This window comes from Manis javanica, chromosome 9, assembly GCF_040802235.1.
Source record: "Manis javanica isolate MJ-LG chromosome 9, MJ_LKY, whole genome shotgun sequence".
NCBI lineage: Eukaryota > Metazoa > Chordata > Mammalia > Pholidota > Manidae > Manis > Manis javanica.
The window spans coordinates 30,405,287-30,477,375 of record NC_133164.1 but is presented as its reverse complement, the minus strand read 5'-3'; the positions used below and the strand labels follow the sequence as shown (position 1 = coordinate 30,477,375).

Sequence of the window (72,089 nt, the reverse complement as noted above, 5' to 3'; positions counted from 1 at the left end):
AAAGAGGAAATATTCTTTCTTCCATTTCCCTAGCATTTGAGCTCTTCCTAAGTTTCATTATATATATATATAACACCCACAATGCTTTGTAGCATGTAACTGCTTGGAAATGACTGTTTTAAATCTCCATTAGGTAATTGGGAACACAATGCATGAAAAGCTCTACTAGAGTGTAAGTACTTTGTCTTTTTAAGATTCTGGCATTTTTTTCTCTCAAACTATCTTATAACCAGTTCTTTACAAATAGTATAATGAATAAATATTAGAAGGAACACGTTGAATTTAAGATGAATATTGTTGTAATTTTACCAAGCATGCCAAGATGTCAGTTTAACTTCATCAGGAAAACCATTTCAAGAATTGGCAGGTAATTGGAATATGCATTATTACATGCTCAAGTGAATGGGAAAAGAAGAGAAGTATATAAAACAGGAAAGGCAGAACATTTTGATGTTGCCTCTGACTTTATCTTTTATTTGAACAAAATACCCAGAAAAATTGGGCTTTTAATCAGCTGAAAGCATTCTTACTCTTAAATGGCTTTCTCCTTGATTGCATACAAATTAGGGACTATCAGTGATATAACAGATTTAAGCAGAAATTAAAACAACACTACAACCATATTCTGAAACAGACATGTTTTGACTGAGGCATCCTCAGGAAGGATGTGAACATCAACATGGATTATGTAGGTACCCTTCTCTCCCTACACCTGATCTTCTTTTCCTCCTCCAAAGCTTCAATTACCATCTCTACAAAGAAGACACTCAGGACTAAAATGAGTGTTCTTGATTTCTTCTTCATGACCAGAGTCTTTACTACTTTAAGGATGTTATTTGATTCTTTGCTACCAAAGCCATGTTGCTAACAAGGGTATAGTTATGTTTTCTTCAAATGATTCTGTAAATCTCCATGAGATTTATTTCCTAGCTGTTCTCCATGAAAATCTGTGTAGTCCTGGTCTACACTGTGATTATTCCTAATGGGTAACTAGTTTTTTGTACAGGATTCAACAGTGAAAAACAGGCATTCATTTAACAGACATTTAGTAAACACATGACATTTACTAAGATACTTTGAGACATGGGAGATAGAAAGGCAATGAAATCCAGCCCATACCCTTGAGAATTTTGTTGTCTGGTGTGGTGGAAGAGCTCTGACATATAAACAGGTAAATTTATAATAAAATGGAAATAAGTGCAAAAATAAAGGAAGAAATGATTTACTCTATGGATATAGGGAAGCTAATTTTGTCAGGTATTATTAGGAAAGAAAAATGATTTTTGATATTGTTCTTGAAGGATGAAAAGATCTGCAGGCATTAAGAAGAATAATGGGACTCTTGAGGCAGAGCAAATAACACGTGCAATGACCAAGGAAAGATAATCTTCTACTGTGGAAAACTATCAGAGACGGCGGCAGGTGCAGTGTGGCTGGGGCTTAGAGTACATGAAACAGCTATTGGAAAGTTGTGTTGCAGTCCCATTTAAATTGGCCTTCCAGGTCATGCTCAGGGGCTTGAGTTTTTACTTCAAGCATATGTAAATATCTGGGATTTAACCTGGTGAAAGATGGGAATGGATTTGTGAAAAGGAAGATACCTTTGGGCATTGAGTGCACGATGGCCTTCCAATGGAACTGCAATAAACTCCGAAAAGCAGTGTAACAATCCAGGTGAGAGGTGATGAGATCTGAAACAAAGAAAGGCAGAAGCTTAGGGGGCATATGAGGGGACAGTCTCAAGACAAGTCTCTGAACAAGAATTGGCTGGACTTGCTAATGGTTCGGATATATAGCTCCAAGTGAAAAAGATTTAATAGTAGATATCTTTGGAAGTTTTGACTTGGGAGTCTGAATGAATCATAAAAGACAGAGATAAGTAGGTTATCACAGAGGAAAGTGCCATTTATCAAGTTGGTAGAACATCCATGTGGACATGCCTGTTAGGCAGTGTGAAATATGGGTCTTTGCTGAGCAGAAAGAGTAGGTATAGAGTTTTATGAGTCCTTACCAATTGATCATGTTAAAAGCCAGGGACTTCAGTGCAAAAAGAAAAAGATCAACCTATATCTCTCCAACTGGGCTAAAAAAGGGATTCTACCTTTCACTTCTGGATATTCTGTGTCTGATACCATCCTGGACACATAGAAGACTCACTTTCTACTGGGCTGGTTAGGGATTGGGAGGCAACAACAGGCATTTGTATGTTTCCCAGTGTTTTCACTGTCCCAGTGAAACAGCCTCCTAACAGGTCTTGACTTTGGTTGTCTGCACCCCAAGGCTGTCTGCAAGTTGCTCTCAAGCTATTTGCTATTTGTCGTAATTAAGCACTAGTCAAATCATGTCTCATCCTTTCGCTCAAAAATCTTTTAAGCCTTATTATATAATATTTATATATAATATAAAGCCCTTCTTTTTCAATGGTACTCTTCCCTTTCCCAGGCCTCCTACACAGCATCAATTACCTTGCCTGGAACACAGCTTTCTTCACAGCCTGTAATGGTTCTGCTGTCCCTTTCTTCTGGAATACCCTTCCCATCTGTCCATACTTGGCACAATCCTCTTAATTTCAAGGATGGCTTGTATATCAGCAATCTGAACTCCTACACTGTATTGTACCTTTGTTATAGCACTAAACCACATTATGCCTTAAATTAGTGTGTGTGGTTTATATCACATAAACTGTCTGAGTTGAGGACTGCTTTGTTCATTTTCCTATCACTCCAAATTGAGCTATGCTGCTCCTTGCAAAGTGTTTGTACAATAATGGTAGATGTTATCTATATCCACTCATGTTTCTGTCTCTTTAGCATTATAAAGTCATATATGATAGTTTGTTTTCATTTGGTATATTCCTTTTGATTCCCTGATCAGCTTTTTCATATTTAGTCAACGTGACTCCCTGCTTAAAATTTTTTCCCCTTTATCTCCATCCATAGCCAAGGCTAACAATAGATAAGAACTCCAATTGCTATGGAATTAACTCCCACAGCCCTAGCCTTCTCATTGGAGAGTGGAAAATATTAGGAGAAAGAGGATAACCCATGAAAATGTATAGTTTATTCTAATAATGGAATATAGTTTCCTATTTAGGACAAGAATTGACTGGACTTGCCAATGTCATTGAGAAGTTCCCAGTTTGTATGGGAAAAGGAACAAACAAAAATATAGTCCAGCCAAATGAGATTTGGGCTTATATATCAGAATAATAGAGAATCTAATCTTTTAAAAAATGTGTTCAACTTTTTACCTTTCCTGTTTGTAGAAGGAAATCTAGTTAATTTTCATGGACCTTAGACAGAATCAAAGAGCAACATGTTGAAGTTAATCAGTAACTTGAAATGCCTTTTTCATGCGTTTGGAAGAAAAAAAAGGAGAGAGATTGTTGTGGAAGTATAAGACGTTATTTCTGCAAAAATACTTGTATCCCTACCAATTTTAAATGTCAGCTCTCTTCTACCTAAGTTTATTTTACCTGTCTACTATCCACGTCTGAGGAATATTACCTTTCTCTTATACTTGCAGCATTTTGTCATACTTTGTGCATATATGTTGAAAATTCTGATGTTATATAGCAGAAACACTTCAAGATGTAATTTGGAAAATATTCACAAGTTGTACTGGAATCAATATACTTTCAAAAAGCAAACTTGTAAAAGTTGGACACATTATGTTCTAAAATAATGGGTTACGTTTCTTTAATCCTTGAAATAGTATTTGTCTCATTTTCCCAAAAATTATTATATATAAATAAGATTTTAGAATAGGATAGGACTTTGGAAGTGATTTAGCTTAGTTGTATCACTTCATGGATAAGGAAATATTAAGCTTAGAAATGTTAAGTCCCTTTCCACAGTTATACAGAAATCAGTATCAGAGCTTAAGTGAGAATTTAACTTGTCTGATTCCAGACCTGTCTCTTTTTACTCATACTGTTGTGTCTGTATTATCTGAATTCAAAACTGGGATGTATATTATGACGGCCTGATTTGACTTAAATGGAAACAGTGGGATAGAGTGTTTGAAATCAAAACTGTCTCCCCAAATCCAGACACTTGATACCTAACACACAAGTCTATTTGTGCCTTTGTTTATTTGTTCCCCCTTAGTTTATTTTTTCAATGTAAATATTATATTTTTGTGCTTTATCAATATTCATGGTCTCCTTTAACTTGGCCAAACAGAAGCATGAAGGAACTCCCTGCTTAAAATTTTTTCCCCTTTATCTCCATCCATAGCCAAGGCTAACAATAGGAAAACAAGGAAACCAAACCCTGGTGCTCCACACTTAGTGAATAATTTTAATACCATTTGAATCTCAAGCATCAAATATTAAGAATCCTCAGTACATGAAACCATTCCAGTTAAATATAGTGGATCATTATGTTCTGGGAATTACATGCTAAAACATGTAACAATGCAAAGCATCTTAAATGATAAAATGAACAAGGGAATAAATAAGTCCTTTTAGAGTTGATAGTTGCTATGTGTTGAGCAAAATAACTTGCTGTAATCTGGGCTGCTTGATTCTTAGAGCTCATCCTCAAAGTTGCGTCATTCTTGTGTGAAATTGTAAGGTAGATAACCATGAGGAACAAAAGCTTTGAAGCAAGGGAAAAATACATAATAAGCAGTATGTCCCTACACAGTCTGAAGAATACGTCTCGAAGAGTGAAACCCTGGCCAGAAAAAATCCTGTGAGTGTGGATTATTCATGGTTTTGAATATTCAGGGTTCACAGGTCCAACCTGTGCTTGGCAACAGCTCTGTGTCTTCCTGAGCCTTATGGTGTGCACAGCTGCTTGTAAAAGTAAAGAAGTACTGTTGAAGGTTACGTGTGGTAACATTTTTTATTCCTGTCAGACTTGAAATGGGGAGAATTTGGAAGAGGTAAGAGCCTATGATGAGAGTCCTAATGAAAGAAAATTACTCACTCCTGTAACACTTGGAAAATCATCTACAACAATAACTTCTTTTAGATGCCAAACTTAAAAGGTAACTGTTACGCTGCCATTTTTCTCATAAGTTCCTGAGAGTAGCTTGTGAGCCACTGACAATCAATAGCTGAACCTGAGTGGGCTGTAAGGATTGGTTTAGAAAGCAGAAAACCACAGCTGACCCCAGTTGAGTTCTTTTGATTATAGACTATTTTAGTCCTGTCTCCCCATTGTTCCCAGTGTTGTGTTTGCATGTAATCCCAACTTTTCACCTTCTAAAAAGAGATGTACTTCCATGACCCTTCAAAGCATACTGGAAAGGGAGAGAGAGCTGGACCCTAGTTTTGTCATTTACTATGTAAAGATGAGAGGATGAGCATTATTTAATATCTCTGCTATACTTTTCTCCTCTTTAGGATGGGATGATAACATACTTCTTTTAGGTTCTGTTGTTAAGATTAAGTGTGGCAGAAATACAGTAGGGACTAATAAATAATAAGTGTATATACTCCACCTCCCTCTCACCTACCAGGCAAAACCTCTATACACAGGCTAGGAGTCTTTTACTCTTGTTCAGAGCTCTTTGGTTGTTTGTGTTTAACTCAGTCTCCTAGCTAAGTGGATAGCAGCTGGTTTTGCATGGAACTGAGTAATGGTAAAGACGGATTTTTCTCCCCTACATTCTCAGGCATGATACACCCATTGATCTAACCTCATGGACATTCCATGTATTGACGCTTATCAGGCCTCTTTTCATTTCTCCAAAAGCAAGCTTCTTTTTTATTTTTTAAAATTTGAAGTGTTGTTGATAAACACTATTATACTGGAAAGCAAGCCTCTCTAAAATTGGTGAAATAGAAATAAACTAACATTATTCCCCCTTACTCTTCCTTCTCCTGTTAACTTTCCTCCCAAATCACAGAGCCATATGCTCTATGGAATTTTCATTTGTTCTTAAGTAATCCTCTCTTAGACCCCTTGCTTTGGTTGAAGTTTGTCTCTGCCACAAAGATACCAATTCTCTCTGTCATGCTAAATCCAAGGCTCGGTTATCGGTCCTCATCTCTGTGGTTGAATTCTCCCCACTACCACTGCTACCATCCTTGTCTGAGACACAGTATTTTTAGCCTGAAATGATACAATGATCTATAAACCAGGTCCCCCTGCGTCTACCTTTCCTCTCTATCATGCATTCTCAATATAGCAGCCCAGTGATTTTTTTAAACTTAAGCCAGATCATGTCACTTGGTTGCTATTTCAGGGTAGGGACCCCTTCACTTTATCTGTTAACCTCTGGTGCTTATTTGGGAATTTAGCAGACACTCAATAAATATTTGCTGAGCAATGGAAATCTAAGAAAGAAAGAGGAAGAAGATCTATGCTAATCACTTACCAGTCCTCTCTTAACCTCTCTAATATCTGTAACAGTGACTTATTTTGTTCTTAATTTCACATCATTTTATTTGATAAACAAATCTGTTATCTAAGAGGTAGGGCAGACGTGTAAACTGAGACCCAGAAAGGTTAAGGGGTATGCCCAAGATCATAATGGCAGTGAGATTGGGAGCTGGGCTTGAGCTCAACCTTATTCCTCCAAACAACATTGTCTTCCTCTTATGCCATATTTCACATACAAGTTTGGGGGTCTCCAGGCTTGTCTGCCCAATGGGTAGTTTTACAATATGTCACCTCTGGTGGTGTCTCCTGTAAGGGTCAAAACTGACATTGCAGGAAACTGTAAAGTGGACATGAAAGCTTGGCAGCCAGCTTGGATCCTTTTAGGAGCCTCTTCCGTGCATACCATCTTTAGAGTACACATCGTTCAATATAGAACCTCAGAAACAGAACTATATGCTTGCAAGTAGTCTCAACTCAGATTTCAAATCTGTGAATGAAAATGGTTTACTCTCTAGGAAATCAGATTTTGTTAATGGTTTTTATTACTACATTAGGTCTGCATACTCTGGGGAAAAATTGGCAGGAAGAATCTAACTTATTAAAATCAGATATTCAAAAGAAATTTAATGCTCTGTTTGCACTGATAATACAAAGTATTGAAGTTAGAAGTTTAGAAGCTGTGATCACTGGGAGAATTGATAGTGTAACAAGATCTGGGAGTAAGGGAAACTAATTTACCTTGTAAAAAACCATTTTCCCTCAGTCCAGTGCTAATCTTGGAAGAGCTTGTGGGGCAGTGTGGGAAGGAGGAGGGAGTCAGAGTTGATTTTATTATGTCCTTCCTAGAGAATGGATTATTAACAGCAAAAAACAACAGTGAAAACAGCAACAACAAAACTACCTTTCCAAAGTGTTCAGAAGATTAAGATAATATTGAAATGCATTTTTGAACAGCTTTTCTTTTTCTAAATTGATAATCGTGGTCAAGTAGACTTCCATGATTCTTTGTAACTGCGTCTGTTATGCATCTTTTTGGCAGTCTCAGTTTCTGCCACATAAAATTGACCTTGACAGTTTATTCCTTCATGTATGTTTGTACTATTGCTTGAACAAGACTGTGATAAGAAACTGTCTTGTTCATATCATGTCTTAAAACTCATTCAAACTCTCACATCTCTAAATAATTCTCTGAATCTAAAAGAAGCACAATACATATTTGAGAGAAATTTGCTTTACATTCTAACAAGAGTGTCCTGTATAGATTTGAGGGTCTCTAATCTCTGAAAACTGAACCCACATGAACAGAAGTATTTTTACACATTAAGATTCAAAAAAATCTTAAAATGTATAGCCCAGATACAAGAAACCAAAATGGATTCTATGACCATTTATTCCCCAATATTTAATGAGACTGTTACTGGGGGTGTTTACCAAACTCCTGAAGGCAGATGCATCTTCAGTTTTGAGGGTCATAGAGGATATTTTAGCCCTGTTGATGAAAGTGAAAATTGGGCTTTCATTCCCTTGATATTCACTATAAATCACTGAGGCATTACATTCATGTTACAAAACAGATGTGGCCGTTTGTAGTAGGTGTTGGTAAGGAAAACCAGAAAATATTGTTTATATTAAATGAGATAATGATGTAAGAGATTATCTCAGTTATTCTGGATAGCATGTATTCAATAATGGTTATAGTTCATTTCCTGCTTTTCCCTATGTTCATTTTGAAAGTTTAGTGGTTATAACTTAGATTTATGACTTGAAGTGATGTAATATCTCAGTTGCCTTAATTACAGAAGATGGTAGAGAAGTAAAAGACGAAAATAGAAAATATCTTTGACTAAAATACGTACATCTGTTATAATGGATCTCTTTCCCTCTATATATGTGAAGTAGTAGAGGAAAATGAGATAAGATCTTGAGCTATTAATAATAGAAGCATTTCTCTCCTTTGGAGCAGGTAAGGCACATCTATGAGAGTAGAGGAAAAAAATCAGACACACTTAATCTTCATCCCCTGAAATATTATTTTCCTGGCATTTTGTTTTAAATTGAAATTCATTAGTAGCACATATGTAAGCATCTTAATAGAGGGTCCACAGTAAAATTTGGATATCCACACGTTCACTTTGATTCTCAGCTACTGAATCTCTAAAGAAGGAATATTAAAAAGTCTTCTGCACTCTTCTCAGAATGTTATTGGAGAATTAAATTAAGAAACTTAAAATTGCACATTTGCGTGACTTAACTTTCCCCCTAGTATAAAATGTTTGTTAATGACATTATGACTTAAAGGAAATATGTATTAGTTGAGCAGATTTTATAAAAGGTAAGTTTAGTCTTGTAAGCTAGGCCTTTACTTTGAAATGAGTTTACGTGTCCCTGCATTTCCTTTGACATATATGTGTGTTTATGAAATGTGACAAAGACTTGAGGCTGGTTCCTTTATTTAATTCTTTAATGTACTCATCCAGTAAACTCTCAGTTGTCTAATATGTGCTAGCTCATGGGCAGGATGCTGGTCATACATAGAGAAGGAAAGTGTAGCCTTACTCTCAATGAGCTCTATGTCCACAGAAGAGCAGAAATATAACTATATCACAGCCGGGTGAAGCCATCAAGGTCACATGCACACAGACTAATGTGCACCTGGGAGATGGAGCCTACTTACGCACCTGCAGTGAGGTGGTGAGGACAAAGAAATCTTTAAGGAAGTGCTTTTTGGCCTGGGTTTGAACATGTAATTAAAGGTCCCATGGTTTGAATAGCATTTGAGGTGATTCGGGCATTCAAATCAATGGGAACTAAATGTACATACAATGCCAAAGGTCCCGAAGCTGGTTTACCTGCGCCTTATGATCTCATTGTTTTTAAGTTATATGTATTTGAGTTAGACTGAATGTGCTTTTACTAATATGGATATCTGAAACATCTACAGGATGTTTACCAAATGAATCATTATCATAGTTCCTGCTGTGGTTGAAATTTTTGTTTTTAACCTCAAAGCCCTAGAGTGAAAAGTGTCACTTACATTCCCACGGGTCAACTCTTCAGTGATAAATAAGATTTCATCTTTCACCTGGACCACTGCCCAGAGGCTCCTCTCCAGTCTCTGACCCACCACATTACCACCAGAGGTATTGGAATGTAGCTTAGAGCTTGTATTTCTAAAAGACAGATGATTTCTGCCATTCCTCTACTTGAAACATTTAAGGACTCCCCATTGCCTACAAGATTAAGTCTTACTGTAGAAGACAATGTTCTTCACAAGCTGGCCCCGATACTTTTTTTCCAACCTTTTCCCAAATTCATTTCTTTTTACTTTCCATGGTATCCCTTAAGCATACAACAACTTACGTACTGTTCCTCCATATTCTATATGCTTGTCTAACTTGTCTCTGAGCGCAAAACAATCCAGCATGTGACACAAAGGCAACTGGCTCTGGCTGGAGCCCCTGTGGGAGGGGAACCTGGGAAGATGGGGCCACCGACGCAACAGGTGTGGACCGGACGACAGAACTGCAAAGGCTGTGCTAAGAAGTCTTGGCTCCACTCTGCATTTACAGTACATCTCAACACTTTGTCTATTCCAAAGAGGAAAGAATATTTCATCCCCCACCACAGGTTGAGGGTGTATAGCCTCAAGTGAGCCATCGCCAGTGGAAAATTTATTTGAAGTCTGCCTTCATATTTTTGCATTTTCTGTGTATTCTCCTACCCGTCTCAATACTAAAATAGTGTTTTCAACTGGTGCCGTTAACTAAGATTGAATTTCCGAGAAGGCATTATCCTGGGGTGTTCCGTTCCCTTGGCACAGTGCCGGGACTCCCTGCAGATTGTGTATTCCAGACTGAGAAGCGCGCTTGGGGATGGGGAGCCGTTGGTGGATTTAAAGAAGCAACAAACTTATGGTTACATATTTTAAACTTAGAAAAGGAATGATTTAATATCATTGGAATTTGGAAAGGCCACTGTGACGGTGGCCTGGAAGAGGGACTGGAGGCATGACAATGTAAGAGGAGGAATGGACCATTCTGGGTACCAAATGGATGGTGTCAGAAACTTGAGGAAAATTCCCAGGTTTTGGTTTTGGTTTTTGAGTAGATAGGATTATTATTTCCCAAGCTAGATACAAAAATAGATTTCCAGTTTTGCATGTGAAATTTTGAGATAAATTCCTGGCATACCTGTTTAGGACATTCAATGGAAAGCTGGATATCAGGTGTGGAGATGAGGAGATAAGTTTGTGTATATATGTATGTTTGACCTATCCATTTACATTTGAGGATCAGAAGTGTATAAGTGAAAATTAAATCATGGAAATAGATGAAGTTGCCCAGAGAAATACTATAGGGTAAAAAGGAGAAAGTGTAGCATAGAAGAAAAAAAAATAGGTCCCTAAAGAAAGCAGAGCTAATAAAGGAGAGGAAAGAAAGATCTATGAAGGAATGTTAACATTGCAAACAAATTTAGAGACCTCCTAACATATTTTCTTATTTGATAAATTAAGATGATGAGGCTTAAAAATAGCAAATGATTGCCCTAAGAATATTTTTTGATTTCTCATTCCTGGTTGAGCATTCCTACCATAATATAATGATCTTGTTTTATCAGTACTTGCAGTGTTTTATTAATCTTGCATCTGCTATGGCATACAGCAAAATGTTTCACAAAGAGCAGCCCCTTAATACAATTTCTCAAAGAAAGAAATGAATTAACAAATTACTTCTTGGAAATAAGAGTGGACAACTTTGTTTAGGGCAGATCAGATTAAAATGTAGGACTAATAGTGTAATTTTAAAAATTTGTAGCAACGTTACATTAAAGTATCATGGAAAAGTAAATTAACCATGTAACATCCACTGCAAAGGGAATACAGTAACTTTTTCCCAGACAACTTTTCTGCATGAAAGGGTTATTTTTGGCACTTGTTCACCTCCCTTTGGAACTTTTTTCCTTGCTCTTAGAGTTCTCTTTCCCAAATCCTCTTCCTTATCAGTGCCCCAAACCTGATTCAACACTACACCCAGGCCTGCCTTCTCCAAATACCCACACTTAACATCAGCCCCAGAACTCAGTCAACAGAAGGCAGAAGAAATAGTCAACAATTTCAGATTTTTTGTTGTAAGTGGATGCATCCTGCTTTAAATGGATGACAACTGTGTACTTTTTAAGGAGGTCCACCTGGTACTGGAGCTTGGTCATATTCCACTTGGGAGTTCCTGGGTGGGGTGGAAATAGCACATTCTTGTACTCAGAAGGTGGGTGGTTCCCCTGGAGGAGAGCCCATTTTCTACACTACTTTTCTATCCTCTGGAAAAGAGAAGTTGAAGCATTTAGAATTCTTTAGGCATAAAAACAGTGGGCTTGATTCTTTGCTATCCTTCTCTAAGTAATGATTCAGTTGAATAAGGCAGCATTTGCCTTTTTAAAATACAGGGAACCACTCTCTTGGCTTCTGAGAGAACGGAAAGTGGCTGCTTGCCAGAGATTTCTGAAGCTCACTGGCTTGGCAGGTGGAAAAAAATAGCACAGACCAACGTGGGGGAACGTCGGCTGTCCCTCCCTCCAACATGTGCCCGTGATGCCTCCCCAGAAACGCTGGACAGATGGTGAAGATCACCTTGGTGGCATTTCCATCAGAAATCAGAGTCTGTGAGCAGGACGCCTCCAATGAGAGCGGCTCGCGGCCGAGCAATGCATGTCTACATTTAGAAGCCAGGGTGCTGTGGCGGTTGAGATTTGCATCCGTGTGTGTCAAGTGTAAGAAAGCACATCTAAGCTACGCTAATGACAGTAGTTCACAGGGTTAAAGAGATGAGGGAGGGTCAGAGGAGTTAATTACATATGGTAAAAAAATCTGAAGGCTCAGAGGAATTAACTGGTATTCTGTAATTAATTAAAAAAAAAGACTTGGTTGAAAAATATGATCTTAATATAGACATCAGTGGCTTGAATTCAAACCACAGTTATTGTATTCTGTGAAAATTATCTTATTGTACTAATAATGAGTTTGGAGACAGTAAGCTACATTCTTTTGACCAGATTTCAAAGAAAATAAATTGAGGGTGCAGAAAAGACAAAGCAGAGAAAACAATATCTTTGATATCTTGCTTATTATACTGCAGGAAAATGGATATCACAAATGCTCTTGATGATGAAGATAGTTTAAATTGCTTTGAATCAAGAAGACAATATAGTATAAAATAGTCTCCTTGTTGTCGCAGATTTTCTGGTGCACAGGGGTGACATGGATTAAATAGTAGCATTTCACTGTAATGATAACTCTGAAAAAATATCAGAGACACGTGGGCAACTTGGAAGGATCTTTGTTACTATTAATTAAATTTTTATCTGTAATCAATTTTCAGACATGTATCAAGATGTACCAGCACTGTGTGTAGGTAAAGATGAAATAACTATATGTATCCTACTTGGTTTTAATCTCCTGAAGTGGACCTCAGGTGATACTTTTTTCCTAATTATTCTGGAATTGCCCACTGATATCTTCTAAAGGCTTTAGAGATTCACCCAAAACTTGTAGATATGTGACATACAATTGAACTCTGAGAATTTATCTATGGAACCAATGGAAAAAATCAGAGTTATGTCAAGTTATCTTAGAATAGTTTTTAGGTCTGTGAAACTTAATAGTAACCAGATCAAATGAATTAGTGCTAATAAAGATATTTTCATTATTAAGGGGGAGGAGCATTTTAAATTATTAATTAAAGGAGAATTATTAATTATTATTACTTATACTTAATAATGAAAAGGCCAATACTGACAAGTGTTCACCCAAGTACTGTGCCAAGGAGGGTGCCATGTGAGGTCAGAGTTGTGGTCCCATTAGCAAGGCTATCAGTGTTGGGGCACTGGATGCCCTAGGCTGCCTTCAGCTAAGGCCATTATATACTCAATGAAGGTAACTTCTTTTCCTTTGATTATAAGCTTACCAACCAAACTTCTTATGATATGGCTTTCTACATAGGGGACAATAGCGGTTATGCCAATTCCAATTTTGGAGACTTTGTGATAGGCCTATTGGTAGTTGGATATCGGTTTTATACATCTGTTTACCACTTTGAATACTGTGAGTTTACGCTGAGAGTTTATATTTTAATTAGTGTCCTGAAAATTTTAGGTGTTGGAGCCTGAGAGGCTAAGGTGAAAAGGCTGCCGCTCTGAGGACCTTGGAGTCAGCTGGCCAGTTTTCCTCTGATTACACTTGTGTGGGACACTGTTGGCCAAGATAAAGGCAGTCCACACAACTGTATGGCCTGTGAGTTTCTCTTTACATTGATTCAGCGGAAGTTGGACATTTGTTCTAAAAGTATGGCTCATATGTTACCAGAATGAACAAAGAAAGCTTAAGGAAAGGAGAAGAAATAACCTTTGTCAATTAATACAATTTCAACCAATGATTAATTTTCTATGTATGAGTGAGGCTTCATCTTGGAAGCACTTGAGAAGTTAAAGAACTTATTTCATTTAGTTTTATATTCTAGCTAGTCATTTCAACATTTGGTGCAACAATCATAAAAGTGGCCATCATTAAGGGCTGACCTGAAGTTTGTGTCTCACAGGAGACCAGTCCTCTTGGTTGTGTACTTCTCTCTGTCCATGAGCAGCTGGGTGGAAGTAGACACAGAGAAGGTGGAGTATTGGGTTTAATCAGGGTTGGAGTTTTACCAAGTGAGCATGTAAGGGAAGCAAATTGCAAAGGAACTGGAGGTGTGTACTTAGGAATGTTTATGATGATTGACTGTGCATTTAAAAATGAAGGGGTAGGGGAGAGAGAAAAAGTGGTAGGTTCAAAAGACTGTCATTTTCAGGGAGGCTGAAAGATAGATGGAGTAGAGGCACTAGAGGATGAATTGGAAAGAAAGGAAATGGTGGTGGGAAATTGTGTTTTTTGAGGAAATCCAGACATATATGGGTACACAACAAAACCACTATTTGACATTTGCTATGTGATGGTGAATGTTACTTAGCCTCTGCATCTCATTATTTATTTATTTTTTTATTTCTAAAGTGAGAGTAATAATACCTATTTTATTTAAAAGCTACAAAGATGAAGTGATCTAATGGATGTAGATAACATCATAGTGAACAGCAAATATTTGATACCTTAGTAAATGAATGTCACTTCTTGTATTTCTACTATACAGTAAATGCTTTGAAATCAGAAGCACCTCCCTCTCTTCCTCATTTCTTCCTTCACCCCTTCTCTCTCTCTCTCTCTGACACACACACACACACACACACACACACACACACACACACACACACACAGTTGAATACATGTATGTTGAAAATGAGCATAGAGCTGGGCCCTGATGCATTGGGAGTAGGTGGGTAAGTCTGGATCATGAAGATTCTCAGGGATTTCTCCAAACAGCTTGGGGCCATAGGTGGATTTGGGTAGGACTGTGTGGGACAAGCTTGAACCCAGTAGGTGAGATTTAAGAAAATGACAAGCTCTCTTATTTTTTATATTTGGTTTTTGGAAGGAAACAGACATCCAGTGTGAGGAAGCACAAAGATTCTCAAACAAGATTGACCTCTAGAAAACATAGTGGATCAACCACAATCTTTTAAAGCCAGTATAAAGATTAAAAGACAAAATTGTTAAATCAATGAAATAAAAAATAATTAGTTAAGGGATATACTAAATAAAAGATGTAAAACCTGTCCAAACATAAAACGTGAGGGTAGGGAAAAGTAAAAATATAGTGCTTTTAGAATGCATTTGAACTTAAATGACCACCAAGTTAAAATAGACTGCTATATACAAAAGTTGTTATATATAAACCTCATATTAACCACAAATGAAAAACCTATAACATAAACACAAAAAAATGAAGAGAAAGGAATCCAAATATAACACTGAAGAAAGTCATCAGATCACAAGGGAAGACGGCAAGAGAAGAAGAAAGGAATAGGAAACAATTAACAAATGGCCGTAAATACATATCTATCAACAATTACTTTAAATGTTAGTAAATGAAATGTTCAAACAACATTGGTGGCTGATTAGATGAAAAAACAAGACCCATCTATATACTGCTGACAAAAGACTAATTTCAGATCTTAAGATACACAGAGATTGAAAGTAAAGAGATTAAAAAAAATATTCCATGTAAACAGAAACAAAAAGAAAGCTGAGGTTGCAGTACTTACATCAGACAAAATAGACTTCAAAACAAAGGTTGTAACAAGAGACAAAGAAGGACTTTATATAATGATAAAGAGATCAATCCAATAAAAATATACAACTCTTGTAAATATTTATGCACATAAGAGCACCTAAATATGTAAGGCAAATATCATTAGATGTGTAGGGAGAAACTGACAGTAATCTACAGACTCAATGCAAATCTCATCAAAATACCAATGAAATTTTACGCAGAGCTAGAACAAAGAATCCTCAAATCTGTAAGGATCCACAAAAGACCCTGAATAGCCAAAGCAATCTTGAGAAAGAAGAACAAAGTATCCTGCATCCAGATTTCAACTATGCTACAAAGCTATAGTAATCAAAACAGTATGGTACTGAACAAGAAGAGACCCATTGACCAATGGAACAGAAAAAAGAGCCCAGAAATAAACCCACACACACATATGTATATATATATATATATCAATCTATGACAAAGGAGACAAGAATATACAATGGGTAAAAGACAGTCTCTTTAATAAATGGTGCTGGGAAAACTGGACAGCTACATACAAAAAGATGAGACTGGATTACAACCTTACACCAATTAAAAAATAAACTCAAAATATATTTAATACTTGAATATAAGGCCTGAAATCATACAATTCCAAGAAGAAAACATATGCAGTAATCTCTTTGACATTAGTCTTACTGAATTTTTTTTTTTGATCTGTCCCTTCAGCCAAGGACATCAAAAGCTAAAATAAACAAAGGGTCTGTATCAAACTGAAAGCTTTTGCACAGTGAAGCAAACCATCAAGAATTGAAAAGGCAACTTCTGAATGGGCAAAGATATTGACAAATGATATATCCAAAAGCAGTAGCATCAAAAATATAAAAAGAACTCATAAAACTCAATATCAAAAAAATCAAACAACCTGATTAAAAAATGGGCAGAGGACTTGAAAGACATTTTTCCAAAGAAGACAAACAGATGGCCAACAGGCACATGAACAGTTGCTCAGTATCACTAATCATCAGGGAAATGCAAATCAAAATCACAATAAAATATCACCTTACACCTTTCAGATTGGTTATTATAAAAAAGAAACAAAATATCAAGTGTTGGTGAGGATGTGGAGAAGAGGAAACACTTGTACACTGCTGGTGGGATTGCAAATTGGTGCAGTCCTTATGGGAAACAGAATGGAATTTCTTCAATAAAGCAAAAATAGAACTACCACAAGATCTATCAATTCCACTTTTGGGTATTTATCCAAAGAAAATGAAAACACTAGTTCAAAAATACATATGCATCTGTATGTTCATCATAGCATTATTTACAATAGCCAAAATATGGAAGCAACCTAAATGTCTGTTGATAGATGAATTAATAAAGAAGATGTGGTATATGTATACAGTGGATGTTACTCAGCCATAAAAATGAATTAAATCTTGCCATTTGTGACTACATGTGTGGACCTAGATGGTATTATGCTAAGTGAAATAAGTTAGAGAAAGAAAAATACTACATGACTTTATTTATGTGTGAAATCTTAAAAAAAAACCAAAATAAATGAATAAACAAAACAAAGCAGGAACAGACTTATAGGTACAGAGAACCCACTGATGGTTGCCAAAGGAGTTGGGTGGTGGGATGAACAAAATAGGTGAAAGGAATTAAAAAGTAAAATCTTCCCAGTATAAGATAAATAAGACATGAGGGTTGTAGAGAAAATAGGAATTTCTGACAAGGATTCCTGCCTGGCCTTAAGAGTGTCCATTGTTTACATAATAGGGGCCTGTTTGTACTTTTATGGGATGTTTACCAGTGACAGGGCTACTGGTCCATCATAGGAGTACTGGCCCAGGAGAAGGGTGGAATACTAGCCCATTCTCTCCTCCCCTCAGTTCCTGGTATGTAACTGGTCAGGCATCGCTAGTCATCAGAGATCCACCCACAGAGTTCCTCCCAGTGCTAGGGGTCGGGAATTAGCACACAGATGGAGAGAGCGGGAGCAAGAAGAGACTGAGAACTACTGCTGTGAGGATAAACCTCCTTTTAAAACCCCAACTTCTTTCCTTTGCCTGAGCTGGTCTCATTGAATTCATAAGGAACTTGCCCTGGGCAGGGAACCCTTTCTTCTCAGAGCAACAAGGATATAATGTACAGCATAGGGAATAGAGTCAATAAATACTCTAACAACTTTAGTGACAGATGGCAACTACTTATTGTGGTGATTATTTTATAATGTATATAAATATTAAATCACTATGTTGTACACCTGAAAGTAATGCAATATTGTGTATCAATTATTCTTCAGTAAGAGAGGGAAAAATTGGTTTTTATCAACAATAATTATATTTAAGGGAAAAATATGGAACCTGAAAATCTGATGAGAAGGTTTTTTTTTTTCTTAATATAGGAAATACTTTAAAAAAAATTGCTCCCTGCTGTTCTTTGAGGAGGACTTAATTGGGAAATGGGTTTTTCGGAGAGCTTTTTGTATTTGTATATTAGATGGATGAGTTTCTTCTGTTGTTCCCTGATTAGGTAGCTAGAGTGAGTAGACATTTTCTGGAAATTCTCTCTACTTGGTGTCATGGGGAGGTTCTCTGAAGCTGAGGGAGAGGTGAATGGTAGTTGTTCTACCTGTGCTGTAATTTCAAGTTCACTTTTTGGTAACCACGTCACTCGGTGATCCTCAAACTTTGTAACTATAATAGCCTTGCTGGAGACATGCAACATGGGGCTCACTGATGAGACATATTTAGACATTAATGGTGTCTGAGCTACTGAGATAAGTTTGGGAGAAGAGTGAGAGTTCATTATGACAAGCCAAGGCAAAAGATAGGCCCAGGTGAATACGAAACCATTAAATTAATGGATGCCCCAAACTTCCAGTTATAAAATAAGTAAGTCTTGGGGATGTAATGCACAGCATGGTGACTATAGTTAATTATACCGTACTTTCTATTTGAAAGTTTCTAAAAGAGTAGATGGGATGAGTTCTCACAAAAAGAGAAAAAAATAGTAACTGTATGGTGACAAATGTTAACTATGCTTATTGTGGTGATTGTCTTGCAAATACACAAATATCAAATCATTATATTACACATGTGAAATTAACATAATGTTATATGTCAATTACATCTAAATTAAAGGAGTAAATAAGTGGATTGATGCATGGAGGAAGTCATGTTTTGAGAGAGAATGTTGACTACTTCAGGGTGGGATTAGCCTGTCAGGAAATAAGAGAGACAAGGACAAGGAGTTCTACAGAGAGTTCTGTGTTTGGAAAAAGGAGTAAATCTGTTTTCTTTGTGCTTTAGGTAGTAAGAAATTTTGATGATAGCAATGTCAAATTATTCCAGAGAGATCTTGAAATCATGCCCAGAGATGTCTGCACGGTCATGAGAAGATGGGATGCAGATAAGAATCAGCAAGTGAAAGGAGGGAGGTGTGTAAAAGGAAAGCTGGAGGACTTAGGAGAAAGGAACCTTGAAGAAGGTGGGTATGGAAAAAATAGTAAGCTTAAAACCACAAGAGACTGCTAAATGAAGTACGGAAGGATGCAACAAGCTGGGGTGGGGTCAAAGCAGGTCAGAGCCAGCATCTCAATAAAGGTGCTTAACCCTTTCCTGGAGACAGGAACTCAGTTTTGTGCTGTTAGGTGCACATTATGTCAAACATGCCAGAGACTGATGGTGTTATTACATCAAACTTCAAAGAATATCAAGGCTGCTATAAAAACTGATCCAGCATTGTATAGTTTTATGGTCTTTCTTCTATTACATGCATTAGTCACCACACTGAAAAAGCAATGAGAATATAGATGTGCCAAAAGTGGTAGAGAAAACATGTCAACATTTAAAGAATGACTAGCAAAAAGTCTTGCTGTTTTAATACCACAAGTGGAAGTTGGTCCCAATCTTACCTAGTTCTTCTCAAGAGTACCCAGGTCTTCCATTCCCTGGATACAGCCATACCTGCTTCCTGTCCAACCCTGCCCTGGGAACAAGTCTAATGAAAGTTTCTTCACTGTAGACCTGAGCCTGGTATCTGACATGTCTGGATAAATCACCCAGGTATCCAAGTGCTTGCTAAACTGAGGGCTTCCTTGCAATTGTCATCTTTGATTATCTAGTTTTTGCTTTTTGTAGTGTGGGTTTTTACTTTAGAGTTCTTCACTGTGACTGGGTCCCTGCCCGAAACCACAGCCTGCTTGGCTAAACTCCCAGTGCCCTGCTTCTCCTCTCCTGCCTCCTTCTCCTTGAGAATTAAATTCACCTATCCTCCTCCATCTTCCTACTCTCTCCCCTGCCAGGGGAGAAAGGTCCAACTCCTGAGTTGGCTGGCTGGTGTTCAGAATCAGGTTCCTGATTCGCCACCTTGAGGAAGACACTCTCGAGAGAAACTAAGTACAGCAGATTTGAACTGAAGGGTCAGTGAGACAGCGGGCTGTGACAGTGAGGGTTAGTGAGGGAAGCTGAAATGTAATATTCTTCCTGGCACAGAGGATTCTGTTGCCCTCCAGGCTCTATGACTTAAGACAGCTATGGATAGTTTCCAGAACCCACTTGCAAGTGGGCAGGGGCAAAGCTTCTAATTCTGCTAGGCTGAGTCAGTCATTGGTGCCCAGATGGGTGTAGTTGAGAACACAGATGGCAGGTAATCACTAGGGGAGGTCGGGGTGGGGCTGGGAGAGGCTGAAATTGACAGCTGTGGTTCTGGTTTCCTTGGGCAGGCACCCCTTCGCCTAAGGACTGTGCCAGCCACACCATCATGTGCCATGTTTTGTCCCTGTTTATTTCCCTTTTGTTACCTCTTACGTATTAATAAATTGTATCTAAAAACAGCATTAGTAATTACTAATTAGAAATGTTGTTTTCCAGAGGCTTATAGATATAACACAAACCTTCTTTACCCCTGGGTTATTCTTGTTGCTAGGATTCCTCTCCAAAGGACCCCTTAGATGGGGCTGCCAGCAGTCAGCTGACTTCACCTGGGACCGTTGCTCACTCCTGCAGGGCCTGCCACAGAAACTCTGTTAACCATACACCCCAGGTTCTGTTTCAGACATATCTCCTTCCCCTGCTGTTCTTAGACTCAGCCGGGACACAGCAGTCCCAATAAAAGACTGACCATATCGTTGCCACCAACTGCCTCTACGACCTTCAGCAGATCACAGCACCTAGATTCCATGTTCCTCATTTGGAAGATGAAGAGGGAGAGGTTGCCCTCTAGAATAATGAAACTAAAGCTGCTGAGACTCTGAGATTTAATTATTATTTCCAACAGCCATTGGTTTTAGTGGCGCTAAATCAAATGATTTATAATTAAGCATGATTATATAAGGTGAATTCTTCCTTTTAAATGATCTTAATGAAGTCAGAAATATTTAACTACAACTACCAGCTCTGTTCTCCCTCCTGCCCACCTTCCCTTGTTTTCTCCTCCTCCCTTCCTCCTTTTCTTCTTTCCCTTCTTCCTTTTTCTATTTCTAACACAGAAATAACTAAGTTAGACGTTTGAGTCATCTCCTTGCTCGGGCAGATCATTCCACCATGGAGTTGGAGATCACTAGCCTAGATTATCTCTATTCATAATTTGTGTTTTTAAAACTCTGGGATCTATCTATCTATCAATCAATCATCATCTATGTATCTATTATCTATCAATCATCTATCTATCTTGAGAGATATCTATTTTTAGAGTATAATGAGAGATCAAAGTTTGTGGTTAGAGCTCTTCTACATCATGGTAATCTAGAGTAACATTTAAAAAGTGTCATCTTACATTACCTGCATGGAGTCCTTTGAGATGCTGGCTAAAAGTACGGGAATCTGTGTCCGGGTTGAGAATCAGTTTTATGGATAAGTCTGCTCCCCTCCCCATCATTCTTAAGCACATTGCATTTCATGAATCCAGCATATTATAAGCTGCAACACAACACACGGTGGGAAGCCTAATTTTGAAGTGGTAGCAATGTGGTGGTGAGGGGTGAACATACACTGGGGAGCCAACTCAAATCCCTTGGATATTAGAATTATGAGTGAATAAAAGTGAGGGGATATAAACAAATGAATATGTAAAAATATCTTGAAGTAGCCACGTATCAGTTAATTTTTCCTTTTCATTTTACTTTGAATGTTTTATCCTATTCATTATTCAAAGAGATTAAGTCTCTTTCCCATTAAAACTTGACAGCCTGCTAGAGCCCATATAGTTATTTGTGTTCCAGAATAATAATCATTTTTTAATTTACCAGTGTTTCTCACTGTTCCATAAAGCACTAGTTGTTGAACGATCACTACCACCATGTAAGAAGAATTGACATTTGCAGAAGTTCAACATGTATAAATTAGGGAAAGACTGAAATTACATACTCACTATTTAAGCTCTATAGTGCTCATTAGCTTAGTACTGATTATGAGAAGTTTTGCAATAATATACTTTTGCTCTAGATAAGTAGAGGGAATTCCATACACTATGGATCTTGCTATCTTTTATGGATTTTAAATGATCATTATAATGATGATCATATTTATCATCATTTATTTATTGCACACTTGTGTTCTGAAGTATGCCAAAGTACTTGTTATTTCTATTAATTCTATAAAGAATCCAGTGAGGAAGGCATTCTTAATGCTGTTTTCCAAAAGATAATAGATATTTACTGGTTTACATCTCCACAGATGTATAGCAAAACTGGGATTTGAACTCATATCCATCTGACCTCAAAGCCCACAATCATGATTATTCTGCCCATTGGTTGCTGAATCCGGAAGTCCTTGAGTATGCAGGCACAGTGGTAATGTTTAAAGGTGGCCTCTTCCAGATGGAGTGAAATGAAGGGCTTGGCAGGGAGGTAACTCCTCAAGCTGAAGATAAACACATATACGTTCTAAGCCTCATAATCTTGTGCCACAGTTAGGGGGTGTGTGTGTGGATGGGTTTATTCCTCTTTTGTTATCCCTTAACTGCTAATAAACCACATTTAAATATTAAGGCTGCACTTCAGTTAAGCTATGAGTAATTAAAGAGAAGACAGGATGGCCAAAATTGAACCGTCAAGCTAAGGGAAAAACTTATCTTCACTGAGAGTGGCAGTGCCTGTGATTATCAGACAGGTGGCCAAGAAGAAAGTCAGGAGAAAAGATTGGTACCTGCAAGAGTTGGCTGCTTTTTATCATGATATTCTTTCTAAGGTCTAGAACTTATTTTTAGAAATCTAGGATTTCTTTTTTCCACATCTTTAATAAATATTTAGGAAATACCTGCAAGGAAGTGATTGTGTATTATCCCTCTGAAGCACCCATGGTGTTGAGTATGGTAACTCATCCCAGGTCGCTGATGAAGAAATACCGTTTTTTAAGGGAGAACAAACCTTTCTGCAAGTTGACAAGGGGTGGCGTTTGGGGACAAAGAAAAACCAACAAACTTCACTCAGCACACCAAATGTGCCAGAGTATAACTTTGAGATGAACAGTGAGACATCACATCACCGTTTTTAAAGTATACTCATTTGTTTACAGTATACAGACTAGTTTTTAGTTGCTTATCAATTATATGGCATTTAGCCTTTTATGTTGTATCATTTAGCAGCAGGCTACTAATCAGAATTGCATTTAGCTTTCAATTGCATGATGTAGTGAGACCCAAAATGGATATAATTTCAGGAAGTATTTTACTAAATTATTTTTGACCTGAGAAGGATATCCACAAAGCAGTTGTTTGTAGCTTCTACTATATTGAATGGTTTCTATTTAATTAAAACTGTGTCTGTAGTCTAGAAATTATTTTCTAAGAAATGTTTTCTTGCTAAATAAGACTGTTATGGATACAGGAAAACCAGCTCTATTCACTGATTGTTGCTACAAACTGAAAGGAAATTTTATTTGACATTGGCTTAGATTTTCATAGGTTCCAGTCTAATGCCATCATCTCCTGAGATGACACCTAGTTCTCTTGAAAAACTCTGGGATGAACGGTTTCATATTTAAGGTACACTTTGCTCATGTCTCTAATAATGGCCAAGACAGGAATCAACACGGACCAGTGAATAAAAACAAGAAGAAAAACAAATAAAATACCCCACAAATGCTTGACTTAAATCAAGAAACCTGAACTCCAGTACCCGCTTTGATACTGTCTTGCTTTCTGGGTCTGAGTCCTGAACATTATAAATCAAGGCTAAAACTTGACCTCCACCTTTATCATGAAGATGAAAAGTTGAGGATCGGTGAGACTATATTAAAGATCAGTGCAGAAACAAATCAGAAGGAAATAATCAAAAGGGGATGATCAACCCAATAGGTAGATTGGTGTGGGCGGGAGCATGCATGGCTTAGCCCATGAATTAGCAGGGTAGAGCTAGCATTTCCACTCCTGGTGGTGGTGGTGGGGTAGGTGTATCAGAATCAAACTTCTCCTTTATTAGTGGGCGATTCTGAGTAGTACTTCTCTCAAAGATGTTCGTAACTGTTTCCATGCTGCTTTGCAAGTGGCCCAGCATTTGCAGATGTACTGAGGTTCACCAGTCTTGTTTTTAATTGCCCTTTGAATCCTCTATTACACGTGAAAAGACAAAATAAGAACTGAAATTTGTGTGTCACTGGAGACATATTTTTATATATTATTGGTGATTAATCTTCACTTTCCTGGTTGTTGCAGTTGTTATTTTGTTGCACTTTATTCAAGCAACTGATACATGAGGCATCAAAGGCAAGAGAGAAGAAAGAGAGGATATTTTGGCTTTCAGGGTCTTCAAAAGTTAAGGTCAAAACAAGGCAAAGTTTCCAAGACTCTTTAATCAGCCAGCGTTAGTTTTCCCAATTACAGAGTCTAGACTGGAGGAGGTGTATGGCCTGGGAAGGTGAAAGCATTAGAAAGAAGTTGGCTTGTTCCCTGGAAACCCTTCCATCTATACTCTTGGCCTGAGGCCCAGCATCTGGAAGAGGCTGGAAACCTAAGACACAGTAGAGGCTGGGGCCACCCTTCCTGAGGAGGGCTTTGGAAAGTAGCTTGGGAAAGCAGCGTGGCTCAGGCTAGAAGCAAAAGACAGTTACGAGCAGGGTCCAGGCAGGGTCCCCAGGGCACTGTGTCCACCAGCATGAGGAGAAGAGACCAGTTTCCCAAGCCGCTGAGAGCGCTGCAAATGTGACACAGAAAGCCGGCACCTCCAGGAGGTTGATGGTCAGTGTGCAGCGAATATAGCAGGAAAATGTGTGGACAGATAACCAGGATCTAAAGTTCACCTGCCCTTCCCCCCACCAGTGCCTGGGGACTTTATCAGACACCCCAGAAACAGGTACAACTCTGGCAGAAGGTCACAACTGGATGACCTAAGAGAGAAATGTACTGTGAGATAATGACTTGGTACCAGCAACTTATTTGGAGGTGTCTGAGGCAGACTGATACGAGAGCGGGGGAATGACACAGAGAAGAAAGATAATATAAAGTACTTGGTGCTCTAATCCCTTTGGGGACCTCTAGAAGACTGAGGAGGACATGATCTAGAGTTGTTCTCTGCTGGGGTGAGGCACTGGGTACTAACACACCAAATTTCTATCCGTTCCTGGTTAAGGATATTAACTCCCCCAAATGCCTGGCCTGCACTCTGGGTAGGCCATACATGCTCCTGTGGTCAGAAAATGCCCTAGGGCAGAGAGTCACAGATGCCTGTGGTAGGGAGCAGGTGGCATGTATGGAAATGGGATTGGTGATGCCAAGGGACCTGGGCAGGGTACCAAGAGCATCTGCTGCACGACCCTAATCCAGGCAATGATATTCACATTGTTCCAAGGATTCCCCTTCTCACCTCTAATTCTTCTTACTCTCACTTATTTTATATTTATCTTCTAGGACATATTTCTTCAGATATGAAAGGGTCTACCAACTTTCCTCATCTCTGTGCAAACAAATTTCATGTTCCTTATCAGCTTGCTGTCTATGATCAAGCCAATCCACACTTAAAATTTTGCCTTCCATTTTTGCTTAGCTGATCCTTCCACTTGGAACATGTTTCTCATTGACAACTAATCCATGTCCTTCCTAGCACATAGAAGTTTTATAGAGAACAGAGCTAATACTCTAAAATTTTTTTTATTGAATTATATACCATGTCAGGATTTATCTCCTTCCACAGGACTTTCTTCCACCAGTTTATTTTTTAAGTCAATACCCACTTGATTATTGTATTCTACTCCTTTCCTTTTGCTTATCCAAAGTTATTAATTCTTTTTAGCGTAAACTTCAATAACTAAAGAAGTCTTTTCTGAGCCCTGTGATTAGATTGGATTCCCATGTTGACTGCTCCATGAGCATTTAATATTTGCCCTTTGTAGCATTCTTACTTGTAATTTCTGTTCATTTTCATTCAGCCTTCCAGGGTATTCTTCCAAGACCAGGAGGCTAGGTACCTTGATTTTACTGCACCCCTAGGGCCTGGCTCCTTGACTGGCACATAGTTTGTATTGATTACAATTTCTGAATATTGTATGAATAAACAATGCTATTTTGGGCTGATAAACATTTAAAAGAACAATTGATTTTACTTCTGAGCATTTTTTCTCATGAACTTATAAATATATTAAAATGGAAATTATTTCTTTTGTATCCCCTCTAGAGTGCTGTTCGCAACATATTTCATACAGGAGGAACTTCATAATGCTTGTAAATAAATAACTTAATAACTCCAAGGTTCCACAATGGGTGCTTTGGTAAGAGGAAAAACTTGGACCACCAGGGGCATGCTGCTCTCTCTTAGTTGAAATACAGCAACAATTCAACTAGAGTGAAGTAATTGCAGAGGAGGTACTAAGTAATAAAATCAGGTTTCGAATAGAAAACCAATGAAGAAATATACCCTGTGATTAGGAAGGATAATGAAGTACTGAAAATAGATACTAATTCTAAATGCTTAGGGAATGATTGGAAAGATAAAAATATTGGGATATGTATGCCAATTGGTCTTAATAAGACACACCAAGAAAAACAAATTAGTTTAAAGAGCAAAACAAGCACAAGATTTGTAGCCATTAATTTTGAAAAAAAGAAAAAACAAGTAGATGATGGGAACAAAGCAAACTAAAATTTAAAAATATGAAACAAGATAAGCAGCTTAGATCAATATGCATTAAAATAGCACAGTTTTACAAAGACCTAGTGTTTAACAGAATATCAATAATCATTATATAAAGAAAACTATTCTACAAGATGTTGTATTTTTCTAGTATAAATGCATATTAGAGAATAAATAGGATAGAAGAATATTATTATCTTCACATCTATATTTTTTAATCTGTTTATGGACTCAATTTCTGTAATATATGTACAGATATTTTCTAGAGAGAGGCATAAAAATAAAAACATCTCAAAATAAAAAGTACTTTGGCTTAAGCATTCAATAGAACATGACAGGAGATTTTATTTGCCTATGCTAGGCAAACAAGATTGGGTAGAAACCTGCTAGTTTTTCTTAAACATTACCTGAAAAAAAAAGAAAAGATAAAAGAGGAAGAAGGGCACAAAACACTAAGAGGCTTCTAAATTCTCTATCTTTATATATGCTTATATAATCTCCATCTTTAAATAACATATGAAGACTACATATTGACAAATACATCTTTGTTTTCTGGGCAAAAAAGAGTCTTACCTGGTTGGAACTTGGTTCCAGGAGTAGATTAGATGCACCAGACCTGAGGGAAAAGGAGGAAAATAGGGTATTGTTCCCTGACACGACTGGGGCTAACAGCAGGGACAATGCAGTGCATGTCAGTGATAGAAAGGTGACAGTCTGTGGTGAGCAGTGGTGAAACAGTTCATTTCCCTACAGTCACATGGGATCACGTGCACATTGACGATAAGGCTTTGGGTACCAACATGCTGCCATTGCAGGACAGCACAGAGGAATTCCAGTCAAGGTAGGAGTGGCTGCCACACTTGGTAGCTTTAAAAAAAAGAATGACAAGCTTAAATATTAAATGCTCAGGTCACAGACTTAAACCCAGGGGACTCTATCTGATGATGCCAGTGTTATCCTATAGCCCTTACAGTGACAGAACTGAGGTACCCAACAACTAAATGAAAATATCGGTCATGGGTTGTCAACTTAAGTTATTTAACATATTAATAAATTAATCAACCTCTCTCCAGGTTTCTTCTGGGAAAATTAATGTATTAAGTGGGACAAAGTAAGCCCCAGGATATTGAAATGAGAATTATGGGAGGCTTTGGAGAACTTGGAATATCCACAGACTCCAGATTCTTTAGGGTTCCCGTGTCAGTTGATCCAACAAAAGTAGCTCAAATAGATCCTTTTCTTTGTCAAACAAAGATACTCCCCCTTGGCTTGAGCTGGTTCTCTTCAGGTCCTAAGGTTCTTTTCCCCATCTTCTTCTCAAACTGCTAACTAGAGTTGGATGGATGTTAGCACACTCAATTATGGTCTACCTTAGGAAATCATACAGTAAAGCATATATGTATCAGTTTGTATTACAGCACACATGGGGAAAATCCTGAACATGCTCAATCAAAGAGTGAAAAAATATAATTTTAGATCTATCTGATTTTTTTTTCACACAGGTGAAATTATCTGAATTCAATGAGAAGACAAGATAGTTTTTATTCTTAAGGAAGCTGACTTAGAGGAAGCTGTACTGAATAGTGATCATGCTAATGACAGTTAAGATGCCATCAGTGATTTGCCATAATATACAGAAAGGAATCAAAAGACTAGATTTATAATATGAGTCTTACCTTCTTCCTGTGTTGACTGTGTAAATATGCACAGAAAACCCTCTCCTTATTAAAACTTGATAAATACTTTGAAGAGGGAACAATTGGCATCTTTAAAAAATGTGACTGTGGTTTTTCTTTTAAGTTGGAGATATTGCTGGGAGACACGAGACTTGAAAAGATCTGCCTGATTGCAACAGACATGGGCAGATCCTATGGTGGATGAGGGCAGGTGCAGAGCCACGTCAGGCACTTAACCTCCAGAGCCTAGATGTTTGTGCTTTCTTTGATAGAGATACATGGGTATTTCACATTAGTTTATTGATCATGGAGTCTATAGATCTGATATGTAGGACCAGCTCACAAAGTTCCCAGTAAATCTGCATAAGAACTCTATGTCTGTTGACAAAGCTCACCAAAAGGGAGACAGCCATAGCTCTATTTCCAAGCTTGTGGTAATTTTCTCATGTAAATATATTTTGAGGAAAGGAACATAAGTAGACCTTTCACCTTATTTTTGGATAATGGCTCCAAAACAACACATTTCTGGCAAAGACGAATGGCACTGTGGTTCAACAGTCAGAGTGGAGTCAGAGTTGAACCATAGAAATAGATTCAGGCAGGAGTTTACATAACTAGTTAATAGTTTGAGAAGCCAAATAAACTGGTAGATAGAAGGAGAGATGATAGATAAACAGACAGACTGGTTTGCAGATGCTTTTTCCTGCTTTCCTGGGACCAACATTAGGTGGACTTATGCTACCTTATTGCATCACTCAGGTAAATCTTGTCTGATTTCCCTGGAGGAAGTCATAGGTTGAGTTATATCCGTGCTGTCCTGCAATGGCAGCACGTTGGTACATGGACTCTTGACCAAATCTGTTACACTGCATGCACAGGGAGACCCAGGCACATCTTCTCCTTTCCCTTCCATTTCCTGAGGTGTATTCTGGGAAAAGATATTTTAGGCAACTGGCCAGATTCTCACATTTGCTTTTGACTCACGAAATAAGCATTTTGTGAGAGAAAGGACCAGGGATGGAGGTCCTTCATCTCACCTTCTTTACCAAACAAGTAAACCAAAGCAGCAACACATTCCTGTGGAAACCCAGAGATTAATGCTACCTTTGACTGGAAATATGGGGAGTGGTCATTTCTATCACAGCTCCATTGAACTCTCCACTTAGTGTGATGGGAAGACAGATGGGTCTGGAGCATGAGAAGGGATTATCATAAGCTTAATTAGGTGATGCTTCCCAGTGCAGCTGCTGTTGCAGACGCGGCCTCCCTACTGACCCAAATCAGTACAGTCCCCGGCTGCGGGGCGACCCACTCTACAGGGCAGCCCATCTGACCCAGCAGATTCAATGATGCTTAAAGAGTTCACACAGATTGGGTGCTTTAGGGAGCCCCCAATTCACAGTTAGACCCATAATATTGTTTTTGTAATAAAAGCTATGACCTCTTTGGAAGTTGACTATTCTTATTTTGAGAAATAACTCTTGAATTGTTCCTGGACCTTGGTAGAGACTAAATGCCTGGTCTTGTGAACTGAAATACACCAAATCATAAAGCAAGGCATACCCAGCAGTATTCCAGCAAGTGGAATATACATACAAGAATGGGTCCAAGCCAATCTTGAAGGCATACATTAAATTGTACAAGGAGGATGTACCTTTTCCCCAGGTATATCTTTCTGCTGCACTTCTGTTCTTCCTCAAAACCACAGAAATAGATTCAGGGAGGAGCTCCCATAAATAGTTAATAGCTTGAGAAGCCAAATAAATTGGTAGATAGAGGAGAGATGATAGATAGACAGACAGACTGGTTTACAGATGCTTTTTCCTGCTTTCCTGGGACCAACATTAGGTGGACTTATGCTACCTTATTGCACCACTCAGGAGGTACATCTTGTTGTCTCATTTCCCTGGAGGAAGTCTTAAGTTGAGTTAAGAGCACAAACCATAAGGGTGGGGAAAATAGGTGAAGGTGTTCAAAAGGTACAAGCTTCCAGTTACAAGATATATAACTTCAGGGGATATAATGTTCAGCACGGTGACTATAGCTAACAATACTGTATTGTGTATTTGAAAATTGTTGAGGTAGTAGATCTTAAAAGTTCTCATCACAAGAGCAGAAAATGGAAAGTATGTGAGGTGATGGATGTTAACTAAACTTACTGTGAACATTTTGCAACATATATATATGTATCAAATCATTATTTTGCACACTTTAATACAATGTTACATGTCAATTATAATTCAATAAAACTGGAAAAAAACATAAGAATCGAGGGCTATCAAAAACAAACCCCACAAACCAATGTGTAGCTGTCAATAGGTTGAGCAGATCATCAGAAATTTAGAATCAGCAAGACAATTTTGGTAGAGGCATGTGAATAAACCACTTGAGATGGATCCAGAATGGGAAAATATTAATATACCATTTAAATGCTCTTCAAGAGTCTCTTAAAGGTCAGGATGGATAAGATGGCCTACTTTCTGATGTCAGTCAGCTTTCTGTTCCGTTTTCCTCAGTGCTTGCTTAATGGTCTCATGAATGATATAGCAATGGTGATAGTAATAAAACCTATCACAGCAGGCTGAGTGGTGGCTCCCAAAAGATATGTCCTTGTTTTAAACCCTGGAACCTGTGAATATGACTTCGAGAAGCAGTCTTTGCTGATGTAATGAAATTAAGGACCTCAAGATGAGATTTCTCTGAATTAGTTGAGTAGATCTAAACCCAGTGACAGTTATCCCTACAAGCTACAGAGGAGAAGACAGAGATGTGGAGAAGGCCATGTGAGAATGGAAGCAGAGACTGGAGTAACGTGGCCACAAGCCAATGAACACCTGAAGTCACCAGAAGCTGGAAGAGGCAAGGAAAGATTCTCCCCTAGAGCCTGCAGAAGGAACAGGCCCTGATGATGCTGTGATTGATGACTTCTGGCCTCCAAACTGTGAGAGATGGAATTTCTGTTGTTTAAAACCACTGAGTGTGTGGTGATTTGCTACGGCAGTCACAGAAACTATTATACCAAGAATTGGGACTTACATTAGGCTTATTGTATCGTCACCATCACCAAGGGCTCAGTTGTCTAGTAGAATCAGCCCACCTGGGCAGAGGGGCTGGGACCTGGGTCCTGGTGGAACTCTTGTCAGCTTGATCATTTTGGGTGCTTTCCAGCAAGTACTTGTGCCCATTGAAAAAAACTTGCAGCATGTAGATTTGTTTTTCCTGCTTATCGTATGGAAGCACCCATGATTATGAAGTCTTTTACTTCATCAAAATATCTTATGATTTCTCCAGCCACACAATTGACTTTTAGTGAATGAAATCAGGAGATGCTCAGCTGCTCACAGGGTCACTGGTTTTGTCATATAGCCAATAATCCTAAAGCAGCTCACTTATAGAATAGTTGGATGGCCTACGGGAGTTTCCTTTTTGGTCCCAGCCAGGAGATACCCCTTGTAGAATTGGAAAGCCAGCTCAGGAAAGTCGTATATGGAGCCATTTATCTTGAAGACAGAATAAATGAATCTGGGGGACAAGGGATGATAGAAAGTTTCATGTTTCTCAAGATTATGCCTCACAATGAACTGGAGAGAACTGTTAACTTCAAACACTGCTGGCTTAGAAAATTTAGTAGCCAGGATGAATGTATCTGCTAGGCTGCACAGCAAGGGTTCTTAAGAGCTGGAAGCTGAGACAGTCTTTTACTTTCCCTACCATGAGTTGGCTCTATTAAAAAGTGGGTATATGGTGTTCTCTGGAGTAATTTAACCTCATATTGAAGAAAAATGGAAGTGTTTCCTCATAATGGAGGCAGAAAGGAGTATGGACAGAACCAGCTAAGCTGAGAGTGGGGGTGGAGATCTTTGTATCACCATTTCTAGCAGTAAAACAAAATAAAACAGATTAAAGGTGACTTCAATCTTAGCAGGATCATCTGGGAGTCAAAACTTTTAGGGAATAAAAGTTTGTATTATTCCAGAGGTAGAGTTACTCAAGCAGCTTTTGAGCTAGCTGATGACAATGAGAACATGGAATGGGTACTGGAAGAGGTTTATTTGCTTCATAATTTTTCATAAACAAGGACTCTAGTCATCTTTATATGATCTTACTGGCTCTGTCTCCCCCACACTCTTTCTTTCTCTCTATTTATATATTAACTAATTTACCTTCTATTTCCTGCTCATTTGTACCCATTACTATATATAGGGCATATTTAGTTCGGAGGCTGAACAATATTTTTATGGGATGGAGGCAAAAACTAGAAAAGGAATGAATACCACGCACAGATCTGAGACATGTAGTTGGATTTGTGCATAATAGTACTTGGGACAGTCCCCTTGTTATCAGAGTAGAAAAGTGTGTTTTAATTATATAAGAGAGGGGCATTATGTTTTACAGAAGCAGGTTTTTGGGAGAAGAAGGGTGTATATAAATTTTAACTAGTGAAGGAGGTCGAGTATATGGATATTTGTCTTATTTTTGCTGCCCAGGGACTCAAGTTCCTAAGTTAGGGGAATTCTCTATTATTTGAAGCAGCATCCTTACTTCCACCTTAAGTCCACATAGGATAAACGTTCCTCCTTCTCTGTGAACTAGGCTGTGTGCACATGGCCAGAATTGGGATTATGAAATGCTCATGTTGAGGAGTTTTGAATCTAGGCGAGGTGATGCAAAGGAGCTAGACAATACCCAGCCATGCTGAGGGTAACATCAGCACTCCCGTGTCCAGTGAGCATGGGGCTGGTTGCTGCAGTGTCAGTGGGGAGTTCTAGGGAAGTCTTCAGAGGTGGCCAGTGTGTCCGAAGTCCTTCCAGTAGAAAGGTCTTGACTGGGACCCTGGATCCTGCTAATTTCCTGAGCCTGATTCTTTAATATTATATAACATAGAGTTTGGCTGGTCTTGATCCTGGTTACCAGGAGAGAGCATCTACACCCATGGAATTCCTTCAGTACTGGGAGAGTCTTTGTTATTCATGGTGAGCCCTTCAGACCACACTTAATAATTTATGCTATTGAGACTCATGGCAGAACCCTGCAGAGCCTATGTGAATGAGGTGGGTCAGGCTGGCCATACCAGAGCGACCAACCATTTGATTACAGGTATGTGATATCAACCCCACCTCCGTAGAGGTGGATGCATGACAGCTTTCATATTAAAGTATTTGAGAAGGGCATACGTCTATGCAGAAGGGCCTGAAGAGTAAAGAAATTAGGTATGAAACTCTGGAAAGGAGGATCAGAGTCACGTGGTAACACTGATCTAAGAGGGGACATAGGCAGAACGCTGCGGGACATCTAGAGAATGTGAGAGTAGACAGATGAAAGAAACAAGGATGAATTGTTCATCCAATTGGGAGGCAGGAATAAAGGATATTTTGAATAATTCACTCACAAATATTTAGAACGAGACTGAGTCCAGAAGGGAGAGTGAGAGATCCTACGAATACTGTCAGGTTGGAATTCAGGCAATTGAGGAGTAAAACTTCCCTGAAGACAAGAGGGGTCTGATTTGTAAAACGACCTTGATGTGCCAGGCACCTGGATTTCTGAGCAAGATAAACCAGGCTGTGAACAAAGAATGAAAATAAAAGTGAATTCTAAAAAAGATATTAAAGTTAGGGCTTAGGGAAGAACTACGTATTGCTTTAAAATAAATGAGGTAAACTGGGTCAAATGATCCTGGGGAACCACAAATACAGACTTCTTTTCCATTTTGGAAGGGGTGTGCTCTCCTTGTATTCTTGCAAATAGTGCTCATTTTAGGTTTTTCTCTCTTGCTTGGAAAAAAATCTAAAGATAGAAATAATCTCTAGTTAGTCATTATAGAATTCCTTATTTTGTGGCATATAGTTATGATACAACTGCAGAAATGATGGCAGATTTTGTTTGAAAAATGAAAATGTTTCACTTTGTAAAAATATGAACATACGATTCTTTAAGATGTAAATAATACAGTAATATCTGTTCTACTTTTCATATAAGCAATTTATATGCTTGTATGAAATTCAAGCAATTCCTCTAACACAGTTTTGACACCTAGCTTTTTTCTTGTGCATGTACAAATCTCTTTTTCCCCATATTTGTGAAATTTCCCTTTTATATCAGATCTTTGCAAGGGTTGTGTCCAATTCTGTTATATTCTAATAGAATTGTGTCTCATATTTATTATGTTAAGATAAACAATAAGGTATCTTAAATTATAGGGACCAATACTTAAATACTTAAATCATAGGGACCAATAGTTAAAATACTATAATAACAATAATAAACCTAGATGAGTTATGTGAACTAGAAAACTTTCTGCCACTGTAACTGAAAGGGGGACTTGGAATATTTTTGGCCTTTCAGAGGGTTGATTAATTGATTTAAGACTTACAGTTTTGTGGGAAAAGCCAAGATCACCCAAAGCATTTCAAATATTACTGGGATTACATAACGCACAATGGCTGCTGGGTTGAGGACAGAGTACCCACCTTAATTCTTACTAAGAAAACTATTTCATTTGGGTAATAAGGAGTATTTCTAAGTATTATTTCAATGAGATAAGGTTCTAATAAGAATATATGCCACACAACATGCAGTGCACTTGTTAAACTCTAAGGCATACTTAAAAATAGAAGACAGAACATGAACATAAACAACAAACCCACTTCTAGTAGGCATGCACCAAAAATCATTTTAATTTGACAAAAATCACTTCTGCTGTAAAGTCCTCCAGGGAATGTGAGTACACCACCTCCTTTACTCTATATCAATGCTTACAAATCTTCTTGTAAGGAAATACCTCTTATATTTAACCTAAATCCCTTTGTGGAAGCTTAAGCCCACTACTTCCTCTTCTAGCATTAATGAAGATGTAATAGAGCTGCCACTTCCAGATGGTCCTTGAAGAAAAAAAAAAACACAAGCCCCCAAGACTTCCTCACATATAGTCGGTTCAGCTAGCCCCTCTCTCTATTCCCATCAACAAGAAAAAAATATTGCGTTGCCCCCTCTTACATTCCTTATTCTCTCTAATGTTGCACACTATTTTGTTATTGTCTTTGTAGTTAAATCTTTCCACCTATCCCTCATTATTTTCTCATGACCAATTTCCAGAAGTGAAATTCCTGGTTGAAAGGTAACTATACATTTAAACTATTTTTCTTCATTTGCCAACTTCCTCTCGAGATAGACTGTGTTTATTTACCTATCTACTTGCAGTATAGGAAACAAAAAAGTCTCCTCTCAGTCTTGCCAATACCATATATTATCACTTTTTTATCTTTGCCAATTTGATGCCTCATTATTTTATTTTTCACTTTTTTATTATCAATGAGGTTAAATAGTTTTTCATGTAGGTTGGTAATTTGTTTTTATGTGTAAGAATTTTCTATTCCTTTGCCTATTCTCACATTGGTGTTTCTCTCATATGTAACCTTTTTATAGGAAAGAATTTAAACCTTGGCACATGTTACTAATATATTTCTTCCACGTATTATTTGCTATTACATGGTGTCATATTGGGAATAAGTAAATAGTTTAAATTTTTATGTAGTATCATTTATTAATCAGTAATTTGTGAGTCTTGCTAAGGAGTCTATTCACACCCCAAGATTCTGTAAATGTTCACTTGTATTTTTTTTTCAGAACTTTTATAATTTCAGATAAATAAGAGACAGCATCACTGAAGAGGTGACACTTGAACAAAGTTCATACGGATGTGAAGAGGGAGCCACGTGCATATTTTTTTGGGAGAAATGTTCTAAGCAGAGAACCACGAGTGAAAGAACCTTGTAACAAAATGACCTTTCTGTAGCGTCTGAGGACAGGCAAGGAGGCCAGTGTGGTGGAGGCAGAAGGACTGAATGAGGAGAGAAATACAAGATTAAGTCAGGAAGAAAATATGGGGCCTGTGACATAGGCACTTTAAGGTCACTGTGAATCCTATGCTTTGAGAGAGAGAGGAAACCATTGGCAGATTTTAATTGCTGAACTCACATGACCTAATTTTCATTTTAACAGCATTGCCCCGTTTTTAAATAGTTTAACTGGTTGATTCAAATTACTGAATCATTTTCTTTTTTTCTAGTAATAGAAGCTTGTGGGTTTTCTGGATACAATTTGTATAAATCACTAAATTCTTCAGTATACCTACAGTTCATGTATACTTGGGTCTTTCCTTTTGTCCTCTTTTGTCTCTGACTTTTTCCTGCATAAATACAATAGTGTGTCAGTGTTGTACTTTCAAGTATGTTCAAGATCTAGTTGGGCAGGTTCCTTTTTCTTACTCTTCTCTGAAAATTTTCCTGCTTCTTTTCAGGCATTTCCCTCCCCTCCCACCCACCATGTACTTCAATGTTATGATTAAGTTAAAAAAAAATCTATTGGGTTTGGATGTTTGAATTATTTTGACCAGGAATTGACATCTATCCAATACTGTCTTTCAATAATTTCAGCTTCATATAAAGTCTTTCAGTAAGGTTTTATAGTTTACAACATCTAGGTCTTGTATATTTCTCATTAATTAAGTTTGTTCAATAGATTTGATACCTTATTGTTTACCTTAACATAATTTCAGAAGCATAGAAAGTAAAATTTCTCCTAATTAACTGTTATATGGATGACTTGGGATTTTTCCATTTCCTTTGCTGCTCGTACTTTATACATTAAGACATGGTGTTACTGGGAAACTAATAAGGTCTTTGATTTTGGACAGATCTGGATCTGAATGTTGGTTCTGTCACATATATTGCCTTGAACAATTTACTTGACCTGCTTGAGTCTCAGTGTCCTCAATGGTATGATGATAATAATGCCTTGCAGGGCTTTTATAGAGGTTAAACGAGATAAGTTACATAGGATAGAGCACAAAGTAGTTTGGTCAGTACATTGATTTCTTGAATTTTCTAATGATTTATATTTTCTTCCTGGCCTTGCAGTCTGTATTTTAATTTTTGCAGGGCAGATCCAAAGCAATATGAAAAGTAGATGATGTTTCTACTGATGCCTAAAGTCTTTGGGCTCTCCAGAGCCTTCACACTTAATTTTTCCCCTGTATTTTCTCGGTCTTATATAAACTGGTTCTCTTTAAATCGTTCTAAAATATTTATAAATAATATCCTGAGAAACTTCTCAAAAGGCATTCCAAAGTTCACTATCATGTCATTTCACTGAAATAACTTTCTATTACTACCATCTGGGAGAGTCGGGGACATTGCCCTTGAAATTTATCAAGACTCACCACTATAAAATAGCAACCCTGCCTTTCTCATATTACCTGAAGTAGCATCCATAGCAGGAAGGTACAGGAGTCAACCATCTGAGTGAACAAAACAAAGCTTATAATAGAGTTAAGGGAATTTGGAGTATCAACTAACTATATACAGACTAGATAATTAGCAATCTTATTTAACCCAGTTGGGCTGACACAGCCAAACCCAGCTTTCAGCCTGTTCTGTTTCAGTCTCTGTCACTTGGCTTCTTCTCCATAGCCAAGCCTAGTCTTTTATTCTCAGGGTTTCACTTTTAAATCCTACTATCAGGGTGAGCAAATTCTCTTTTGCTTGCACAGTTGATGATTGGAGAAGCAAAGTCTTTAATGTCTGGAAAATAAACCCACTCTCTAAACTTCAGTTTTATAAATTGCCCTCGTCATTGGGTTTGATCTCTGATTTGGCCGCATCCTCTGGACAATGCATGTAGCTGTGCCCTCGATGACCCTTTGGTGTGTTTCCCAGTCTACTTTCCTCGAATGAGCTTCATCTGTTTTTGTTTCAGGACCTGCCAGAAGTCTGATGGCCTCGGCCTCTCCTTCTCATTGTGGTTCCTGTTCTCATTTACTATGAAATGGTTATACATGTCTTCAGATTGCCATGTGAAGTATGGCCATTTCTTTCATTTCTGGAAGCTAACTGCATGTCATCATCTCTATGCCTTTTCTCCTGCCACTACATTTTTGTGAACCCTGTTGGTCTAAATATGCACTGGTGGAATGATATTCATCTTGCTTGGCCCATGTTGTATATGACCGTATCTGGGAAGTCTTCTTCATCTATCCGACAGGGTGTGGTCCTCCCTCCCTCCCTCACACTCATAATTCTCCTTACCTCTTCCCAGCTAGTAGCGGTATATATGCTCCCTTGTACTATCTGGCAAGTACTTACAGCTAACTATGTACCAGTTGTCACACTGGCCCTGAGAATACAAAAGTGAACAAGTGAGCGTAGCACCATCAGGGATTGCAAAAGGGCAGAGAGGCGTGTAAAATACTATATTGAAACAAAACATTCTGTTGAGATAAACACAGCCCAGGGGATGTAATCATAAAGCATCTGTGACTGTGTCTCTGAGCCCCTTAAGGTGAGCTCTGTAGGGTGAATGCCTCCTCTTCTCCTGGATGAAAGTCAGGCAGGAACTACGACTTTAAAAATTCATGCTTAGGCACAAACCCCCCCTCTCAATTGAATATTTAGAATGTCCTGTCCCATAGAGTGTCACAACCACCCATTGATGTCCTCTCATTAATGGGATTTTCTTCTCCCATCTGTGTCAGAGCTGGTTGAGGGGAAGGCAGGAGGGGAGACAGGCTGGAGCAAGCCTTTCCCTCCCTGCCTGTCACTGCTGTGGGCCTTGTGGCGCTGCTCTCTGGCCCTGGTGGATGCCAATACTGGCACTTTCTATTACAGGTGCTCTCATGGGTTCTTTGGAACCTCTCCTTCCTCCAGCTTCCCTATTCCCCCAGAATCCCTTCCCTTGGCTCAACCAGTGGCTTAAGATTTCTATTTTTATTCGGGCCAGTCATTTCCTGTTCCCTCAGCACCCCGGGGACTCTGGTGGTCCTGCTCATTTCTCTCTGGTGAGGTCTGTTCCTCCTGTGGGTAACTTTCTAGGTCAGGATCTAAGATGACTACAGATAATTGCTCTCTCATTCATTTGGCCACATCTGGTCCAATGGAAACTTTCACACATTCAGTGCCTATTCCCCCTTCTCCACGCCAGTCAGTGCTGTGTCTACATAGTGATCTCACATTAGCAGCAACCATTTCACCCTTCCACAAAGGAACCTGCCAGCCTGCCTCTTACACTTTAGATTTCCAAACAAGAATCAGGTACCAGTCCACTGTATCCCCCAATAGTCTAGAACTTATATTGATTCTTTCTAATTGTCTCTTTAAAACCCTGTCTTTTGACTTGAGACAGAGGGTGAACACCACATTCTTCACCCTAGAGTTCTCTCCAAAAATCCTCTTCAATATCCAAACTCACTTTTCTCAACTGTTCCTAACTTTTTGAAGGTATGCTGTCTCCTCAGGGACTACAGAATTAATTTCCAGCCATCCTAAATTTTTCATATCTTGCTTTGAAATGTAGCTTCTGTTATTTTGTGCCTCAGCTAAAACAGAGATACAGAATTTCATTTTAATATTCAGTTACATAATTATATTATTGTTAAGGAAGAATGCTTATTCCCTGGCTCCTCTTATTTCTATTGCAGGTAGATGATTGGAGATGCCTTACCCAGGAAATGGGAGTACATCTTTTCCCACTGCTACCCAAGGAGCTCTGGTGTTATCAACCTGGTGACATGAAACAGTCAATATCCTTTGTTCTACATCCCATGTATTGGTGAGTCAGGTTATCCTGCCTAAAAAGTTCTAGACTCACTCTTTTCGTCTTGGACATACCTGTCCTTAAAATCCCCTGCAGGAGAGTCTTCCCATCACAACACTCAGATGTTAATCCATGATGATATGTAGGAAGTACCACTGTGCTATTTAATTTAGTTGATGCTAGACAGCTCTATTTAAAGGGAATACACTTGGCTCATTTCTTTATTGCTTAGGCTCTTGGCTAGAATTCTGGATGGAAGAAATATTAACAAACATCCTGAAACTAACTTTTTACTTGAGTAACGTGTGGTTTAACTTCTGTTGGATAAGAAAAATGTTTTCTTTTTTCTGCACAATAATTCAGTATCTCTCACGACCATTTGAAATAAATGAAATTTTGTTAACATTTTCTTTAGTCCTAAGTGCTCTTTGAGGAATATAATCAAACTGTTGAACAAGTACAGAGATGGGAACATCAGGCCTGTAATTAATGGAAAAAAGTATGGATGACATTACAGTCTGAGACTGTAGCTGGAACAAAAACAGCACAGGACACAGCACAGGAACTGTAGGATGGAGGGATTATGTCTGTTTGACAGATATTCCATCTCATTCCCCATCAGGGGCTATTCCATAGTGGGCTCAATAGAGTGAGAACATAAGAGTACACGATGGCATTGTCTAGTGTTAAGCTTGTTTTGTCTGAGATTTTAAGAATCTTCAAATCCCATGTTAAGGAGCTCAGGCTTATTCTTAGGGCAAAAGAGAATCTAGGCTTGGGCAAACATCTGGGGACAGCCAAAAGTCTCTGAAAGCTAAGTGATGTGTAAGAATGTTATCTTAAGCCCAGAAAACCAGAAGTTTCTGAATGCCGTCAGTATAGATAATAGGGTAAGGAATGAATGTTAACTACCACTCACTGTGAGAGACCTCTAGGGTTGAAAATCGACCTGCAACCCTTTTTAAAATTTATCCTGCATGATTGGTGAACATGGTAGTAATAGTTACTATTTATTAAATTCCTACTGTGGGTCATGTAAATAATTGCCAATCCTCACAAAGCTGCAGTTCATTCTCATATTTTCTTTCTAGATAAGGAAACAGGTGATGGGAGCATGTAAAGAAAAGTTGTGTATGATCCCAAAACCAGGACTGCAACCTGGTATGGTCTGATGTTCTTTCTGGGCAAGAGTGATGGCCAGCTTCTTCCCTGCTACCCTGAACACTGAAGTCTCCGACACAGATGGAAACAGGCTGAACTTAAATCTGTTCCTTAGTCTGCTGCTAAAAGCTGTGGTCAGGGAAGTGTGCTTGCATCAATACCTGATCCACACTTAAGTACTGTAAGAGACACACCCTGGGAGTTTGCCAGTCTCTGTACAGATTGTAACCATGGCAGTGAAAACTGTTGCTAAGGGTGTGGTAGGAAAGGCTAGTGAAAGAGACATGGTGGGGAGGCAGATCTTAGGGTCAAAACATGATCTCCGGTGCCGTTCCCTAATTTTCTGTGAGTCAGTGGTAGAAAAAGCTGTGTGGATGGGGTTTGACCTACCAGTCAAAGAATCGTTGGTTTGCTGCCAGTCTGTGAGGATAATAGGAAACAGTGTTTTGTGAGCACTTCTATCTGCTCTTTTCTCTAATAGACTTTAGAAAACAGATCTAGCTGTGTATAGAAAGCATACTCACATTTGCTGGTCAAACTCTGTACCATAAAAACTGAGAAAATAGGGGAAAATAAATCAAGGGCATATTAACTTTTTCTGAAACCATGATTAGAAGCACTGCTTCTTACATGGCTGGTCCTTTCCCCCATGGCTAAGTGACAGCCAGATAAAGTCTAAATGGGATCCATTACTAAATGGTCACCATGCCTCTCCTCAATGTCTGTCTCCCACAGTACTGTACGTTCATACTCTGTTGTGTTTTATTTTTCTGACCATGTTTGTCTTCTTTTTTAACCTTCTTTTTTTTAAGAATGATGTTTTAAAACTTTCTTCTCTATTTAAAAAATATATTATGTTGAGAAGCCCACCCAATTTCTCAGCACCCTTCATGAGTTGTCCTGGTAGGAATGTCACTTGCTGGGAATAGTATTTGCCCTCTGTCCTGGGGTGCTGAAGTAGTTTTGCAGTGACTGTCATTACAGGAAAAGGTGAAAACTTTTTCTGTCCCCTCTTCCCTTCAAAGCCTCGGGGCCATAAGAATTAAAATGTAGAGAATGTTAAAGTATTTTGACATGACAAGTAGGGACTAGAAGGTTTTAAAATTTGGATATGAATCTAGCTGTTAGTTAAAAAAAGCAGTTCTTGTCTGACAAAAGTAGAAAAAAGTAAGTACTAGATTATATATTTGTTGTAAAATACACTAAATTGCCTTTAACTCTATAGGCCTATATGTACATTTACAAAATTAGCGGGAATCTAGGTTCAGAAGCAGATGAGCATTCTCTTCTGCCAAGGAAATGGAATAAGGCTATAAAATGAATAGTGTCAAAATATCTACAAACTCAATAGCTCACATAAATCAATTTTTGATCTATGTGCTTGGTTATAAGACGTCTCCATTTTGGAAGATTGTTGCAATTTTCTTGGTGGGTACGGAAAATATTTTTTCCTGCACAATAATTCAATATCTCTCACAACAGTTTGAAAGAGATGGAACTTTGTTGACATTTTCTTCAGGCAGATAGAAAATTGTTCCTACTACATATCGCTGGCTTCTGCAACTGAGAGATTTCCTTGGAAATTCTTGTCAGTGAGGGGTCCCTTCTGCCTTCACAAACAATGTCCTTTCTGTGTACCACGTTCAGAAGTGCAGCTCAGTCTCTGAACACCCAAGACTGTTTCAAAGTTCAGCCCAGTCAATCTTAGTAAGGCCAGTCAATGACTGGAGGAGGATGGCAGAAGGTGGGGGTGAACCTGTGATTTGATCACAGACCTGGCACGTATGACTCAGTTTCTAATGGCAACAAGCTCAAAGCTTTTCTGTGGGGCAGCTTCATAATTAAATGTTAAAATAAAAGTGCTTTTCTATGAAGCACATTCCCCTTCCCAAATCCTAATTTAATATTCATTTTCAGAGCTCACAGCTTAGCAGAAAATTCAGCCTTAAGATTCTACACACTTAAGCAGGTACAATGTGATTAAGATGTTGCCTTGGTGGCAAGACTTAAATCTGGTGCTTTTGTTTGCCACAGGTATGGTTTAGGAATCTGAGAAGTTGGATCTCTGTATTCCCTCTATGTTCATATCCGCAGTATCATTAGCGTCTACTGTGGATTCACCCTGCAAAGATGGGGACTGAGAGAGTGGAGTATGCCAATGGTCTGAGGTTTCCTAGGGCTACAGGGTGATGATGTCAAGATCTTTGCATACCAGCCTGGCCTCAGGGTTATGCAGGTGTCTCTCCTGAGAGGGAGTGCGATGGAAATTCATATTTATGGTGACTGCACAACAGCATGCACAGAAAAGGAAATACAGGAATAATAACTTCAAGTGGGCAGAATAGGAATGAGCCAAAGAACCAAAAAGGAAAAGAAAGGATAATGACATAGGGGTGACTACCAGAAATTGGGGACCTTCATTATGGTTGCAGTTCTGTTCCTGAATGTCATATGACACAGTACAAGGCACTTAACTTTGCTGGGTCTCAGTTTCTCTCCTAGGCATGCTTTTCCACATATAACTGATGTGGCATTTTATAATTGTAGCATCCTAGTATTCTATTATCTCTGCATTCATATTTTGATTCCCAATATGTTCATTGATTTTATTATAGCAAAGCACAAATGTGTCTTGATTCTTGATGACATAGTATGATGATTTAGCAAGAAAATTAGTTAGAAAGTGGCCTAACAAAAAGCCTTAAAATTCACAGTTCTTCTACCTAAAAAACTAACAATATGCACATTAGTTCCTGACCTATGTCCCAATTCAACTGGAGATACTGGAGGAAACATAGATTACAACCTGCACAGAAAAATCCTTTTTGTGTGAATCCTACAAGCCAGTTAGAAAAGGTCTTCCAAAAACTCAAGACTATATTATTGCAAAACTTATTTTATTTTCAATGGTTACCTCATAAGTATTCTAATGTAAGCAAGATGTTTTCTCTTGATTGATGAAAGTATTCGGGAGACATAGGCATAAACCAAAACGTCTGTGAAAGCTTCATTGTTGTTACTCATTGAGCCCTAATTTGGAAGAGAGCAAATCAAGTAAAAATGCATATACATCCAAGGGAGTAACCCAAGAGTTTTACACTAATAAGTCACAAAAATAAAATCATCCAGACAAGGTGCAAACTAAGGATTCGAACCATGTTTCCATGTGACACTCCTTTATAGGTATTTTGAGTTTTTACTGATTAATAGGAGATCCTATGTTAATGGATAGACTGAGCCTATTTAGGGAGGAGAATTTTGTATTTTATTTTGGATTCTTTCATGTTTTGCTCCATGACTTTCTCCACTCTCCACCCTGTGCCTCTGTTTCCACACTTGTTAAAGTAGGGAGAATGATACTCATCTGACCAATGTGAGATTAAATTATGGATTTTGAAACAATGAAAGCCTGTGCTAGAAAAAAATATATTATTGCTCTTTCACTGAAATGATGTTTTTGGCAAAAGTATCATCTATAAGTGTGTACAAAAGACTTTTAAGTTTCTCCGAGTCCTTGAAAATGTCTAGATCTTGTAGTGGGTGGACTCACCCTTTATGCCCTCATTAAAACAGACTCAGAAACAAAAGCCTTAGAAGGCGATGCGAGAGTGTTGTTATTCCGAATGTAACCTTCAGGCACTGCACAGTAAGTCCCACTTACCCATGGAACAAAGGAAAAGCAGTGTGGCGATGGTTGTAGAAGGCTGGACTCCCTGGATGGTGAGCAGATGGCGCCGCTCTAAGGTGAGCCCTTTGTTAGAGGACAGAACTTCATCCTTATTTTGAGGGTGATGAGACCACAGCCTGTCGTCATTTTCTATTTATGAAATAGGATATTCAGAGGCCAAAGCTCTGTTTCTTCTGACTGTGCTCAAGTTGACTGTAATTCTTCCCTCCCCGACAAAGAAAGAGTGAGCCCATGGCTCTAAGCCTGAGCAGGCAAAGGGGAGATCCTTCCAATGGGACCATTATTGAAGGGAAAATGTATGAAAGGCATTTTTGCCCCACTCCTGTGATCTCAGCTCTCAAATATGCTACGGAAGCCTATGAGGATTATGGACTTCATAGCGTATTGAGAATATGTCATAGAATTATGATAACATTCCCACTTACTCAAGGGACATGCCTATATTTGAAAGTGAAATATGTTGTTTTCACCCGTTATGAATATGACCTTTTAGGTAAGCTGAACTCCCTGCAATATGAGGTAATACATTCATTCCATTGTCATGGGCAAGAGACCAGAGGTTTATGAAAATTCCTTTGAACTCATCACATTTCTCTGTATCTGGAGGAGGACAAGTTACTGCATACATCAATCTTCATGGGGCTCATGGCTTTTCTTGTGGGCATGCGAAATCTGCTTATTAAGACTTTTATAAGATCAAATGTGTGTAGCTATCCATAAGTGGTATTTTTCACACCTTGGAGAATTTGGCTTCTTGTTAATTGCATCTGCAGTCTCAAAGCTCTTTATAGAATCTTTCCTAAGTGATATTAATAGTAATGGTGGTCCTTTATTAATAATGCATAATAACAATAGCTCTTATTAAAACAACATCAGTTAAATGATTAGAGAAATGGTTAGAGTTGTGGTTAGGAAGTGAGTCTGTAGACATCAATACTACAAAAGTCATTTATTCTTTCCCTCATAAAATGGAAATAAAAATAATGATGACTGACTAAAATCTTAATGAAATTCTGCCACAATTACATAACTGCCAACTGGCATTTTCATTTGTGGGAGTTTCCTTGGTGGTATTGTGTAGTGGGGCATCCCCAGGAGAAAGAACGCCAAATGAAAGCAATTTGTATGATGTCCCTCAGTACTCTGTGGTTTTCTTTCATTATTCCCAGGATGGTTGCCATGAGTCACAAAAATGTGAGCAGGGGGCTGGTTCCTCATCCTGATTCTGTTACATAATGCTGTGTGACTCAATGACAACATCTCTGAGCCTCAGTTTCTTTTATCTGTAAGATGGGAAGGATTGTGTCTGTTTGACAGACATTCCATCTCATTTGCAAGACAAAACTGCACCAAGTGATGTTTTATCAAGTGCTCTGAACGATCACATCTCTGCGTCCAGCTTCTCCTCTCCCATCTTGTAGCTCTCACACCATTTTTGATACCCCTTGGTGCATAACCCAGCTTGCCCCGCCCCCCAGACCACTGCTCTAGCTCCCTGTTCCTACCTTCCAAAGGATAACTGAAGAAAAACGCAATGAACGTATTCATCATGAGATGCTGAGTATTGATGACAGGGCCACGTTACTCTCCTTTCTCTCTCTTCTTTTCCTTTCTTTGCCTTCCCTTCCTTCCATCTGGGTACAGCATACCAAAATGGGTGTGAATATGCACAGTAAAAAGTACAGATATGTCAAAACTATAAATGATTAAAAACAAGGTAGGAAGCCATTATTTGAATAATGTAAAATGGATGGAGGAAAAATTATATAAGAAAATCTAAGGTAGGGAAGCCACTGAAATTCACGATGAAATTTAATGTTGAACTTCCAGGCAAATAAGACCTAAAAGGGAAATAACAAAAAAGTTTTCAAGGAAAACAAATTTTCCCTACTCAGTTCTTAGAAAAAAAGATCATATGCATATTTCTAGTTGCCTAGTTTAAAGGTGGCTAATATCTTTAGTGCAGGTTGCTTTCGTTTTTTTTTTTTTTTTTTTTTAAATAGAGATGGTTTTCACATGGCTTTGTTAAAAAATATTAACTCTGGATAAAATACAAGCTGACCTCACCGTACAGGGACTCCAGGGGCATTTGCATTTTTACAGTGAATTCTGATCCTAATTCTGAGATTACTTAGAAAATCAACATCTATGGTGCTAGGACAGAGAGGCTGATTTTGTAAGTGGGAATCTCTGTCATCATAATCTTTTTCTGCACTTGCTTTGGCTTTGTGTGAGTATTTTCCCCACAGTGTTGGATACAGTGTGGCTTCTGTGAGTTTTATGTCCATGCCTGGTTTTTGGAATGGGAACTCAGACATGGAGAGAGAGCCTTAGAGAGAATGGTTCAGAAATCATTTAAGCCAAGCGATAGCTCTCATTTTACCTTCCCCTGGAAGGAGAACTCCTTGAAATTATTTCACATATAACCTCTCAAAAATATTTTAAAGTAAGCTTCATTAATCATTACTTGGCTGTTTCCTAGGCCTTGTCCCAAAGGTCTGGTAAGCTTTAAATCCCTAGTGACACCTGCTGGGCAGACCTCAGCTCCTTGCTGCAGTCTTTCCATCAGCCTACCTCTTCTTTAACATGCAAAGCTGCAGACCACGAGGTAAGGGGCTGGCCACCCTCCCCAGCTCGCAGCCAGCCTGCTCATTTCTCATGCCGGTGACCTCTGCCAGCACCACACAGCACAGAGTCTCCCCTCCACTCTCACCGGGATTGATTTCCAAACTGTCCAGCCCCCAGCAAACAAACAGGGATTTATCAAAGTTAGAGAGAGAGAGAGAGGGCGGGGGGGGGGGAGGGGGGTGGAGGAGAGGGCGAAGAGAGAGAGAGAGGGAGACCCAGCAGAATCCGCCCCCACTCCCAGCCCCAAGTTACTGTGGCTGCTGCTTTGTCTGAAAACTCGGAGGTGAAAGATGCAGCTTGAGCCTTATGTTTTGTTCAAGCACAAACCAAATTATGCTATACTTGCTTATATCTGAACATATTGGTTTATCTTACATAGAGTTTAATTGATGCAAACTTGAACTTCAGTATGTTAGATTTTTAGAGAAAACACCATCCCTGTGATTTAGATGGCTGTGTTTTTCTTTGAACAAAGCAGAGAGGAGCAAGGCAATTACACCTCAGCTTCTGTTTATTTCTTCCATATTCACCAACCATTACAAAAATAGTGTTTAACCTCTTGTAGGGTTACCTCTTCTGTCCTTTGCTGTACAATTGCAAAATTTCTTTCGGAGCCAACATCTGCATCCTTGGACAGATCAACTAGTGTGTAAAGTCCATGTTAGCTGATCAAGCATGGCTTTGTTTGCGCTTCCTGGCTGTGCATCCAGCAATGGGTAAGTGGTTTTGCATATTAACTAAGTGCACAGTAACCTTCCTTTACCTCCTCAGAGCCCCACCCCCTCCCACTGGCTTCCTCGGGAAATCAACACTGTTACTGGCTGAGGAAGCTGCCAAGAGGTTGCCATGGCAACCGTTCTGCTTTCAGCAGCTACTTTTCTGGTTTGAAGGGTTGGCGGAGGGGAGGAGAAAAGAAAAAACCTGGGGAGAACTAGGCGGTTTTCTGATGGGAGTTCAGATAAAGAGGGTCACAGTAATTTGCGGGCACTGCCTAAAATAACCCGGTGCATTTGAAAGTTACAGCAAAACAACCAAACAGACAAACCAAAGGGTAGCGTAGTGGAAGAGCAGCAATTCAATTATTTGGTAGTGGTCTCAAGCTGAAGCATTTCAAATTGGTATCAGTCCATCTCATCTAGGATGATATTTTATGAGTCCTCATTTTTTTGTCCAGAGCCAAACAATGATGATGCCTTTTATGAGGTTAGGTTATAAACGGCAAGAGGGTAAAACAGTACCAGAATGGGAACCTAACATCTGAAAGTCATTTTCTAAAACTTAATTCAGCACAGGAACAATGCACCATTCAGGCACAGTGAGCTGGAAATGTGAGGTGCGCCAGGTCAGGTTGGCAACGTCTGAGCTCCTCTCACTGGCGTGGTTTGCCAAGGAAGGCCACGAGACAGTCTCATTTTAAAGCAGATGCTGGGATTAGATGGGGAAAGTTGTAAAAAGTCAAAAAGTGGAAGGCTGAGCACACAAGAGTGGTGGGTTTCAGCAACTTACAGAGAGCTGCTCCCTACACCTGGTTCCTGGGATTTCGGCAGCTACCCATGAAAGGGCTGAACAGTTCAGTGACTTGGCAGAAAGCTGGCAGGGCTCAGGCAGAGCCAGGTCATAAAGGAGACAGTGACTGAATCTGTGTCTCATCCTTCCTGCCTCTGTTCTGCCCATTGTCCCCGCACACACCTGCTCCCCAATGGCCAAGAAGCTTCCCAGTGCTCCTGTGCATTCCACCTTCTTGTGCATTATTTATTCAGCAGTGATGAAAACATAGTGCATAACCTTCCTAACACAAGTTACTATTCTCTGAATCTGTATAGTTTTGTTGAGAGCCCAGTAAAAGCTACAGTGCCCAGATAAATTAAAGGAATGCAAGTCAGAGAAGCAAAACACATACACAGAGACCAAATGGGATCATGACATGTAGTGTCATTCTGGTGCCATTGTCATTAACGTTTGATGACAACATTGTTAATATTCTTAGTGGAGCAACAGTGGAGCACTAAGACCTCAGAGCTTAACACCTCTCCAAGGACCTGCAACAGTGCAGCGAGGAGCCCTGTGTTTGGAGCAAAGAGAGCTAGCTGTCTGCATGTAGCAACTTGTTTCTGACCTGGAATATAGCCATTTTTGCCTAACCTCTGCCATGGTCTGAATGTTTGTGTTCCCCTCAAATTTATACATTAAAATCCTAACTCCCAACGATGATAGTATTAGGAAGCAGGGCCTTTGAGTGGTACTTAAGTCATGAGGGTGGAGCCCTCACAAATAGGATTAATAGCGTCTTATAAAAAAGACCCCACAGAGCCCTGTAGCCTGTCACTGGGTGAGGATGCAAGCAGAAATCTGCACGTGGAGAGGGCCCTCACCTCACCCTGATCTCAGATTTCCCACCTCCAGAACCGGGACAAATACATTTCTGTTTATAAGCCACCATTCTGTGGCATTTTGTCATAGGAGCCTGAACAGCCTCAGATACCCCATGTTGGCAGCAGATAATAGGTTCATTGTCACGTTACTATAGACTTTCATCTCTTGCATTTTTTATTTGTCTCCGACAAGTAGAGGCATTTTGAGTATGAAGGAAGAGATGAAAAAGGTAGGGAAGAAAATATAAACGTTGGAAACAAGAAATGTCTAAAGCAGGGTTCAAACTTTCACATGGTTTATATCTTGAATGACCATCGTAGATGACAGAGAGTAAAACTGAAGTTGGAAGAGTTAAAATAAGGCCAAAGGCGCTCAGCAATTTGTTTAAGCAAAGTTCTGCAAAGTACAAGAAGCTAATCTAGAACGGGAATAGTTTTAAGGACGGCGTCTCCATCCGAGCTCTCCAAAGTTAAAGTACTGAAGTTACAAATGGAGTGGGCTCTCCGGTGTATCACTGTATCCTGGAGGCCCTGTATTTATATAACAGTAACAGGCTAGAGAGTGACAGTTCCTCACCAACTACGGGAAATGTGATTAAATTATCTCATCAGCTTCATACTCCTGAGTATTTCTACAATGCCAAAAAACCATCCATTAATCTGACCTGTCTGCTGGGCCCCAGATGGCACAAGCTAGAGGTATTAGTGTTCAAAGAAATCCCACCCTCAAATGGCTGAGTGGAGGGATCCCATTTCTAGTCTAGGCATCAACTGAGTCCAGGAATGAGACACAGAAAAATAATAAGTGGGGGAGGGGTAAAGGCGAAGAGAAAATTCAGAAATTTGTTTTAACTCTGCTACAGCTCCCATTCCATTCCTTTTCACTGACCTGATCTAATTCAAGCAGCTATTATCCTTGGGAAACACTGCCACAGCTGAATTTATTTTTATTTTGCCTGCTCAAAGGCAATGTAAAGCAAATGTGAGAGCACATCACCTTCAGGGAAAAGACTGCAGCGTATTACTCACCACTTTCCCCTCCCATCTGTGTGAAAAGGTTAATTTGAATAAGGCTGCTGCTTCCACAAATAGAACAGTAACCGGCGCACAGAGGACTCGCCAATGAGAATGTTTTCCAGTGATGTCATACTTATACCTGCTCCTTATTATTTGCTGAGTAGTGACAATGTGTTACTTGAATCTCACATTTTATTGGTTAAGAGCCCTGTCATTCTGTGTGCTTCTGGAGAGTTTTAGACGCTGCGTTTCTTTACAAGCCCAGAATTTTTTCAGCTTCTGCACTTCCACAAACTACTGGAGAATAAAGAGCGTTTTAAACACTGTTGTCCTGAAGACAAACAAAACCCTTTTAGAGTTATACCTGAGTTACATGGCCTCTGATACTGGGTGCCTTTGCAGTGTAAAAGCAGAGTAAGAAAAGTCTGAGTTTTGTTTAAAAAAGCCCACTTGAACAGAATTTTTATTGGAGGGTTCACAGAAAAGTCATGCTAAGCTTCATACTGTCACCAATGACTTAGTGGAAAACAAAATTATTCCTTATGTCCTACAACAACTTACTGTCCCACAGAGCAGAGCTTTCTTCAAAACACTAGCTCTAAAATGCATCAGGTTATAGAATAGAAGAAAGCCTTAGAAGAAGGGAGACTTCCCTGGTTTATTTTTTTCCTAAATAGTTTTTAGTTTTTAAAAAATCAATTAGGTTTTCTTGTTATTAAAGTGTGCATCTCAGGTCACTCAGATCCCAGGGCTTTTCTGGGGAAACTCCTGCAGACAGATTTGAAATCATACTATCTTGTAGTGAAGGTCACAGATAAATCAGAGGTCAGGAATTAATCAACTAACTGAAGGATTCCAAGAAATATTCTGGCCAGCAGAGATGCAAGGGTGGATGAGTTGGGAGGCCAGAAATTAAGTGTTGGTGCTCAGAAAGTCTCCTGATCGATGGCGGTGAGGGCAAAGCTGGTCCTCAGAGACTTAGAAGGCAAAGTCAAGCTGTCCATGGTCAGTTGGTGAAGCAGAACATATATGCCAAAGGTTAATCCATTACACAGGCAGGGCAGTGTATGAAATGCACCAGAGAGAAGGGCAGGGTTTGAAAGGAACAACCACATTTTAATGGGCAGAGAGAGACTGGAGAGATTTCTGGTGTGGAGAATGAGATGAGAAAGGATGGTTATGTGGAGACAATAGACCTCCTTGAGGGGATATATGTATTGTGAGATTTTAGAAAAGCAGGTGCACAAATTAGCAAAGATGATGTAAATTAGGAAGGAGTAGAAAGGACCACATATTTTGAACATCCACCTCTCAAACAATAGCTAACATCAAATATTTTTGAAATGGAAATGTCTTTGCAATCATGTCTCATGGCTTATTCTCCACTAAGTCTGGTGAGAAACTAACTTGATGTTATAAAATGCAGTTCTCTTTTACCTTAAATAAATTTTTATACAAAATTATTGTCGACTTTCAACATGCAATGAGAATCTCACTGTGTTAGGAGCATAAAAAACGTGACCAAAAATAAATTATGGTAAAAAGCAGATAATATAACTCCACCCATCTATTAAAGTTAGAAGGACCTAGAGCCATAGCTATTACACTTGAACTTCACAGTATTTACATCATTAAATTGGGTGTACATTTTGATTACAGAGATCTATTGTAATAGCAGTGTGGAAAGTGTGAGAGTGTCTGAGCGGATCTGACAGCCCTGGGTTCAAATCCCAGCTCCAAAAAGGTAGCTGTGTGAACTTGGTCATGTTAATTAATCTAAACTGCAGTTTTCTTGAGAGATAATGATGATACCCATATATAGAATTACTGTGAGAAAGAGACTGAGCAATGCTTATGTTTCATCAGTGTAGCATCTGTCTCAGTAAGTGAAAGATTCATCTTTTCGTGCTTTAACTTTGTTGTGACCCTCAAGATTCCTCAAAGCCCTATGTGGTCTGGTACCAGGCCATTTCCTTCTACTCTTCCTCACTCTCAGTCCTCTCCAGCCAGGCTGCCTCGCCACTTCCCAAACATGCCTAGCATGCTTCTGTCTGAAAAGCTTTGCCTTTGCAAGTCCTCTTGCCTGCAACTCTTCTCCTCCCAAGTCTACCCTTTTTATTTTATTTTAGGTCTTAGCTCAAACATCAGCTCTCCAGAGAAATCTGACTTGACACCCTGTGCAAAGTAGCATTCCTCATGCTCTCTCTCTCAAGATACCATATGATGCTTTTTCATGGCCACTTATCACTACTAGGCATTACTTTTGCATGGTTGCATTTGTTATTTGCCCATTATGTGTACTGCTCAGTTGAATGTCAGGTCCATGTGGGTGGTGGCTTTGTTCACCTCTGTTCCCCAGTGCCTAGGCACAGCAGGCTTTGAAAAATCTCTGTTACTCAACAAGGACGATGACAAGAGAGCCATGGAGCCATGCCTGGGATGTGGAGCTGCTGACCTGAGGGCGTCTGAACACTGTTGCCTCATTCCAAAGTTTAAGATGTATGTAAGTTTCTTATTAAGCCAAGAGGAAATATTTCAATTTGCCCACTGCATCTAAAGGATCAAATTATAAGCCAATGAGAACATACATAGTCTTGATATTCTTTACACAGAGGACACCAAATGCTCATTAGGGTAGATAAGGTGGGGGGAAGCTGGTGCAAATCACTGAGCCAATGGGCTAAAAGATATTCTAGGGCAAATCCTGGGTGGAGATATTTAGCTGGCATACCCTTTCTGAGGTCTATCTTTTCTTCCCCTCCAGGCTCCCCCAGACCTACTTGTGTTGGCTCTGATTCTCATGAATTGCTGGGTACAACTAAGGACTTTGGATCAATAACAATTAAGACAGCGGAATGGTGAATTCAGGGTGGCATTCAAGACATTCTCCCATCACACTCACACATATTAGTACACATATGTATTGAATGAACTGATGGAAAATTCAAAATTCAGAAAGTGCTTTAAGATCTTTCTGTTCTACCCCCTTCTCAGACAAGCATGATGATAAAAGAGACTGTCTTTTGGATTTCTGTTTTCCGGTAACTGAAGGACAATCTGAGACAGCATAGAGCTATGTCAGCATTATCCCTCCTGACATTCCAAACGAACAGATCAAATGCTACCTAATCATTCGGTTACAGCTTGAGTTGGGCAGTCTTTTATAAAGTACAAATTTGAAGGAGCATCTGCCTTGTAGATCTTGGCTAGGTTAGCACCTGTGGCTGCTTCATCTTCTAGAGATTTCTTAATGTAATAAGAGCAATATGAAATAAAATCATTGCTAACCAGAATGCTTTTGAAAAATTATAGATTCATGGGCAAAATTCAGGGTTTAGAACCTGTTTTTAAAGAAAATCACCTTTCTTCTCTGATATCTTCCTTCTCCATTATCCTCAATTTTAGTTTTCTTACATCTGTGGTCCTTTTACCTGGAGATTTGTTAAAATGCAGATAGCTTCACAATGTCCTAAGTGGGGCATGGAATTCAGCATTTCCAACCAACTCCTAGGGGAAGTTATGTGCTGGTCTTGGACAGTACTTGGAGTAGCATGGGTTTAGATGGCATAATGCCATGTATTTGGTTCTGTTCTTACAAGTTAACATAAAAAACTTTAATGATGTCATCCACTATTCACCCTCACATACGTTCTATCATATCTGGACTCAGAGATTCTATTCTGAGGTATTTACACGTCAATGGTACCCAAGCCTTTCTGAGTCTAAGAAATGTTTCTCTCCCTCCATCTGTGCAGGAGCTGAATCCCTTAGGCCTTCCTTATCTCTCTCCCACAAAACTGCAATAACCTCTAACTGATCCCAATCCTCATCCTATCTAACTCCAATCCATCATCTTCTATTCTGTCATCATTCTTTCCCTTCAAAAAAAATTGTTTTTGATGAGGTCACTTCCCTGATTAAAGACCCCTGACAGTTGCCCTTGCTTAAAATAGAGATTGGCATGGGCTCTGCCAGCCAACAAAGCTGGCCTGGAATCCAAGTGCCTTCCACTTTTATTTTTATGGAACTTTGGGCAACTTTTTTAACTTCGGAGAGCCACATTTCCCTCATCTGCTCACTGGAGATCTACTACTACTTATCTCACAGTGTTGTCATAAGACTTAGATGCAAAAGTGTAGGGGAAGCATCTGGTATGACACCAGCCATAGTAGATATTCAATAACTTAATTACTTTTCTTCCCTTTCTCTTTCCAGTCTGACCCCTTTTGGCTTTTCCAGCCCCTTCAGGGTATTCTCTTGAACCCTGTTCTTCTTGTCCTTCTTCGTCTTCCTGCGGGCCACAGACATGCCTTCTCTGGCCACAATGAACATCTGATTTGCTGACACCTCTGCAGAAAGAGCCCCCCGATCTCCTCCAGCCGCCAAACCCCTGCTCCTTTGGGGCACGCACAGCTCATCTACTTGCTTCCCGGAGAAGGCCGAGCCTACCTACTCGGCCAGAACTCGCACACCTTTCTTGTCTCCCTTTACCCCTGTAGCCACACCTCTCTCATAAAACCCTGGCTGTGAAGTGCAGTTATGATTTTCACTGTGGCTGATGCCTTGACACTCCTTGGCCTCTCAGTGGCCAGAACTCTCTCTTGCTTCCTGGTCCTTAGTGACTAGAGCATTGGTTGAATGAAGGAATAGAATCAATGTGATATGTAGTTTGAAGAAACATGCTGGAATATTATATTCTAGAAACTATATATAGCGAACAATTCTGAAAATTGTCCTAGACCAAAATAATAGCTTACAGTAATAATCCACATTTTCTAATACATCTCACTATTTTCCAGGCCCATTTTAAATGTTTTACATATACCATTTGATCAGGTTCCCCTGCCTATCTTTTGTTGGAGGTGCTATCTCACCCATTTCACAGAGAAAATGACATTTAGAAGAGTTACATATAGCCCCCATGGTTATACAATTTGTAATTCTTAGAGTAGGCATTTGAACCTATGCCTTTCTGACTCCAAAGTTCATCTTCTATTTAGGACTATCTCATGTAATCTGTTGCCATAGCTGGTTTCAACCTCTTAAATATGGATTAAAGGCATGGATTGAAATCTTTACTAGAGAAGAATTTGTGAAGCAGATAAAGGCATTTTTCTGTGAAACTCACATAGTTAAGTGGTTTGGAGATAGTTATTAGGAAGATAAAGCATAACTCATAATTGCAATATTCTGAAATCTGGCAGCTGACAAATCTTTTCCTTCTCATGTATTACTTGTTTTGAAGAAACCATTAAGCAATCTTGTTCCTGAGGGAAACTATTTTAATGATGCCTTTTTGACTTTTGAGATACTTTCATTCTCACCGCCCAGTAGTTTCATAGGCAGTCCTGGCACAGATGCATTTCTTAACTGAATCACGTAGGAGAGTTCATTTCTCTAATCTCAAAAAAATCAAGCTAAATCTAAGGCAAAACACAAAAACTACTGTGTGTTATCTGGTCTTGGGAGCTGCTATTTCTAACAGACCCTCCAGGTATTTTCAGTGGGGGGGAATCTTGTCTACAAGAGCCTACTTAGAAGGAATAATCATATAACTCATTGCATCTGCAATTAATGTCAAATTTATAGCTTGATGAGCAGTTGTGATCCCAAAGATGTTTGAAGTCTTTCAAAGCAACAACAAATGGTTAGAAAAGTTGTCAGTGGAGACTTTAGAAATACTTAGTGGAAATCATTTGCTTACTTATGTATTGGTCTTACCAACCTCTTGAAAACCTTCCAAATCTAGAATCTATAGAATCTATTAGGTTTCTGAATCTGTTGACATATCTAGATCTAGACTACACCAGATATTTGGAAACAAGGTATTAATGCCTAGGAATAACTTAATGCTGAGACAGGATTCCTCCAAGTGTCTTCCTTGGAACATTAGAGATGACTTCCTTGGGTCATTAAGAGATGTCAGGTGAGGAAAAAAAGGCTCTAAGGACAAATTCACAGAGAAACATAGAGTTAAAAAAATAAAGCCAATAGGTTTTTTTGCTACTGGACTTCTCCGAATCTTTAATATATCCATGTGTATTGTAACTCTCCTGGGATCATGTAGTTACTGAATTTTTAAATTTGTTTTATTCAGGGAGTATCTCAAATACATCGATCTGCATAATAGGCACCATGGAGTATGGGCAAGTGTCAACCCCCATCCTGACTGTTAATATAATTTACCCGAATATAGGCCTATGCCCTGCTCACCGGTGTGGCACCATTCTAGCAACTTTGTGTACACTTGATGTCTACAGAGAGTGATCAAAAAGAAGTCCTACATAAACACACAAAGGGGCAAAGATATATGGAATTTTGGTAAGACCCATGATATACAGGGATTTCTGTAATTATACAGATTGAGAATTTAAGAATCAAATGAATCTTATATAGTATCGTAAACACATTTTAAATTGAGTGAAGGCACTTGGATATGCTTGAAATATTATATTTTCTCCACAGTATTGCTAAGAACACTTTTAATTTTCAACTAATGTCAGACTATCACAGGCAATACAAATGCATTGACAAAAATGGGAGAATTTAAATTTTGTGTAGTCAAACATTGGGGAACATTGTTGTGTAGTCAAACATCAAGGTCTCTGGCTCACTTTCTGTTCTGAATTTTACCATCTGGAAATGGCCTACCAGTGCCTTACAGTGAGGTCAAGAGGAATGAAATGAAGTACATTCTACTACTGTAGTCCAAGATTCTAAACCCCCACTTGCATGAAGCCCTGGTTTCATTATATTATTGATAAGCATCAGTTATCTCACCACAGATACCTGACAGTTGGCTGTCAAGGTGGTTTTGCAGTTTCATTTTTCTAAGAAATTTGTCTGTAAAACATCAAGAGTAATGAAGTGTGTGTCCAGGAGAAGACAAGGATACAGGGTTTGGAGGCAGCTATAAATTCAGATTGTAAAATTAGCTCAGTGTCATCCACTCTTTTGGTGTTTTTTATATTTATATTTATTAAAAGATGCTCTTCTGGAAATTGTGCTAGCTATGTTTCAAATATTCAATAGCCACATGTGGCTAGTAGTTACTGTACTGAACAGTGCCATTATAGATCATTTCTATCATCGCAGAAAGTTCTGTTGGACAGCAATGTTTGTATTCAAATTTCAGACTCACGTGGGAGTCACAAGTAGGGAAAAAGAGGAGAGGTTAAAACAGCAGGATTTTATCAGCAAGTGGTAGTGAAATTATAGAAGATGGAAACATATAGTGTCCTAAATTTTTTTAAAGTTTAGAGCTTTTATGCTCTAACTTTAGTTTTATGCTCAACAGAGTATAACAAGAGTTTTATGCTCAACAGTAAAAAACAAAAAAAATATAGAAACACAGGAAAAAAAATAGGCTAACCTTTAGCTCTGTATTTAACATATTTCTGCCTTTCAAGTTATTACTATGAAGGAAGGGTGCAAGCCAGCTTGTTTTGAAGCACACCATTCACATGACTCACTGAAATCAGGGACTCCTTTGCTCAAATAGCTTCACAAGGATTCAGTTTCATGAGAGCTCTCAGTCCACTGAATTTGTCCAAAGATTACAGATGGAGCAACATCAAAGCACAGAGTTTCCAGCACAGAAAGAAAAGGCAATGTAGGAGCATGGCAGACAGAAATTAGGAAAATCAATAGAGAGAGAGCACAGTTCATAGTTTCAAGGTCTTCTAAGACATGGGTAAGAACTGGGAAAATACCATGAAGGGAAGGTGAAGAAGAGCTTTCCTTGGTGGAACCAAATGAAACCCAGATTGAAGCCAATCAAGGACATTTATCTTTTTTTAAATTTAAGGTTCAAGGGACTTTGGACCAAGGGAGGGGCTGAGCAGCCACTACAACCCCATGCTTCTAGTTCTGTTCCTTCAGCTCCTACAGTTGAGGGGAAGTGACAGAAAGACAATGTAAGAAAGGCTACTAGAAGTTCAGAAAGAAGTGGAAAAAGGCTGGGAAGTTCTCCCTTCTTCTTTCCCCAGAATGGAAAGTATAAAGCAAACTTCCTCTGTGTAAAAGATATCTAGAGTGGTTATTGCAAGAGGAAATCACTTTTAGTTCCATTGGAAGACCTAATTGGATGCCTTTTTGAAGTTGAAACAGTTTCAGATAATTGAATGAAGAAAATTATTCAGAAAAAATTTTTTAAAAGTTTTTTTTAGAATGAAAGGGAAATTTTAAAATAAGGTCAATAAAAATGAACAAATTGTATCATCCTTGATAGCAAAGAAATGTTTATTTAGCCCACAGCTATATGGCCAATTAATATATGATAAATGAGGCAAGAATACACAATGAGGAAAAGACAGTCTCTTCAGGTGCTGGAAAAACTGAACAGCTACATGCAAGAGAATAAAACTGGATCATTGTCTTACACTATACACAAAATAAACTCAAAATAAATTAAATACCTAAATATAATGCCTGAAACCATAGACTTCTAGAAGAAAATATAGGCAGTTAATTCTTAAACATTAGCATTAGTAACTTTTCTCTGGATGTCTCCCCAGGCAAGGAAAACAAAAGCAAAAATAAACAAGTGGGACTAGATTAAACTAAAAAGCTTCTGCACAGCAAAGGACATCATCAATAAAACAAAAAGGCAAACTATAGTATGGGAGAATATATTTGTAAATGATTTATCTAATAAGGGCATAACATCCCAAATATATAAAGATACAGATGGCTAACATACACATGAAAAGATGCTCAGCATCAGTAAGCACCAGGGAAATGCAAATCAAAACCACAATCACCTCACACTAGTCAGAGTGGCTATTATCAACTAAACAAGAAATAAGTGCTGGCGAGCATGCAGAGAAAAGGGAACCCTTGTACTCTGCTCGTAGGATTACAAATTGGTGCAGCTACTAGGGAAAGCAGTATAGAAGTTTCTCAAAAACTGTAAATAGAAATACCACAGGACCCAGCAATTCCTCTCCTGGGAATTTACTCAAAGAAAACATAATCATGAATCTAAAAAGATAAATGCACTTCTATGTTTTTTGCAGCATTAGTTACAATAGCCAAGATATGGAAATAACCCAAATGTCCATTGATAAATGAATGGATAAAAAAGATGTGGTACATATATACTCAGAAATATATATATATATATATTTCAGAGAGAAGGCTGTGACTTGAGGGGTATATGGTGTCATGCCTGTACCTCACTTCAGAATTCATCTCATATAGTTTTTAACATAAAATACACACACACACACACATATATATATATGTACATACACACAGATGTTTTCTTAGGAATATTATATATATAATACTTATATATTCAGAAATATTATTCAGCCATAAAAAATGAAATTTTGCCATTTGCAACAACATGCATGGACCTAGGGGATAGGACTCACAGACACAGAGAACAGACTGGTGGTTACCATGGGGTGGGGGTTGTGGGAGGATAAGTAAAAGGTTACAGGAATGTATACACTTCAAAATTCGTCAAGCTGTACACTAAGATTTGTAAATTTCATTGTATGTACCTCAATGTAAAAAAAGAAATGTTTATTTAACCAAATAGCCTATTGCATTTCCTAACTAGTAAATGTATCTCTATGTTACAGATTGTTCTTTATTGCTGGAATATGACTTCCTTTGGGTTTGCATGGTAGCCATCATTTAAATCACAGCAACACGAATAATAATGGAGTTCTCAAAGATGACCCTATCTAAAAAGATATATGCACTCCTATGTGTTTGCAGCATTATTTGAAGGTCAGGTTTGAAGGTCAAAGGGACTATGTAGAACCAAGAATCAAGAACAAAGACTCTTGATTCTTGTTCAAGAGGGAGGGCAAGGATGGATACATGGACTTGTTTCTTCACTGCTTTTTAAGATTCTCCCTGGACTAGTTTCATTTCAGAGAGAAAGGCTGTGAATTGAGGAGCATATGATATACTTACTGTACCTCATGCCTGTACCTCACTTCAGAACTCATCTCATACAGTTTTTAACATAAAATTCATCCTTGTAATTTAAGATTCTTTTTTTGTTTGGCACCTGATAATAATATTGAAGAAAATTGAACTGAAAAGATTTTAATTGTCTGCTCAACAAAGCAAAGCGGTTTCCAGGATTATTTGTGGAAACTGGTTCTAGGAAGATGATTGGTTATGTCTGGGATTTGGGGATGGGATTGAGAAATCCAGGTAGGCTTTAAACTCTTCATAGGCTCTCACTGATCTTGTCCATGAAGTTGCTCTAATTGGACTGACATTGACATTGACTGAACTCTTTGGGATATCCTTTGGCTAAGGACTGCAATTAAACAAATGTTTCCTTGATGAGAAAATTTCCATCACATTTGGGTCTGTTGAAGATTCACTATTGCATTTCTTGGTGCCTAGGTTCTTAAACAATATTTTGAGTCAGCTAACGTCGCTGTGTTTTGAAAAGCTTTTGGTCTCAGATAATTTATTTATGTATTTGTTTTTATAGAATTCTACACTGAGGAACCGCACAAATAGAAGAGTGTTCCGATATAGACTATCTAAACTCTAAGAGATCCCTGATTACCTTTGCAGCTAACAATGCAAACCCAGAAAAATCCCTAAATGGAAATCCTAGTTCTTCCCATCACCAGCACTGAACGCTGTACAAAGAAGGCCACCCAAAATAAATCAGTGCCATAATTTCCATGATGACAGTCCCCAATACAGTATTTTGTTATTGTTTCCTTCAAATCACTAGGATTCTTCCCATGTGCTGTCATGTCTCCAGATAACAGCTACAAAGAGATTAAATGTGAATTTAAATGAACTTTTACATGCCTCTCTATTTTCTTCTTAGATTTTATTATTTTTAGAGGAAAATGATGAAAGGTTATTCCCTGCAAGACGGAGCCAGTTAAACATGCAGCATAAAACCCTGAAGCCCTGCAGTCAGACACATAAGGAGCAAAGGGAAAAATGGGAAAATGTTCCACGGGGACTGAAGCTTTTCAGACTGTGCAGGAATGATGTCATTTGTTTTTACAAAACCCAGTTTAAATTTGTTCCTGCCTTCCAAGAGCTGCAGCAGAGTGCATCTGTGGAGACTTCCTGCATACCGTATTTCAGGACGTTAGAGTGTCTGCTGCATCAAAATCCAACCAATCACAGCTGGGAGGTACCCTTGCCCTCCTCAGTTTCGTCTGCTGCCCCTACCTCAAGCACCTGTGTCTGGTCCGGGTCAGATCTCCACTCAGCAGCCTCCAGCCGGGTTATAACGGCAGCTGTGTTATAATCGCTCCATACCTTGAACGGCTTAAAGGAGAACAATGCCAAAATAAAAACTTAATTCTGGTCCCCCACATGCATTCATTTCATTGACACATAACCTCCAAAAAACTGTCTGTTTATGAAGTATGGTTTTGTTTTGTTTTAAAGGAAATCTTAGCCTTTTATTTTTGCAGCCCCTGTGTAGTACTGGAATCATCATAAGAGGTAAGGAAACAAATCCTGGGCTATTGGACTCTCAGCAGAAGCAGCAGGACCTTCAGATTCAGTACTAGCAATTGACCAGGCAAACCCCATTTCTGTGTATATATTCATAAACGATCATTGGAAAACAAGCGATGAAGCAGATACAGCATTTTACGAACTACGTTAAAGTGAGAAGGAGACCATGGTACGAAGTTCACTTACAAAAATAATGGGTAAGACACACTGATAAAGAAAAGGGCTAGCTAGAGAGTGTATGACCTCACTTTTCCTCCATATATAAATACGGCATATTGACAATAACGGTATCAGCGTGGGGGGTGGTCTTTGGTTGTGAGCAGCAGAAACTGAACTCCGACTAATTCAAACCAAAATGGTTTTATTGGAAGGCTAGGAGGGAACTCACAGAATACAAGGAAGGCTGAAAAGACTGGCTCAGAGACAGCACGGGCCATGCCATGATGGGGGTCTCTGTGGCAGGAACTGCCGTCTGGGTCAGCAGGGCGCTCCCGCTGGCCGAGTGATTTCCAAGCTCCCCTCCCCTTTCTCTCATCTCCTTCCACTCAAGGGGCAAAGTTTCAAGAGCGAATGTCCCATTGGCTCACTGGTCATATGCCCACTCATGGCTGGTGAGCACCCTTAATTCACTGACGCATAGAGACACCTCCCAAGGGACAGGAGAAATTCTCCCGAAGCAGGTAGGGGTACAGTTTCTAAAAGGAGAAACAGGCAGTTTGCTCTTCTTTATCACCATGACCACAGCCTTGGGCCAGGGCCTCAGAGTTTCTCACCTGGGTTAATGGTCCTCCTCCTTTAATTCACAGTTAAAATCCTTTAGTGGTTCTTCATCTGCAGGTGACCAAACCAGGGGACTTTTGAAAATGAACAGAAGTGCTATTGATAATCACACCAGGACAAGCGGCATCCACTGCGACCATCCTTGGCAGGATGAATGGCATCCTCCTTCTAGCACACCTGCTTTTCTGTGCTTGGGGAATACCTATCCTATTCTTTAAGACTTAACAATTCAGAGAAAATGGAAAGTTCTTTCAGGACAGGAAAGATGCCTTCTCCTCCTCTGTGTACTAAGCATCCCATCTCCTGTTTGGCCTGTGGTAGGTGCCCTGTGGGCCTTCACTAGGGTATTACAAGAGAGCAGAACTGTTAAAATCCTTCCTCCCCTCCCTCCTCCCCTAGGCTCCCACATCCAAATTTTCTATACAGTTAGGAAATGTGCTCTTTCCTTATATTCACAATGGGGAGAGACAGCTCCTTTTTTTCCTCACCTACCATCATTCTTCCCTTGTAACCATGGCACCAACATGCCTACCGCTCCATCAAATAAATGCTAGGATACAGAACTAAATGAGCCCAGAACCATTTCTATTTATGGAAGATGCTATTACTTAATGAAAAAGTACTTTTTGGGTGAGATGTATTTTAAAAAGTGAAGTATTTTAAAAGACAGTTCTTAAAACTGAATGATACTTATTACATACAGTACACTATTAGATTTTTCCCAGCTAAACTTACGGGTTACCAGACTTTGTGAGTTTACAAATCCTCTAGGCTGCCTTTCAAAACAGATATAACCCTCAGATTTCGGGAATGCTGGAATTGATGTGTGCCCTGATCTTGGGATGACAAAGGGTTCTACCCCGGATTGCCATTTCTAAGTTCAGCTCTGTCCACAGGAGGAAGCACAGGGGTGTGTTACCAGGCATCAGCGCTCAGATCATGTCTTATGGTCATACCTTAAGCAATACCTTCCCTACAAACTAATTTTTTAAAATTCCTGAATTTTTCCGAAGAGTTACACTACAGAGTAAGGATCGAAGAGGCTTCCTAGATCAAGCAGACACACAGTTTCCTTCCAGGCCACTCTGAAGGCCCACTGACAGACTGACGAGTTGGTGTTAGACCCTGCGGATGTTCTCCTGCTTCCAGCTGGGTGCTAGGAGGCCTGGGAGCCCATGCTGACGAGCTACAGCATGCTGCACCGAAGCTCTGAGATAAAGGCCCCAAAGCCCAAGACCTCCTGTATCAGAAACCACACCACCTCCGGTCATTCTCATTGTTCTTCACCTTGTCCAGACTGTTGCCCTTTCATGGAAATATTTTCCTTTCCCTCAGTCATTCTAAAGGGCCCATCGCTCATTCACTCAATTCTAGAGTAGGACTTTGTATGCATTCTTGTAACCAAGAAGGCTCCCTGTTCAGAACTTACGGTGCAAAAAACAAAGCATAGGATGCCACTGAAATATGGAATTGTATCTATTAAGTTCCCAGTGTCACTACCCAGTACTGTGCCAAAGCAATGATATGGAGAATTATGGTCAAAGAAGGAACATGAGGAATGTTTACATTATGCTAATACATTTGTAAATTTATATAAGGTTTACTTCATAACACCAAATATTTGGGATTCCAGTTATTAATTTGAGAGAAAAAGGAATTAGCTGTCCAACAAAAGAGATGAGGGTAATTTCATGTTGAGGGGTAGGGAGAGGACAGTTCTCTGGAAGTAAAGTGAATGAAAATGGAGTGGTAAGCCATCAACTAAACTGAGGGTAGAGCGCAGTAGCTTTTAAGCTAGACAGTTGAAAAGTTTGCATAACAAAGAAAATATGTATCAGTCCCGATAAAACAACAAAACAAGAAAAAATATTTAACCTGTTAGAAGTTCTACAACCCTCAACATTTTCTGCTGTGCCTCACTGCTGAAGATAATCCTTTTTTACAATCTCATTTTGGATGTTCTTCTCAGGGTCTGTGTCTCTATGATCAGAGATAAGGTGAAAGATGACCAGTCACCTAGATAATTCAGGGTCACTGGCAAAGTAGTATTAAACTCCGCCCCTCCTGGGGCCCCTCCGCAACCACTCATTCTTTCCCCAGCAGCGCTCTCAAATATTTTTAAAAAATCTTGAATTATCAGAATAATTGATTTCTGTATTTTGCAGTGCTTGAACATGCATAGTTTGACTGATATCAATAAGAGTTCTTTAAAAAAATCTCCACATGTGCAGAGGGCATCATGGAGAGAAAATGAAGAGCTAATAATATCTATTGGTTGTGCTGATTCCCCTGCTCAAATTTTTAAAATACTCCAGATTTAAAAAGAGTGCTTTTATATAAAAGCATCTGCTTATCCACGTACTGGAACTGGCTTGTTTATTTATATTTAAATTTTCCTAATTTAATTTCATATGATTATTAAACCACTTTAGTCACTAAATCTTTAGTTTTTTTCTTTTTAAATTATGTTTAACTTAATTAAATACTGAAAAATTTAGAACGCTGTCTGTCTCTGTTCTCTCTTTAGTGTGTAAACCATGAGGTCAGAACCTATATATTCTCCACACATAATAAACATTGAAACTTTATTTCTGCTTACAGTTTAGTGGGGCTCACTTAATAATGTAAGTCAAATTCAGTGTGAATCCTTAAAAAGAAATCTTTGCATCTTCCTGAAAATGTCCTTCTAGTAAAACTTGTTTGTTAAATGAATGAGAATCCCTTAACAAATAAAATATAAACCTGATCGCTGCTCTTTCTCTCTAAGGTGATGATAAATTGGTGAGGAGTTTAAGCTTTCATACTAATAACAGAGGAAAATTGACTCTAAGATCCCATCATTTTGTTTACCAGCTGTCTTTACAATCCTATAATAACCTTAGCCCACATTAAAAAAGAAAAAAAAATGTTCAGAGATAGTAAACTACATGAGAAACAAATGATCTCTGCTGAAATTAGTTTAAGCAGGGGAACAGGCTGGAAAGAAAGATTTGATCCAGAAACTTACCTACATCTCAGGCATGATATCCGGTGACCACATACTCCGAGCTGAAACACAACTCAGGAGCATTACATCATCATAACAAACTTTCATTGGCTGCAGAAACCCCAAGGATAAGACAGGCTTCTAAGGTGCTGTGTGAAAACTCCTGCTGTTTTTTTATCAGGCTATTGCCAAAATATTGAAAGATAGACTCTTCCTACATTAATACTCTCATAGCTGAACTTACAAAACATTATTAACCATTTCTTATGCATGCTCATCTCCATTCTGGTCACTTTAGTTTTCTATTTAACTGTAACTGATTGGGAGACTGCTTTTTTAAAAAAAAAAAGTTTTAAAAATTATGTTCTCATTTAGCTTGTTTTTGTTGAAGATGCCTGGTATTGCTGTGTCTGGCTCTTACTTTTCCTGTTACTTTAGACATCTTTCTTATTTTTAAACTGTATTTGAATCAATAAATCCATCTCCCTCTAGTACTTATTTCATCCTTATTTTCTCTGTGCAGAGGGCCAGCAGTCACAGATTCAAGAAAGCACAAGCATATTTATTTATTTTGGGCAGTTTTATTGAAACTGTGCACAAAGCCCTCACTTCCTCATTATGGATTTTCATTGTTACATTTTTTTTTCCCTATGGAACTCTATGAGTTACTTATGTAGAGCTCACTATCATGGTGATTACATACCAAAACCGTGTGGGTAATTTGAGGAGTGTGAGGAGATTTCAGGGACTGAGTGAAAGTGATCTGGTGATGGTTAGTTCCCTGCACCACCTCTCACCCATCTCTACTGTTTGTGGGAACTTTTGATGTAGGGGAAAGTGCTCTTTTTATAAAAAGGGGACTCTTTTCATGATTAGACTGGTCATTCAGGTAATGGCAAAATATCACATTACTGGTGAATCCCAAACTCTTTCTGTGTCCTTCTCTGTCTCTGTCCGTTTGTTCATCTCTCTGTGGCTCTTTAATTTAGGAGTACAGAGAAGGACCAGGATGATGACACAATGACTGAATCAGTGTCTTTTTAGGAATCTTGTGCCCATTCTCTCTTAAGAACTCGGCTCTGAAGTTTACTCAAGACAAGTAAATACACATACAGACTAATACCCTATAAAATCCCCAAGGCTTGGAAATGAGCAATAGGTTTCTAGTGCATGTTCGGCCTGTTCAGTTCTTTTGTGAACGTCCTGTTTCTCTCACACTCCTGTTCTCAGCCATGTGCCCAGGAGGGGCCAATCCTTCCATTGCAAGAGGAGGGGTGGCTAAGAATGTGACCCCCAGAGAGATTCTTCTACTATTATGCCTTAGACTCTGGTCTGGGAAGGATACCCAGGGCTCCTTGGTCTGTTGACGTTGAGGTGAGTGACACTGAGGAGTCAAGGCCCTAGAGAAGAGTTTTGAGATATTCAGGAACATTTCTAACAGTGATCAGAAAGGAGAGAGAAAAAGAAGAAAGGATTCTTTCTAATTTTGTCTCTGCTAAGAGGAGGGAAGGGAGGTACCAGCTAAGGGTTCCCTGCTTTATAGTTAGGATCAAGTCATGTTTCCTACCCTCAAGGTGTTTCATAATAGGGGAGAGGCAACATTAATCCATAATTACTACTAAAGTCTGATAAAGATATGATAAGTATACATGCATTGGTGGGCAACTAAATGAGACTGGAAGATCTTAGAGAAGGAGGCATTTGAGATGGATTTTGAAGAAGGGGTGTTAGCTAGCTGAAGGGGATAAAAATTTTCCTTAAGAGAAAACAGAATAGAAATGAAAGGAGGAATGAATAGCATGTTTTGTTTGAGCAACACAAATCGTTTTCTGTGTATGGGAAGAAACAGCAGTGTAGAAGATAAGGCTGGATCAACAGATATGATCAAATCATGGAGGGCTTGTGAGCTAAGCTAAGGGATATGGACTTTAACCTGGAAGTCAAGGTAGGTAACTGAGGAACTATAATCAGATTTGTGACTGAGCTGTATTAGTCTAGCGGCGGCAGGGAATGGCTGAGCATGGAGTGGAACCAGGAATGCAAGTTAGCTTGTATTTCAGGTAGCATCTTGGCAGGAAACAGATGGCACTTTCAAAGGACTTATATGAAGAGATTACTGAAGGACTGCTTCCAGGGGTGTGGATAGGGTTAAGGGGATCAACAAAGGATGGTGACGCATGCAGGGAACCACAGCAGTAAAAGCTGATACCTGTGCCTATTACTGGAAACTGAACCCAATAGGAAGCCACAGAGAAGGAAAGATAGAAGTTGCAGTAAGTAGAGAGATTAGCCTCTTGGGGCATAGGGAAGGGTAGAGAAAGTATCTTGAGGTGGGAGGATTAGAGGAAATAAAGCATATGCAGATTGCTGGCTAGCATAGTATTCCTGGACAGAAACAATCAAGACCTGAATTAAGGTAGTGGGACTGGAGAAAAAAAGTTTAAGGAGAAAGACTCAACAGTACTGGCAAATGTGTGCTTGTGTGTTACAGGGTGGAGAGGGAAGGGAGAAAGAGAAAATGGAAATTTCTAGGTCGGTCACTTTGTGGATTGTTCTTTAGTCCTGACAAATGGATGAACAGTTGTTTGTTCATTGATGAAAATGACTCCATGGATATATGTTAGCTTCAGTCTAGGAAATGTTATGTTTGATGCTTCTAGAATATCTGGATAGGAATATCTTTATATCTGTTAAGAGCTCAGTCAAGAAATCAAAGATCAAAGATGGGGCTGCACAATGGGGAGACATGCGTACATGCTGAGGCCCTTAATGCGATGAGATCAGCCTGTGAGAGAGCGCATGATGTGAAGAGCAGGAAGCTGATTTGTGAGCCTGGGAAACACTGACATTTGAGGGGCACCTGGAGTGGAGGAGCCCAGGAAAGAAATCAGAAAAGACAATGCTTAGACAGGGGAGAAATAAAACATGGAGAAGAGTAGTGTTACAAAATATGGGGACGAGAAGAGCTTCAAGAAGAAGGAATGGTCTAGAAAACAGTTCTGGAGAGAACTGAAATGAGGTAAACAATACAAATAACCATTGGCTGGAGATCATTGGTAATGCTGGGAAGAACAGGTTTAGCACAGGGATCTTATACCTGCCACAGGCTAAATCTGTACTGCCACTCATTTTTGTGGGACAAATAAGCTAAGAATTCCATAGTTTTAAAGGGTTGAAAAAAATCAAAAGTCCAATAACATGTACTATCATGAACATTATATTAAGTTCAAATTTCAGTGTCCATTAAAAGTTGATTGGAATACAATGAATAGAATCTTTGTATGCATTGCCTATGTGTGTTTTTACACTTTAACAACAAAGTTGAGTATCTGTCACACAAGCTATGAGGTCTGAAAAACCTAAAATATTTATTATCTGGGCCTTTACCAGAAAAACTTGCTGACCTCTGGTTAGTATAGAATGGTATTGCTGATGCCAGGTTATAATGGAAAATGTGGTGAATATGTGATGAGGAATGGAAGAGGTCAAATGCAGCCATCCTCTGCAGACCTGGCTACAAAGAAAAAGAAAGAATTTGGTTGGTTGCTGGAAGTACAGTAGTTGTAGGGTTAAGGTTTTTGTTTGTTCTTGCTTGTGTGTTTTATTAATGGGCAACAAAAGTTCTTATTTGGAACATGATAAGATCATGGCATTTTTAAGTTTGCATAAAAGGAAAGCTTTTAAGATACAGGAATGAACAAAAAAGTTTGTCTCAGAGGTAATGGGGAAGGCAAACCCAGAAGCTCCTGGTTTGTCAGTGAAGCTGGAAGCAAAGACATCTGCTGAAGCCTGAAGAGGGGGAACACACTTACGGAGTTTGAAGGAGGAAGTGAAATGTTTGAGCAAAATGGCAAAGGAAATTTAACAGAAAAGTAGGTAGCGTGAGTCTGTGGCAATACCAAATTAAACTGAGTTCCTTCAGCTGGAATAGGTGTTGAGCTAAGTGTTGGAGTGGAAAAATGAAGTTCTATCCATTAAGGTTTGGGGTCTGGTAAGGCAGGAGCAGCAGGAATAAAACGTTAAGCAGGGTAATTAGTTAAGAATAATGGTAAGAGGTTTCCAGAAGAGATGGGTCATAAGTTCCTTCCTCATTTTCTGCTAGCATGTGCTGTGAATATCACCTGGCAGATGCACAAGCTTCCTAGTGATTGGACCTATCGTATAAATAGCTGGAAGACACTAAAGTAAGAAGAAAATCAACCTTTGGGGATTGTAGTTTTCAATGAGCTTACAGAATAGGGTCTTGGGTGTGAAAATGTGGTGCATTGGAGGGACAGGCTGTTGGGGTAAAAGTAGAGTTTGGATTTTATGGTATTAAAGCTCAGGTCTAGTGCATTAGGACTGCCATCCCAAAATATCACAGACTGAGTGACTTAAACCGTAGAAATGTATTTTCTCACTGTTCTGGAACTTCAAGATCAAGGTGTCAACAGGGTTGGTTTCTCCCAAGGTCTGTCACCTTGGCTTCTCTTTGCGCTCTCACATGGCCTTCTTACAAAGACTCTGGTCTTACTGGATTAAGGTTCCACTCTTAGGACCTCCTTTAACTTTAATTACCTCCTTATAGGCCCTGTCTCCAAATACGTCACATTGGGGGCTTATGCTTCAACATATTAATTTTGGGGGGACACAATTCAGTCCCTAATACCTAGACAGAGAGTAGTTTAGGGAAGTGAGTTCTGAAATGTAGTCTGAGTGAAGATCATCATAATAATGTGACTCAACATTTTGTGACTAATTTTTTTGAATCATGTTTCTGTGGATTTTAAATAAATTTGCAGAATGAGGCTAGTGACATCATGCTAACCAACCATCATGATAATTAAATTATATTTATAAAACATGAAATATATTTATCTATAGAACTTGGAAATCAACTAAAATACTTCACATGAAAAAATTGTCCTACATTTTAGGTCAAGTTGCAGAGCCTCTCTTTCTGTATATGTGTGTGTGTGTGTGTGTGTGTGTGTGTGTGTGTATCTACATAGCTACAACACTCACATAACTAATTATTATTATTATTATTGCCCCTGGAGAAGCTTGTTTGAATGCAAATGTAATTGAGATGGAAATTCACATGGAATAGTCCTTTTTTTCTACATTGAATAATGAAATACAGAATAGTTTTATGTGTAATAATCTAATTCTGTAAATGGTCAGGGACATGCTTAATTTGTATTTTTATGTATTCATAGGGCATTTATTTTCATAGTGGATAAATGGCAGAGAAAAACTAATCAGGTATTACTTGTTAGTGTCATTTCTCTAAAGAGGAAACTGAGGGTTGAGAACAATACATAATTAGCAGAAGATTAGCAAAATACTGGCAAGAAAAAGTTTAACCACCATTTGCTACCCTTTATATCAGCACATATTCAATTATTCCTTTCTCAGTCTGCTCATCTGAAAGAAGAGGGGTTTGGTCCAGATAATCTCTTCTCATTATAAATAAATCTGTGTCCATAACCTTTGCTTTCTAAGAATTCTAGGGGTGTCCAGAGAGCCAACTCTGATAGAGTTACAATCTTTGAATCTGAAAGATAATATCAAGGATACAGCAGAGCTGGCACTGTAAACAGTGAATTCTGAGATCGCTTTTTATACAAGTGTGTCTGTGTATGTCAAAAAGTACTGTGGAAAGTCTTAAAGATTAATTGTATTTGACTTAATTCATATATATCATAGATGAGAAAGCAATGGAATACATTGGTTGATCAAATAACCAGTATCAAAATTCAAAGATGACAAGAAACAACTGGAATAAGAATTATTACAATAGATTAAAATGATCTACTTTTTTAAAGTGAAGAAAAATTGAAGTTATAGAAGCATTGTGTAAAAATAGAAGGAATAAACTTAGTTATAAAAAACTAAAGATAAGTGCCAAAGTGTGCTTGAAAAAATTAACAAATAAAATTGAAGATTGCATCACTAGATTCTATCTGAAAGCTAGGGTTAATGTGAAGGAAAAATAAGGTTCTCAAAAAAATTCTTGAACTAGATTCTAGGCAAAATAACATGCTTATGAAAATCCTAAATGGTCACAAGACATCAATAACCAGTATTTCTTGGCTTCAACTGTAACAGATCAAAGATCATTTCTGAGGCATGCCATTTATGGCAATTTCTAAGTACAGA

General features: G+C 38.8%; 1 long non-coding RNA gene across 2 annotated transcripts; it reads right to left on the bottom strand.

Moving 5' to 3' along the window:
- Positions 1-43,917: 43,917 nt before the first annotated feature.
- On the bottom strand, positions 43,918-50,816 carry LOC140843508 (uncharacterized). Of its 2 annotated transcripts, none has more exons than XR_012121343.1 (3): positions 50,729-50,816; positions 46,205-46,333; positions 43,918-44,041 (listed from the first exon to the last, which is right to left on the bottom strand). It is a non-coding gene; the product is annotated as an uncharacterized lncRNA (long non-coding RNA). The 2 variants fall into 2 exon arrangements; XR_012121342.1 differs by lacking the exon at positions 50,729-50,816 and adding an exon at positions 48,834-48,924.
- Between the last annotated feature and the right edge of the window lie 21,273 nt (positions 50,817-72,089).